General features: G+C 44.2%; 1 protein-coding gene across 1 annotated transcript; it reads left to right on the top strand.

Moving 5' to 3' along the window:
* Positions 1-15,033: 15,033 nt before the first annotated feature.
* On the top strand, positions 15,034-51,840 carry LOC118941532 (deleted in malignant brain tumors 1 protein-like). The gene is made up of 5 exons (XM_036955458.1): positions 15,034-15,049; positions 15,105-15,226; positions 16,365-16,668; positions 16,794-17,072; positions 51,507-51,840. The coding sequence occupies exons 1-5, from the start codon at positions 15,034-15,036 to the stop codon at positions 51,833-51,835; spliced, it is 1,050 nt and encodes a 349-aa protein (XP_036811353.1). The 3' UTR covers positions 51,836-51,840.
* Positions 51,841-72,089: the final 20,249 nt, after the last annotated feature.

Below are 72,089 nucleotides of genomic sequence, written 5' to 3'. Positions count from 1 at the left end.
TGCTGCTATAACAGCGTCCACTCTTCTGGGAAGGCTTTCCACTAGATTGTGGAACATTGCTGCTATAACAGCCTTGAGTCTTCTGGGAAGGTTTTCCACTAGATGTTGGAACATTGCTGCTATAACAGCCTCCACTCTTCTGGGAAGGCTTTCCACTAGATTGTGGAACATTGCTGCTATAACAGCCTCCAGTCTTCTGGGAAGGCTTTCCACCAGATGATGGAACATTGCTGCTATAACAGCCTCCACTCTTCTGGGAAGGCTTTCCACCAGATGATGGAACATTGCTGCAGGGACTTGCTTCCATTCAGCCTCAACAGCATTAGTAAGGTTGGGCGATTAGGCCTGGCTCAGTCGACATTTCAATTCATCCCTAAAGGTATTCAATGGGGTTTAGGTCAGGGCTCTGTGAAGGCCAGTAAAGTTCTTCCACATCGATCTCAACAAACTATTTCTGTATGGACCTCGCTTTGTGTACAGGGGCATTGTCATGCTGAAACAGGAAAGGGCTTTCCCCAAACTGTTGCCACAAAGTTGGAAACACAGAATTGTCTAGAATGTCATTGTATGCTGTAGCGATTAGATTTCCCTTCATTGAAACTAAGGGGCCTAACACGATCCATTAAAAACAACCCCAGACCATTATTTCTCCTCCGCCAAACTTTACAGTTGCCACTATGCTTTGGGGTAGGTAGCGTTCTCCTGGCATCTGCCAAACCCAGGTTTGTGGTATGGACTGCCAGATGGGGAAACGTGGGGGGGGGGGGGGGTCTTTAATCAACCACAAGGCTGGGAGAGAGAGATAGTTCTTACTCACTGACAGACTGAGGAGGAGACAGGGGAGGAGGGAGAGAGAGAAATAGAAAAGAGAGATAGTTCTTACTCACTGACAGACTGAGGAGGAGACAGGGGAGGAGGGAGAGAGAGATAGGAAATTAAGGAAAGCTTTGACTATGTACAGACTCAGTGAACATAGCCTTGCAATTGAGAAAGGCCGCCGTAGGCAGACATGGCTCTCAAGAGAAGACAGGCTATGTGCTCACTGCCCACAAAATGAGGTGGAAACTGAGCTGCACTTCCTAACCTCCTGCCCAATGTATGACCATATTAGAGAGACATATTTCCCCCAGATTACACAGATCCACAAAGAATTCGAAAACAAATCCAATTTTGAAAAACTCCCATATCTACTTGGTGAAATTCCACAGTGTGCCATCACAGCAGCAAGATTTGTGACCTGTTGCCACGAGAAAAGGGCAACCAGTGAAGAACAAACACCATTGTAAATACAACCCATATTTATGCTTATTTATTTTATCTTGTGTCCTTTAACCATTTGTACATTGCTAAAACACTGTATTTATATATAATATGACATTTGTAATGTCTTTATTGTTTTGAAACTTCTGTATGTGTAATGTTTACTGTTCATTTTGGTTGTTTTTCACTTTATATATTCACTTTGTATGTTGTCTACCTCACTTGCTTTGGCAATGTTAACACATGTTTCCCATGCCAATAAAGCCCTTGAATTGAATTGAATTTAATTGAATTGATAGGAGAGATAGATAGTTCTTACTCACTGACAGACTGAGGAGGAGACAGGGGAGGAGGGAGAGAGAGAGAGATAGGAGAGAGAGATAGTTCTTACTCACTGACAGACTGAGGAGGAGACAGGGGAGGAGGGAGAGAGAGAGAGATAGGAGAGAGAGATAGTTCTTACTCAATGACAGACTGAGGAGGAGACAGGGGAGGAGGGAGAGAGAGAAAGATAGGAGAGAGATAGTTCTTACTCAATGGCAGCCTGAGGAGGAGACAGGGGAGGAGGGAGAGAGAGAGAGATAGGAGAGAGAGATAGTTCTTACTCACTGACAGACTGAGGAGGAGACAGGGGACGAGGGAGAGAGAGAGAGATAGGAGAGAGAGATCTTACTCACTGACAGCCTGAGGCAGAGACAGGGGAGGAGGGAGAGAGAGAGAGATAGGAGAGAGAGATAGTTCTTACTCAATGACAGACTGAGGAGGAGACAGGGGGGAGGGAGAGGGAGAGAGAGAGAGAGATAGAAGAGAGAGATAGTTCTTACTCACTGACAGACTGAGGAGGAGAGGGGAGGAGGGAGGGAGAGAGAGAGAGATAGGAGAGAGAGATAGTTCTTACTAACAGACTGGGTTGGTAGAAGGAGACAGGGGAGGAGAGAGAGAGACTCACATTTAAATCAACTGAATATATTTGTATCACTGACTTCTCACCAGTGATGTCATCATAACCAGTAACATGTTCCTCTCTTGGCCCAGCCCAGCCTGACCCTGACATATATCATCAGGCCTGTTGAGTTGACTTGGGTAACAGACCTCTAGCTTCTACACCACATCCCCCCTTCTCCTGCTCTAACATGAGACCTCATCAGTACTCATTTTGGGTGCTGGTACTGTTTCAATTTAGGTGCTAGAACATTAAGCCAATATTCTATAAGAGGTGAACTCAAGCAGTAGAAAGTTAGAGGTGATATTATAGGACACACTATGTGAAACGTTGCTGCTCTGTCAGCAGTTTCCTGTGGAGTTTTTTTAACATATCAGTTTGCTGTAGTGTGTTCAACCACTGATCCAAGATAAGTTGCTAAGAAGTTAATCTCACATCATTGACGTTAGGACGTAATGAGAGAGAAGTCATATAGCCTAGCAGTATTTTCCACTCTTCAGTCCACTCTTTATGACAGCAGACTGTGGAGCCCCAGTTAGAGGCAGACATGATACCTGCAGTGATACTAATGACCCTGTTGTGGAGCACAGGTAGGATTTTGTTACACTGATATACACTTGTGACAGTTACTGAGATATGATTTGATATTGTAAGATATATTATAATTTGCAGGGTTAGTAAAATAACATACAACTGGAAGCAGACAGTAAAAATGTGTCTCAAAGCAGGACAATGATGTGATCACCTGTAAATGTACTTTACTGTAGTCTAACTGTCCATCTGGGGACAGGCACTAATGTCAGTTAAGTTGTGATGGTGTCATGCATCTGACTGTTGTATATTCAGTGATTGTATCTGTCTCTATGTAAATGAATGAGAGTATATATTATGTATTATATATTATATTGGTGTTATGTTAGAGTAGGAGAAGGGAGGGGTGTAGATGATAGAGGTCTATGAGCTGAGTCAAGATCAACAGGTTCAACACTATATGTCAAGAAAAGAGAGAGAACGAGAGAATGAGAGGGAGAGAGAGAATTGTGGAGGAGAGAGAAAAAGAGAGAAGGGGAGGGGAGAGGGAGAGAGAATTGTTGACGAGAGAGAGAATGGGAGGGAAGAGAGAAGGGAGGGAAGAGAGGGGGGGGGATTTGTAGAGAAGAGAGAAAGAGTTAGGGAAGGGCTCCACTAGGGCCCTCTCAGCCTGCCTGCTCCCCTAGGGCCCTCTCAGCCAGCCTGCTCCACCAGGACCCTCTCAGCCAGCCTGCTCCACTAGGGCCCTCTCAGCCAGCCTGCTCCACTAGGGCCCTCTCAGCCAGCCTGTTCCACTAGGGCCCTCTAAGCCAGCCTGTTCCACTAGGGCCATCTCAGCCAGCCTGTTCCACTAGGGCCCTCTCAGCCAGCCTGCTCCAATAGGGCCCTCTCAGCCAGCCTGCTCCACTAGGGCCATCTCAGCCAGCCGGCTCCACTAGGGCACTCTCAGCCAGCCTGTTCCACTAGGGCCCTCTCAGCCAGCCTGTTCCACTAGGTCCATCTCAGCACAGCCGGCTCCACTAGGGCCATCTCAGCCAGCCTGTTCCACTAGGGCCCTCTCAGCCAGCCTGCTCCACTAGGGCCCTCTCAGCCAGCCTGCTCCATTAGGGCCCTCTCAGCCAGCCTGCTCCACTAGGGCCCTCTCAGCCAGCTTGTTCCACTAGGGCCATCTCAACCAGCCGGCTCCACTAGGGCACTCTCAGCCAGCCTGTTCCACTAGGGCCCTCTCAGCCATCCTGCTCCACTAGGGCCCTCTCAGCCAGCCTGCTCCATTAGGGCCCTCTCAGCCAGCCGGCTCCACTAGGGCCCTCTCAGCCAGCCTGTTCCACTAGGGCCATCTCAGCCAGCCGGCTCCACTAGGGCCCTCTCAGCCAGCCTGCTCCACTAGGGCCCTCTCAGCCAGCCTGCTCCATTAGGGCTCTCTCAGCCAGCCGGCTCCACTAGGGCCCTCTCAGCCAGCCTGTTCCACTAGGGCCATCTCAGCCAGCCGGATCCACTAGGGCCATCTCAGCCAGCCGGCTCCACTAGGGCACTCTCAGCCAGCCTGTTCCACTAGGGCCCTCTCAGCCATCCTGTTCCACTAGGGCCCTCTCAGCCAGCCGGCTCCACTAGGGCCCTCTCAGCCAGCCTGTTCCACTAGGGCCCTCTCAGCCAGCCGGCTCCACTAGGGCCATCTCAGCCAGCAGGCTCCACTAGGGCCATCTCAGCCAGCCGGCTCCACTAGGGCCCTCTCAGCCAGCCGGCTCCACTAGGGCCCTCTCAGCCAGCAGGCTCCAGTAGGGCCCTCTCAGCCAGCCTGCTCCATTAGGGCCCTCTCAGCCAGCCTGCTCCACTAGGGCCCTCTCAGCCAGCCTGCTCCACTAGGGCCCTCTTAGCCAGCATGCTCCATTAGGGCCCTCTCCGTCAGCCGGCTCCACTAGGGCCCTCTCAGCCAGCCTGTTCCACTAGGGCCATCTTAGCCAGCCGGCTCCACTAGGGCACTCTCAGCCAGCCTGTTCCACTAGGGCACTCTCAGCCATCCTGTTCCACTAGGGCCCTCTCTGCCAGCCTGTTCCACTAGGGCCCTCTCAGCCATCCTGTTCCACTAGGGCCCTCTCAGCCAGCCGACTCCACTAGGGCCCTCTCAGCCAGCAGGCTCCACTAGGGCCCTCTCAGCCAGCCGGCTCCACTAGGGCCCTCTCAGCCAGCCTGCTCCATTAGGGCCCTCTCAGCCAGCCTGCTCCACTAGGGCCCTCTCAGCCAGCCTGTTCCACTAGGGCCCTCTGAGCCAGCCTGTTCTACTAGGGCCATCTCAGCCAGCCTGTTCCACTAGGGCCCTCTCAGCCAGCCTGCTCCACTAGGGCCCTCTCAGCCAGCCTGCTCCATTAGGGCCCTCTCAGCCAGCCTGCTCCACTAGGGCCCTCTCAGCCAGCCTGTTCCACTAGGGCCCTCTCAGCCATCCTGTTCCACTAGGGCCCTCTCAGCCAGCCTGCTCCATTAGGGCCCTCTCAGCCAGCCGGCTCCACTAGGGCCCTCTCAGCCAGCCTGTTCCACTAGGGCCATCTCAGCCAGCCGGATCCACTAGGGCCATCTCAGCCAGCCGGCTCCACTAGGGCACTCTCAGCCAGCCTGTTCCACTAGGGCCCTCTCAGCCATCCTGTTCCACTAGGGCCCTCTCAGCCAGCCGGCTCCACTAGGGCCCTCTCAGCCAGCCTGTTCCACTAGGGCCCTCTCAGCCAGCCGGCTCCACTAGGGCCATCTCAGCCAGCAGGCTCCACTAGGGCCATCTCAGCCAGCCGGCTCCACTAGGGCCCTCTCAGCCAGCCGGCTCCACTAGGGCCCTCTCAGCCAGCAGGCTCCAGTAGGGCCCTCTCAGCCAGCCTGCTCCATTAGGGCCCTCTCAGCCAGCCTGCTCCACTAGGGCCCTCTCAGCCAGCCTGCTCCACTAGGGCCCTCTTAGCCAGCATGCTCCATTAGGGCCCTCTCCGTCAGCCGGCTCCACTAGGGCCCTCTCAGCCAGCCTGTTCCACTAGGGCCATCTTAGCCAGCCGGCTCCACTAGGGCACTCTCAGCCAGCCTGTTCCACTAGGGCACTCTCAGCCATCCTGTTCCACTAGGGCCCTCTCTGCCAGCCTGTTCCACTAGGGCCCTCTCAGCCATCCTGTTCCACTAGGGCCCTCTCAGCCAGCCGACTCCACTAGGGCCCTCTCAGCCAGCAGGCTCCACTAGGGCCCTCTCAGCCAGCCGGCTCCACTAGGGCCCTCTCAGCCAGCCTGCTCCATTAGGGCCCTCTCAGCCAGCCTGCTCCACTAGGGCCCTCTCAGCCAGCCTGTTCCACTAGGGCCCTCTCAGCCAGCAGGCTCCACTAGGTCCCTCTCAGCCAGCCGGCTCCACTAGGGCCCTCTCAGCCAGCCTGCTCCACTAGGGCCCTCTCAGCCAGCCTGCTCCATTAGGGCCCTCTTAGCCAGCATGCTCCATTAGGGCCCTCTCAGCCAGCCTGTTCCACTAGGGCCCTCTCATCCAGCCTGCTCCACTAGGGCCCTCTTAGCCAGAATGCTCCATTAGGGCCCTCTCAGCCAGCCTGTTCCACCAGGGCCCTCTCAGCCAGCCTGTTCCACTAGTAAATATTGAATAATTGTGTAGTTCTGGATACTGTGTGGGTTATTATATTTCTAGTCAGTAAATATTTAATAATTGTGTAGTTCTAGATACTGTGTGGGTTTATTATATTTCTAGTCAGTAAATATTTAATAATTGTGTAGTTCTAGATACTGTGTAGGTTTATTATATTTCTCGTCAGTAAATATATAATAATTGTGTAGTTCTAGATACTGTGTGGGTTTATTATATTTCTCGTCAGTAAGTATGTAATAATTGTGTAGTTCTAGATACTGTGTGGGTTTATTATATTGTCACCCATAGCATTGTGTCCTGTATGACAGAGTCATAGACATGTAAGATGCATGAAAGAGGAGGATGGCTTTGATGTTTCTGTGTTTGGCGTTGATGTTTCTCTAGTACCCCCACCTGTCTAGTACAGAACTCTCTACCTGACCCCATCAGTCTAGTACATAACTAAACTCTCTCCCTGACCTGAACAAGTATTTCTACACACCCCATTTAGCCATACCCTAGGTTTATCTGTATTTCTACACATCCCATTTAGCCATACCCTAGGTTTATCTGTATTTCTACACATCCCATTTAGCCATACCCTAGGTTTATCTGTATTTCTAAACATCCCATTTAGCCATACCCTAGGTTTATCTGTATTTATACACATCCCATTTAGCCATACCCTAGGTTTATCTGTATTTATACACACCCCATTTAGCCATACCCTAGGTTTATCTGTATTTCTAAAGCCCCAAACTACTTCCTAACACTTCTATACTGATGCAGATACCTTTTACACAGGTAGGCAACTATACTGATGCAGGTCCCTTTTACACAGCTAGGCAACTATACTGATGCAGGTACCTTTTACACAGCTAGGCAACTATACTGATGTAGGTACCTTTTACACAGCTAGACAACTATACTGATGCAGGTACCTTTTACACAGCTAGGCAACTATACTGATGCAGGTACCTTTTACACAGCTAGGCAACTATACTGATGCAGGTACCTTTTACACAGCTAGACAACTATACTGATGCAGGTACCTTTTACACAGCTAGACAACTATACTGATGCAGGTACCTTTTACACAGCTAGGCAACTATACTGATGCAGGTACCTTTTACACAGCTAGGCAACTATACTGATGCAGGTCCCTTTTACACAGCTAGGCAACTATACTGATGCAGGTACCTTTTACACAGCTATACAACTATACTGATGCAGGTACCTTTTGCAGGTGGTCGTATGCGGTTGGACACATGGAGGAGAGAATAATTTTCTGTTTCCTCAAAACCGTGTCTTTTTGAAACAACTGCTGACAGCTACAGGGACATAAACACAAACAATGCTGCCTGGAGACAAGTGTCCATGATAGTAGGATCGCCAGGTCAGTTTAGTCGTTAGCTTGTGCTAAATGTGGCTAGTTAGCTAGCTTGCTAACCTAGCCAATGAGGTGTGTATGAAAGAAATAGTCAAATAAGTTATGCTAGCAAGTAGCAAGTTATGCTAGTTACTACCCCTGATAACTTTCCCAAATAATAATGCTAAATAGCAGATGGGCGGCAGGGTAGCCTAGTGGTTAGAGCGTTGGACTAGTAACTGAAAGGTTGCAAGTTCAAATCCCTAAGCTGACAAGGTACAAATCTGTCGTTCTGCCCCTGAACAGGCACTGTTCCTAGGCCGTCATTGAAAATAAGAATTTGTTCTTAACTGACTTGCCTAGTTATGGAAATGGTAGATACTACGTTATACATTTTTCACTGAGACATCATGGAGTGTCCATCAATTTAAATCCCAACTTGTAACTAAAGTATAAATAAAGTATAAATAATAAACAATGTATTGGACAGAACTATGAGGTCTAAAGGTCTGACATTCTGTTCATCTGCAAGCAGACCTGATGATTGTAGATGGAGGGAGAACCTGTTATTTACAATGGAAGAATATAACTTCCTGTAGCCTATATAATGTAACAATGACAATAATCCCATCATATATACTGTAGTTGAAGGTTATTTTAGTGTCATAAAAAGTGTTCATTAAAACAAATCAGGATGTTTGGTGGATGTATTCAGTGTAGGTGTTCTGCTGTGTATCGAGGTGTTTATATGAAAGTGGTAGATTTGTAATTCTTTACCAGAGAAAGTTCTGGATTACTTTTCTTTGGGTGACCTCAGTCTTAGACAATTCAGCTACTTTGTTCACAGTCCTACTGTAATGGTCTGGGTAGCTGGTGCAGAGGAGTCAGGACAGTAGAGATGAGTAACACATGTAACTTTACTCAAATATTCCAATAACGTGTCGTAAATACCGAGCCCACAGTAACAGACCAAACATACATAAAACAATCCCGCACAAAAACCATGGGGAAAACAGAGGGTTCAATAATGAACATGTCATTTGGAATTGGAACCAGGCGTGTAAAACAAAGACAAAACAAATGGAAAATGAAAAGTGGATCGGCGATGGCTAGAAGGCCGGTGGCGATGGCTAGAAGGCCGGTGACGTCGACCGCCGAACAAGGAGCGGGACCGACTTCTGCGGAAGTTGTAACAGTACCCCCCCTTGACGCGCAGGGCGATCCGGATGGAGACGGTGGAACTCCCGCAGCAACGAAGGGTCCAAAACGTCCTCCACCTACACCCAGCATCTCTCCTCCCACTCCACGAGGTACTGAAGGCCTTTCGCCCGATGCCTCGAGTCCATTATGGCTCAAACAGCATACGCCGGGCCCCCCTTGATGTAAAGAGGGGGCGGAGGAACCACCTGCACCTCAGACTCCTGGAGTGGACCAGCCACCACCGGCCTGAGGAGAGACACATGGAACGAGGGGTTAATACGGTAATCGGGGTGAGATGTAACCTGTAGCAAACCTCGTTCAGTCTCCTCAGGACTTTGAATGGCCCCACAATCCGCGGGCCCAGCTTCCGGCAGGGCAGGCGGAGGGGCAGGTTTTGGGTTGAGAGCCAGACCGGTGAAAACCCGATGGCGAAGGTGAAAACCAGAGGTATGGCTGACTGAGGCCCCAGAGATTCCATGAACGCCCTCCAGACCCTTGACGTGAACTGGGGACCTCGATCAGACACTATATCCTCTGGCACCCCAAAGTGCCTATAAGACATGTGTAAACAGGGCCTCCTCAGTCTGTAGGGTCGTAGGGAGACCGGGCAAAGGAAGGAGACTGCAGGACATAGAGAACCGATCCACAACGACCAGGATCGTGAGGGAGGAAGATCCTTGAGGAAGTCCACAGAAAGGTGCGACCACGGTCGTTGTGGAACGGCTAAGGGCTGTAACGTCCCTCTGGACAGGTGGAGGGGAGTGTGATCTATGGACTGCTCCTCTGTGTCATACATCCGAGACAGTGCGTCTGCCTTACTGTTCTGGGAACCTGGTCTGTAGAACAGTGCGTCTGCCTTAGTGTTCTGGGAACATGGTCTGCAGGACAGTGCGTCTGCCTTAGTGTTCTGGGAACCTGGTCTGTAGGACAGTGCGTCTGCCTTAGCCTTCTGGGAACCTGGTCTGTAGGACAGTGCGTCTGCCTTAGCAATCTGGGAACCTGGTCTGTAGGACAGTGCGTCTGCCTTAGCGTTCTGGGAACCTGGTCTGTAGGACAGTGCGTCTGCCTTAGCGTTCTGGGAACCTGGTCTGTAGGACAGTGTGTCTGCCTTAGTGTTCTGGGAACCTGGTCTGTAGGACAGTGCGTCTGCCTTAGCGTTCTGGGAACCTGGTCTGTAGGACAGTGCGTCTGCCTTAGCGTTCTGGGAACCTGGTCTGTAGGACAGTGCGTCTGCCTTAGCGTTCTGGGAACCTGGTCTGTAGGACAGTGTGTCTGCCTTAGTGTTCTGGGAACCTGGTCTGTAGGACAGTGCGTCTGCCTTAGCGTTCTGGGAACCTGGTCTGTAGGACAGTGCGTCTGCCTTAGCATTCTGGGAAACTGGTCTGTAGGACAGTGCGTCCTCCTTAGCGTTCTGGGAACCTGGTCTGTAGGACAGTGTGTCACTGACAGTTGCCTGGCGAGGGTTCAGTCTCCACCTTGCCTGGTGAGGGTTCAGTCTCCACCTTGCCTGGCGAGGGTTCAGTCTCCACCTTGCCTGGCGAGGGTTCAGTCTCCTCGCTGCCTGGATGTACTCCAGATTGCGGTGGTCATTCCAGATGAGAAAAGGGTGTTTAGCCCTCTCAAGCCAATGTCTCCACGCCTTCAGAGCCTTGACAACAGCCAACAGCTCCCGGTCCCCCACGTCATAGTTTCGAGCTTTAGTGGCGTACCCGAGCGCTGAGGGAGCACGGCTCCTATCCCAGATCCGGATGAGCCAGCAGGGGAGCCGAGGTAAACAGAGCCCTCAGGTGACCAAAAGCCCTGTCCGCCTCAGCCGTCCACTGTAGTCGCACCGGTCCCCCCTTCAGCAGTGAGGTAATGGGAGTCGCTACCTGACCAAAGCCCTGGATAAACCTCCGGTAGTAGTTGGCTACCTGACCAAAGCCCCGGATAAACCTCCGGTAGTAGTTGGTTACCTGACCAAAGCCCTGGATAAACCTCCGGTAGTAGTTGGCTACCTGACCAAAGCCCTGGATAAACCTCCAGTTGGAAAACCATAGAAACCACTGCACTTCCTTTACCGTGGTGGGAGTCGGCCAATTACACACAGCTGAAATGCAGTCACTCTCCATCTCCACCCCTGTAGTGGAAATGCAGTCACTCTCCATCTCCACCCCTGAAGTGGAAATGCAGTCACTCTCCATCTCCACCCCTGAAGTGGAAATGCGGTCACTCTCCATCTCCACCCCTGAAGTGGAAATGTGGTCACTCTCCATCTCCACCCCTGAAGTGGAAATGCAGTCACTCTCCATCTCCACCCCTGAAGTGGAAATGCGGTCACTCTCCATCTCCACCCCTGAAGTGGAAATGCAGTCACTCTCCATCTCCACCCCTGGAGTGGAAATGCGGTCACTCTCCATCTCCACCCCTGAAGTGGAAATGCAGTCACTCTCCATCTCCACCCCTGAAGAGGAAATGCAGTCCCTCTCCATCTCCACCCCTGAAGTGGAAATGCAGATACTCTCCATCTCCACCCCTGAAGTGGGAATGCAGTCACTCTCCATCTCCACCCCTGAAGTGGAAATGCAGTCACTCTCCATCTCCACCCCTGGAGTGGAAATGCGGTCACTCTCCATCTCCACCCCTGTAGTGGAAATGCAGTCACTCTCCATCTCCACCCCTGAAGTGGAAATGCAGTCACTCTCCATCTCCACCCCTGAAGTGGAAATGCGGTCACTCTCCATCTCCACCCCTGAAGTGGAAATGCGGTCACTCTCTATCTCCACCCCTGAAGTGGAAATGCAGTCACTCTCCATCTCCACCCCTGAAGTGGAAATGCAGATGCTCTCCATCTCCACCCCTGAAGTGGGAATGCAGTCACTCTCCATCTCCACCCCTGAAGTGGAAATGCAGTCACTCTCCATCTCCTCCCCTGGAGTGGAAATGCGGTCACTCTCCATCTCCACCCCTGAAGTGGAAATGCAGTCACTCTCCATCTCCACCCCTGAAGAGGAAATGCAGTCACTCTCCATCTCCACCCCTGAAGTGGAAAAGCAGTCACTCTCCATCTCCACCCCTGAAGAGGAAATGCAGTCACTCTTCATCTCCACCCCTGAAGTGGAAATGCAGTCACTCTCCATCTCCACCCCTGAAGAGGAAATGCAGTCACTCTCCATCTCCACCCCTGAAGTGGAAATGCGGTCACTCTCCATCTCCACCCCTGAAGTGGAAATGCAGTCACTCTCCATCTCCACCCCTGAAGTGGAAATGCAGTCACTCTCCATCTCCCACCCCTGAAGTGGAAATGCAGTCACTCTCCATCTCCACCCCTGAAGTGGAAATGCGGTCACTCTCCATCTCCACCCCTGAAGTGGAAATGCGGTACCCTAAGAAGGAGACGGACTGTTGGAAGAACAGACATTTCTCAGCCTTGACGTACAGGTCAGGCTCCAACAGTCGACCAAGTACCTTGCGCACCAGGGACACACACTTGGCGCGTTTAGCAGAGTATATCAGAATGTGGTCAATATATACACCACTACACCCTGCCCGTGCAGGTCCCGGAAAGGCCTGGAAGACATCAACCTGTACGGCATGACAAGGTACTCATAGTGCCCTGAGGTGGTACTAAATGACGTCTTCCACTCGTGCCCCTCCCGGATACGCACCAGGTTGTAAGCGCTCCTGAGATCCAATTTTGTGAAGAAGCCCTGTGCATTGACTCTATCGCACTGGATATGAGATGCAGGAGGTAGCTGTACCTCACAGTGATTTGGTTGATACCTTGATAGTCAATGCACGGGCGCAGACCGCCATCCTTCTTCACCGCCAGAACAAGGACAGGGACCGACTTCTTCACCGCCAGAACAAGGACAGGGACCGACTTCGGCGGAAGTCGTGACACCTACAACTGTCACCTTATGTAACAACTGATTTACTTAACAAAAGGCACATCTCAATATGTGATCCAGGTGTCTTAGTGTTCCTATAGAAACCTGTGTCCAAACTAAGCATTAAATAGCATCTAATCAGAATAGTGTACAGAGAGATAAGTTATTACAGCTATTTAAATGTAATGCGTTTTTTAGTGTTTATTCTGTGTCATTAATAAAATCACTGTTAGATCAATATCAGTGTGAACACATCTGATTGGACTAGATCCATGTTGAGGTGAGACACGTCTGATTGGACTAGATCCATGTTGAGGTGAGACACGTCTGATTGGATTAGATCCATGTTGAGGTGAGACACGTCTGATTGGACTAGATCCATGTTGAGGTGAGACACGTCTGATTGGACTAGATCCATGTTGATGTGAGACATGTCTGATTGGACTAGATCCATGTTGAGGTGGAGAGGAGAGGAGAGGAGAAGAGAGGGGGAGAAGAGAGGGGGAGAAGGGGGGAGAAGAGGAGAAGAGAGGGGTTGAAGAGGAGGAGAGAGGGGGTGAAGAAGAGAGGAGAGGTGGAGAAGAGTAGAGGTGGGAGGAGAGGGGAGGAGAGGGGGAGTTCATTAACTCAATTCTACTGACAATGTTTGTCTATGGAGATTGCATGGCTGAGTGCTTGATTTTATACATCTGTCAGGAAGGGGTGTGGCTGAAATAGAATCCACTAATTTGAAGGGGTGTCCACATACTTTTGTATATATAGTGTATGTACACATGGGTGTTGTTTCACCATACCAACGATAAGCCTGTCTTCCACATCACATCATGAAAGGTCATGTTGATGTTCATTTAACCTCTGTCTCTCTCTTCCTCTGACTCCTCTCTTTCTCTTCTGTCTCTCTCTTTCTCCTCAGATCTCCAGGTTCAAAGCGTCAGTCCACCAGGTAGGTAGAGTATAAATCTACAGTGATTATAGCAGTTCAATATTAGTCAACTTTATTATACCACATGAAGAAAGTCATGTGTCCATACAAACCATTCTAAAACCCAATAACAAGTAGTGTTTCATGGAACTACTAATACTTGTCAACCACAAAGCATTACTGCTGTTAGAATAACAGAATCACTGTCATCATCTGTCCTCACCACTGTGTTTTCCTCTCTGCTGTTTACAGCTGAACAATCAGTCAGACTGGTGAATGGGACCACTTCCTGTTCAGGGACAGTGGAAGTCTTCTATGAAGGACAGTGGTTGAGTCTATGTACTAGTGGGTGGTGGAGCTTAATGAGAGAGGTTAAGATTTTGTGTAGAGAGCTGGATTGTGGGAATCCTGTAGCTGAATCTAGAGGACCTCTGTTTGAAGATGGAAGAAGAGGAGTCAAACTATTGAGATGTAGTGGAGATGAGTCTTCTATTAGACAGTGTGGCAGAGGAGGACGTGGTGTCTGTGATGGTAAATATTATCATCATGTGATCTGTTCAGGTAAGAGACTGGTCATATTGAGAGATTTATTTATACATTATACAATATAACCATTTATCATGTTTTATGTGTTTTTATTTCATTTAAATAGAGGGAGAGATGTCAGATGTATTTAAACATTATATTTGTGTTTGTCATATTGGTTTATGGGAGATGTTCATGGGCAGATCATTGTAGTTCAGATGGTACTGAAGTGAAGCTGCCTGATGGATGTCCAGCTGTTTATTTTCTATAAAGTGAAGTGAACTTATTCCTGTCTCCTGCCTGCATTATTCCCAACCCGATCCTGAGTGACTAAGAACCCATTTCTACCTCTTACAGTATCAAACATAGCAAACTACAATCTTTTATCCAACATATTTGTGTTTAGTCCTTGACAGTGTCATCAACAAACTGATTGAATGTTCAACCAACTCTTTTTCTCCAGAGTCTGTGCGGCTTGTGGGTGAAGCTGGTTTCTGCTCTGGGAGAGTGGAGGTGAAGTCCAATCAGTCCTGGGCCTCAGTGTGTGAAGCTGACTTTGACCGGCAGGATGCAGAGGTTGTCTGTGGGGAGCTTAGCTGTGGGGCTCCTGCAGCTCTACAGGGGGGGCTCTATGGAGAAGGTGAGGGTCAGACCTGGGATAAAGAGTTCCAGTGTAAAGGCAAAGAGTCCCTTCTCCTGGACTGTGACACCTCAGACAGAGAGAACAACACCTGCCTACCTGGTAATGCTGTTGGACTCACCTGCTCAGGTAAGAAACAGTTTGTCACTCAATCAACATTGTTTCTCATCTGGAGTGAAGAATATGAGAGACAATATAGGTGTTTTTTAGTGAAAAAATAGTAAGATTACTGTCTCTCTCTTTTATTTTCTCAGAGCATGACGATGTGAGGCTGGTGGGAGGAGGCAGTCGCTGTGCTGGTGGAGTGGAGCGGTACGACCAGGGAGAGTGGAGGATTGTGGGAGCTGGAGTGTGGAACCAGAGGGATGTAGCTGCAGTAGTGTGTAGACAGATGGGTTGTGGCTCCACTGTTTCAGCACTACCTGGAAACACCACTAGAGTGTTTAGAGTTTCCTGTTCTGGGTCTGAGTCTTCACTGAGGGAGTGTGAGAGAAGTTATGATCTCCATCCTGGACTCACAGTGATCTGCTCAGGTAATAACAAGATACACTATATGGCCAAAAGTATGTGGACATTAGTGGATTCGGCTATTTCAGCCACACCTGTTCCTGACAGGTGTATCAAATTGAGCACACAGCCATGCAATCTCCATAGACAAACATCAGCAGTAAAATGTCCTTACAGAAGATGTCAGTGAATTTCAACGTGGAACATCTCGGAGCAACAACGGCTCAGCAGTGAAGTGGTAGACAACACAAGCTCACAGAACGGACCGCCGAGTGTTGAACCACGTAGAGCCTAAAAATAATCCTCTGTTGTAAAACTCACTGCTGAGTTCCACATACTTTTGTCCATGTATTATATCTCCTTCCTGGACTCACAGTGATCTGCTCAGGAAATATCAACATATTATCATTATATTCAACTGATTTCCTTCATTCATACAACTTCCTCTGCACCTCTCATGATGACTGTTTAGATTGTCAGGCTGCTTTACTAAATAGATCACTCAGTCAAGCAGGAATCAAATACAACTTAAATATCCCAGAATGCTTTGTATTTGAGTGTTACCTCAGTGAACGTCTCTACTCACAACGACTGTAACAAAGAGAGGAGGAGGAAGGAGGAGAGGAAGAGGGAGATATGGGAGAGATCAAATATATTTTTATCACTGAGTTCTCACCAGTGATGTCATCATAACCAGTAACCTTTTCTACTCTTGGCCAATCCTGACCCTGACATACAGCATCAGACCTTGTAGATCAGATGGTACTGAAGTGAAGCTGCCTGATGGATGTCCAGCTGTTTATTTTCTATAAAGTGAAGTGAACTTATTCCTGTCTCCTGCCTGCATTATTCCCAACCCGATCCTGAGTGACTAGGAACCCATTTCTATCTCTAACAGTATCAAACATAGCAAACTACAATCTTTTATCCAACATATTTGTGTTTAGTCCTTGACAGTGTCATCAACAAAACTGATTGAATGTTCAACCAACTCTTTTTCTCCAGAGTCTGTGCGGCTTGTGGATGGAGCTGGTCTCTGCTCTGGGAGAGTGGAGGTGAAGTCCAATCAGTCCTGGGCCTCAGTGTGTGAAGCTGACTTTGACCGGCAGGATGCAGAGGTAGTCTGTAGGGATGTTGGCTGTGGGGCTCCTGCAGCTCTACAGGGGGGGCTCTATGGAGAAGGTGAGGGTCAGACCTGGGATAAAGAGTTCCAGTGTAAAGGCAAAGAGTCCCTTCTCCTGGACTGTGACACCTCAGACAGAAAACACAACACCTGCCTACCTGGTAATGCTGTTGGACTCACCTGCTCAGGTAAGAAACAGTTTGTCACTCAATCAACATTGTTTGTCATCTGGAGTGAAGAATATGAGAGACAATGTAGGTGTGTTTTAGTGAGAAAATAGTAAGATTACTGTCTCTCTCTTTTCTTTTCTCAGAGCCTGATGATGTGAGGCTGGTGGGAGGAGACAGTCGCTGTGCTGGTGGAGTGGAGTGGTACGACCAGGGAGAGTGGAGGACTGTGGGAGCTGAGGACTGGGAGCAGGAGGATGTAGCTGCAGTAGTGTGTAGACAGATGGGTTGTGGCTCCACTGTTTCAGTACTACCTGGAAACACCACTAGAGGGTTTGGAGTTGACTGTGATGGGGATGAATCTGCACTGAGGGAGTGTAGAAGAACATATGATCTCCTTCCTGGACTCACAGTGATCTGCTCAGGTAATAACAAGATACACTACACTACCAAAAGTAAGTTATAAAACTCACTGCTGAGTTCCACATACTTTTGTCCATGTATTATATCTCCTTCCTGGACTCACAGTGATCTGCTCAGGAAATATCAACATATTATAATTATATTCAACTGATTTCCTTCATTCATACAACTTCCTCTGCACCTCTCATGATGACTGTTTAACTTGTCAGTCTGCTTTACTAAATAGATCACTCAGTCAAGTAGGAATCAAATACAACTTAAATATCCCAGAATGCTTTTGTATTTGAGTGTTATCTCAGTGAACGTCTCTACTCACTACCACTGTCACACGTCATGTTATTGTCACATCTAAATGAGGAAAGTAGTTGAGGAGCTACGTTTTCTTTTTCTCTCCTCTTGTTCCAGATGTCCTGCTTAAGCCTGATATCAACATATGTTGTCTCAGTGACTGTAGGCCCACTACTCATGTTGCCCTGTGAGGGAGGGTGGCTGGCACTGTTACATACTGATGTTATTGTCATATCTATAGGAAACTAGTTGAAGAGGTTTTTCTTGTTCTCTTTTATTGTTACAGATCTCCTGGTCCAGCCTGATATCTTCCTGACTGACCCAATGGGAGGGGTCTCCAGGGGCCACCAGGGGCCTGAGATGTTCAGGGGCTACAACTTCACCATCACCTGCTCCACTCAGCCACAGTACCCAGGAGGCTCCTACCTCCTCACGTTCACCGGCTCCAACAGAACCCAGACCCAGCCAGCTGTCAATCACTCTGCTGCCTTCCTCTTCCCTGCTGCAGATGACTCCCACCAAGGGAACTACAGCTGTGTTTATGACAATTATGTTTTCTCTCATAACTTCTCCTCTGAGAGTGAGCTCCTCTCCCTCACCATCACAGGTAACTGAACATGAACCAGACTTATAACTTTGTCATTGACAGATTTTCCACAGATCTATGTGATGATGATCAGTCCCCTCATCAAAGGTGTTTCTGTTTGCAGCCTCTCCTCTGCCAGCCTTCATCATCAGACACGTTGTAGTGCTGCTGATCCTACTGACAGCCATCACCACCTCCTACCTGTACTACAAGGTAAAGACATTTACTCAGACGTTACAAGTCATTTAAACTAGAGGGGGAGGGTGAGAGGGAGAGGGTGAGGGGGAGAGAGAGAATGGAGATACCAGAGAGTAAATGTCTGACTGTTGGTGCTGTGTCTCCCTAGCCCACCAGGAGGCAGAAGAGAGTGAACAGGGTGAGCAGCATGGATCTTGATGTCAATGCCATGGAGATGGTCTCTCTGAGCTCCAGAGCTGAAGCTGGACCGGGAGAGGAGAGAGCAGCCCAGGGGACGGAGTAGGAGTAGAATGAATCTGACCCTACATGCTGATCTTAGGACAGTTTTGTGTTTTAAATCGATGGTCAGCAGTGGACTGGTGTTTAAAATGTGGTGACAAACCTGAAGTGATTCTAATTTTAATAACAAGTTCAGAATTTGTTTATCTTTCTAGAACCTTGGAAGAAATCTAAAAGGAGTGACTGCAACCACCATTATTCATTTAGTTTGGTTTTTACCACCAGAGAAACATGGGGTTTTGGGTAACATGGGGTTTGGGTAACATGGGGTTTTGGATAACATGGGTTTTGGGTAACATGGGGTTTTGGGTAACATGGGGTTTTGGTTAACATGGGGTTTTGGATAACATGGGTTTTGGGTAACATGGGGTTTTGGGTAACATGGGGTTTGGGTAACATGGGGTTTTGGATAACATGGGTTTTGGGTAACATGGGGTTTTGGGTAACATGGGGTTCTGGGTAACATGGGGTTCTGGGTAACATGGGGTTTTGGGTAACATGGGGTTTTGGATAACATGGGGTTCTGGGTAACATGGGGTTTGGGTAACATGGGGTTTGAGTAACATGGGGTTTTGGGTAACATGGTGTTTTGGGTAACATGGGGTTTTGGGTAACATTGGGTTTTGGGTAACATGGGGTAACATGGGGTTTTGGGTAACATGGTGTTTTGGGTAACATGGGGTAACATGGGGTAACGTGGGGGTCATGGGGTTTAGGGTAACATGGGGTTTTGGGTAACATGGTGTTTTGGGTAACATGGGTTTTGGGTAACATGGGGTTTTGGGTAACATGGGGTAACATGGGGTTTTGGGTAACATGGGGTTTTGGTAACATGGGGTAACATGGGGTTTTGGGTAACATGGGGTTTTTTGGTAACATGGGGTTTTGGGTAACATGGGGTAACATGGGGTTTTGGGTAACATGGGGTTTTGGGTAACATGGGGTAACATGGGGTTTTGGGTAACATGGGGTTTTGGGTAACATGGGGTTTTGGGTAACATGGGGTAACATGGGGTTTTGGGTAACATGGGATTTGGGGTAACATGGGGTTTTGGGTAACATGGGGTTTTGGGTAACTTGGGGTTTTGGTAACATGGGGTTTTGGGTAACATGGGTTTTGGTAACATGGGGTTTTGGTAACATGGGGTTTTGGTAACATGGGGTTTTGGGTAACATGGGTTTTGGTAACATGGGTTTTGATAACATGGGGTTTTGGGTAACATGGGGTTTTGGGTAACATGGGTTTTGGTAACATGGGTTTTGATAACATGGGTTTTGATAACATGGGGTTTTGGGTAACATGGTGGTTTTGGTAACATGGTGGTTTTATTATTGATAGATAGTAGCTACATTTCGACTGTTTGTGTCCAGAATGTGTTGCTTTTTGCTTTTGTCTTTATGTCTTTATCGTGGTTTGTTGTTATGATGTTGTTTACTTCATGATGTTATTGATTATAAACGTTATGATATTGATTATGATGTAGATTAGTGTTATGTTGTTAGTAGTATAGAGATAATGATGCTATTGATTATAAATGTTATGATATTGATTATGATGTAGATTAGTGTTATGTTGTTAGTAGTATATAGATAATGATGTTATTGATTATAAATGTTATGATATTGATTATGATATTGATTATGATGTATATCTAGTAGGCTTAAATTGAAAATGTGTCAAATAGGAGTGGCAATATTGTCTGCTTTTATCCTAAGTAATTTAAATTGTTACAATATAACATATGTTGGTCAAGTATAGTATAGTAATTTGAGTTGGGGATGTGTGTTGTATAGTATAGTAATCTGAGTTGGGGATGTGTGTTGTATAGTATAGTAATCTGAGTTGGGGATGTGTGTTGTATAGTATAGTAATCTGAGTTGGGGATGTGTGTTGTATAGTATAGTAATCTGAGTTGGGGATGTGTGTTGTATAGTAATCTGAGTTGGGGATGTGTGTTGTATAGTATAGTAATCTGAGTTGGGGATGTGTGTTGTATAGTATAGTAATCTGAGTTGGGGATGTGTGTTGTATAGTATAGTAATCTGAGTTGGGGATGTGTGTTGTATAGTAATCTGAGTTGGGGATGTGTGTTGTATAGTATAGTAATCTGAGTTGGGGATGTGTGTTGTATAGTAATCTGAGTTGGGGATGTGTGTTGTAGAGTAATCTGAGTTGGGGATGTGTGTTGTATAGTACAGTAATCTGAGTTGGGGATGTGTGTTGTAGAGTAATCTGAGTTGGGGATGTGTGTTGTATAGTATAGTAATCTGAGTTGGGGATGTGTGTTGTATAGTATAGTAATCTGAGTTGGGGACCTGTGTTGTATAGTATAGTAATCTGAGTTGGGGATGTGTGTTGTAGAGTAATCTGAGTTGGGGATGTGTGTTGTATAGTACAGTAATCTGAGTTGGGGATGTGTGTTGTAGAGTAATCTGAGTTGGGGATGTGTGTTGTATAGTATAGTAATCTGAGTTGGGGATGTGTGTTGTATAGTAATCTGAGTTGGGGATGTGTGTTGTATAGTATAGTAATCTGAGTTGGGGATGTGTGTTGTATAGTATAGTAATCTGAGTTGGGGATGTGTGTTGTATAGTATAGTAATCTGAGTTGGGGATGTGTGTTGTATAGTATAGTAATCTGAGTTGGGGATGTGTGTTTTATAGTATAGTAATCTGAGTTGAGGATGTGTGTTGTATAGTATAGTAATCTGAGTTGGGGATGTGTGTTGTATAGTATAGTAATCTGAGTTGGGGATGTGTGTTTTATAGTATAGTAATCTGAGTTGAGGATGTGTGTTGTATAGTAATCTGAGTTGGGGATGTGTGTTGTATAGTATAGTAATCTGAGTTGGGGATGTGTGTTGTATAGTATAGTAATCTGAGTTGGGGATGTGTGTTGTATAGTATAGTAATCTGAGTTGGGGATGTGTGTTGTATAGTGTACTAATCTGAGTTGGGGATGTGTGTTGTAGAGTAATCTGAGTTGGGGATGTGTGTTGTATAGTATAGTAATCTGAGTTGGGGATGTGTGTTGTATAGTAATCTGAGTTGGGGATGTGTGTTGTATAGTAATCTGAGTTGGGGATGTGTGTTGTAGAGTAATCTGAGTTGGGGATGTGTGTTGTATAGTATAGTAATCTGAGTTGGGGATGTGTGTTGTATAGTAATCTGAGTTGGGGATGTGTGTTGTATAGTATAGTAACCTGAGTTGGGGATGTGTGTTGTATAGTAATCTGAGTTGGGGATGTGTGTTGTATTGTAATCTGAGTTGGGGATGTGTGTTGTATAGTATAGTAATCTGAGTTGGGGATGTGTGTTGTATAGTATAGTAATCTGAGTTGGGGATGTGTGTTGTATTGTAATCTGAGTTGGGGATGTGTGTTGTATAGTATAGTAATCTGAGTTGGGGATGTGTGTTGTATAGTATAGTAATCTGAGTTGGGGATGTGTGTTGTATAGTAATCTGAGTTGGGGATGTGTGTTTTATAGTAATCTGAGTTGGGGGTGTGTGTTGTATAGTAATCTGAGTTGGGGATGTGTGTTGTATAGTATAGTAATCTGAGTTGGGGATGTGTGTTGTATAGTAATCTGAGTTGGGGATGTGTGTTGTATAGTATAGTAATCTGAGTTGGGGATGTGTGTTGTATAGTAATCTGAGTTGGGGATGTGTGTTGTATAGTGTACTAATCTGAGTTGGGGATGTGTGTTGTATAGTAATCTGAGTTGGGGATGTGTGTTGTATAGTATAGTAATCTGAGTTGGGGATGTGTGTTGTATAGTAATCTGAGTTGGGGATGTGTGTTGTATAGTAATCTGAGTTGGGGATGTGTGTTGTACAGTAATCTGAGTTGGGGATGTGTGTTGTATAGTATAGTAATCTGAGTTGGGGATGTGTGTTGTATAGTAATCTGAGTTGGGGATGTGTGTTTTATAGTATAGTAATCTGAGTTGGGGATGTGTGTTGTATAGTATAGTAATCTGAGTTGAGGATGTGTGTTGTATAGTAATCTGAGTTGGGGATGTGTGTTGTATAGTATAGTAATCTGAGTTGGGGATGTGTGTTGTATAGTATAGTAATCTGAGTTGGGGATGTGTGTTGTATAGTATAGTAATCTGAGTTGGGGATGTGTGTTGTATAGTAATCTGAGTTGGGGATGTGTGTTTTATAGTATAGTAATCTGAGTTGGGGATGTGTGTCCACTCCAGTACATGTGTAGTGTAGGATGTGTGTCCACTCCAGTACATGTGTAGTGTAGGATGTGTGTCCACTCCAGTACATATGTAGTGTAGGATGTGTGTCTGTGTACTCCAGTACATGTGTAGTGTAGGATGTGTGTCCACTCCAGTACATGTGTAGTGTAGGATGTGTGTCTGTGTACTCCAGTACATGTGTAGTGTAGGATGTGTGTCCACTCCAGTACATGTGTAGTGTAGGATGTGTGTCCACTCCAGTACATGTGTAGTGTAGGATGTGTGTCTGTGTACTCCAGTACATGTGTAGTGTAGGATGTGTGTCCACTCCAGTACATGTGTAGTGTAGGATGTGTGTCCACTCCAGTACATGTGTAGTGTAGGATGTGTGTCCACTCCAGTACATGTGTAGTGTAGGATGTGTGTCCACTCCAGTACATGTGTAGTGTAGGATGTGTGTTGATGCCTAAAGTGACTCTGTGTTTAACACACTTCAACCAGACGACTGTAGAAGCTTCTGTTTAATTGAAGAACAACCGTTGTCTCTATTGAACACAACGTTGTGGTCAAGGTAGTTGTTTTGTGATTGACTGAAAGAAGGGGATCTTTCAGAGTGAGACTGATGTCTGTTGGTTGGATAGCAGGTAGTTGTTGTGATTGACTGAAAGAAGGGGATCTTTCAGAGTGAGACTGATGTCTGTTGGTTGGATAGTAGGTAGTTGTTTTATGACTGACTGTAGTGGCTTCCTTTCCTCTTGACCATAGCCACGGCCCGAGCCTGAAGCCGGGGTTGTTTCAGACGCATACAGTCCACATTCAAGGTTTCCAAACGGCCAAAACATTCAATGAGATCCAGGGATCCTGGTGCAACAAAAAGGTTTATTCTTCTGATATCTGACAAAAAATATATATTCTCCGATCAACGTAAAACAGAGATTACCTGACATGGAAAATACATGATATGACCTGTATGTCTGTCTGGTCAAAAGATTAGCCAGGACTCCTCCCCTGAAGGCCCAACTTCCTGCCTTCATCCTAACACACTCACCACAGTACAATGAATGGGCAAGAGGAGGGGCCAAAAACTACGAGACACTAAGAACAAATGAAAACATCTCAATCAGGTAAATATAAATCAATAAAAGGTACCTAATCTTTCATCATATACCTTCATATTTAATACATTTACACAAACGTACATGGAGTTCTGTATGTTCTGTCTTTATACTAATATGTCCAATCAGCTCTAACTGTTTGTCTCCCATCGTTCCACTCAGAGGACTAGACCTTCTGGTATCAAATGGGAGTTTCCACCATATTTAGTAAACCAGTCATTTCAGTGAAGGGAAGTGAACAAGTGCACACTTCAGGAGAAAAGAGATAAAATTGGGACAATGATTCTTTCTAGTCTACAGTCCTGCGTCTGTGACACCAGATTACCACCTAGTGGCCGTAAAAGGAACTGTCCTGTCAGTGTGTTTTTACTGCTGGCTCAAAACAACACATGACCTGCAAACAGGATATGATTCATGTGTGAGTACTAAAAGCATATGAATATAGTATATTATAGTATATTTATTATATATGTGGGTCTGATAAGTAAACACTCTTAATGTGTTATCATTGTTTGCAGTAGCATTAACAACCATGAAAAACAGCACCAAACCATTATTCCTCCTCCACCAAACTTTACAGTTGGCACTATGCATTGGGGCAGGTAGAGTTCTCCTGGCACCCGCCAAATCCAGATTTATCCGTCAGACTGCCAGATGGTGAAGCTTGATTCATCACTCCAGAGTAGGTGTTTCCACTGCTCCAGAGTCCAATGTCGGAGATCTTTACACCACACCAGCCGAACCTTGGCATTTCCCATGGTGATCTTAGGCTTGTGTGTGGCTGCTCGCCATGGAAACCCATTTCATGAAGCTCCCGACGAACAGTTCTTGTGCTGACGTTGGAATAGTTTGGAACTCGTTAATACCTATGTAAGAACACTGTTCATTGATTACAGCTCAGCATTTAACACCATAGTACCCTCCAAACTCGTCATTCAGCTCGAGACCCTGGGTCTCGACCCCGCCCTGTGCAACTGGGTCCTGGACTTTCTGACAGGCCGTCCCCAGGTGGTGAGGGTAGGAAACAACATCTCCACCCCGCTGATCCTCAACACTGGGGCCCCACAAGGGTGCGATCTCAGCCCTCTCCTGTACTCCCTGTTCACCCATGACTGCGTGGCCATGCACACCTCCAAATCCGTCATCAAGTTTGTATATATAGTGTGTATATAGTGTGAATATATAGTATTGTATATATAGTGTGTATATAGTGTGAATATATAGTATTGTATATATAGTGTGTATATAGTGTGAATATATAGTATTGTATATAGTGTGTATATAGTGTGAATATATAGTATTGTACATATATTGTATGTATATATAGTGTTAACATATAGTGTTGTGTATATAGTGTGAATATATAGTATTGTATATATATTGTGTATATTGTGTGTATATATAGTGTGAATATATAGTGTTGTGTATATAGTGTGTATATATAGTATTGTATATATAGTGTGTATTGATAGTATTGTATATATAGTGTGTTTATAGTGTGAATATATAGTATTGTATATATAGTGTGTATATATAGTATTGTATATATAGTGTGTATTGATAGTATTGTATATATAGTGTGTATATAGTGTGAATATATAGTGTTGTGTATATAGTGTGTATATAGTGTGAATATATAGTATTGTATATATAGTGTGTATATAGTATTGTATATATAGTGTGAATATATAGTGTTGTATATATAGTGTGTATATAGTGTGAATATATAGTGTTGTGTATATAGTGTGTATATATAGTATTGTATATATAGTGTGTATTGATAGTATTGTATATATAGTGTGTATATAGTGTGAATATATAGTATTGTATATATAGTGTGTATATAGTGTGAATATATAGTATTGTATATATAGTGTGTATATAGTGTGAATATATAGTATTGTATATATAGTGTGTATATAGTGTGAATATATAGTATTGTATATATAGTGTGTATATAGTGTGAATATATAGTATTGTATATATAGTGTGTATATAGTGTGAATATATAGTATTGTATAAATAGTGTGTATATAGTGTGTATTGGTAGTATTGTATATATAGTGTGTATATAGTGTGAATATATAGTGTTGTGTATATAGTGTGAATATATAGTATTGTATATATAGTGTGTATATAATGTGTATTGATAGTATTGTATATATAGTGTGTATATAGTGTGAATATATAGTGTTGTGTATATAGTGTGTATATAGTGTGTATTGATAGTATTGTATATATAGTGTGTATATAGTGTGAATATATAGTGTTGTGTATATAGTGTGTATATAGTATTGTGAGTGTATGTAGGGTCAGTGCAGATAGTATTGTATATATAGTGTGTATATAGTGTGAATATATAGTGTTGTGTATATAGTGTGTATATAGTGTGTATTGATAGTATTGTATATATAGTGTGTATATAGTGTGAATATATAGTGTTGTGTATATAGTGTGTATATATAGTATTGTATATATAGTGTGTATTGATAGTATTGTATATATAGTGTGTTTATACTGTGAATATATAGTATTGTATATATAGTGTGTATATATAGTATTGTATATATAGTGTGTATTGATAGTATTGTATATATAGTGTGTATATAGTGTGAATATATAGTGTTGTGTATATAGTGTGTATATAGTGTGAATATATAGTATTGTATATATAGTGTGTATATAGTATTGTATATATAGTGTGAATATATAGTGTTGTATATATAGTGTGTATATAGTGTGAATATATAGTATTGTATATATATTGTGTATATTGTGTGTATATATAGTGTGAATATATAGTGTTGTGTATATAGTGTGTATATATAGTATTGTATATATAGTGTGTATTGATAGTATTGTAAATATAGTGTGTTTATAGTGTGAATATATAGTATTGTATATATAGTGTGTATATATAGTATTGTATATATAGTGTGTATTGATAGTATTGTATATATAGTGTGTATATAGTGTGAATATGTAGTGTTGTGTATATAGTGTGTATATAGTGTGAATATATAGTATTGTATATATATTGTGTATATTGTATATATAGTGTGAATATATAGTGTTGTATATATAGTGTGTATATAGTGTGAATATATAGTGTTGTGTATATAGTGTGTATATATAGTATTGTATATATAGTGTGTATTGATAGTATTGTATATATAGTGTGTATATAGTGTGTATTGATAGAATTGTATATATAGTGTGTATATAGTGTGAATATATAGTGTTGTGTATATAGTGTGTATATAGTGTGTATTGATAGTATTGTATATATAGTGTGTATATAGTATTGTATATATAGTGTGAATATATAGTGTTGTATATATAGTGTGTATATAGTGTGAATATATAGTGTTGTGTATATAGTGTGTATATATAGTATTGTATATATAGTGTGAATATATAGTATTGTATATATAGTGTGTATATAGTGTGTATTGATAGTATTGTATATATAGTGTGTATATAGTGTGAATATATAGTGTTGTGTATATAGTGTGTATATAGTGTGTATTGATAGTATTGTATATATAGTGTGTATATTGTGTGAATATATAGTGTTGTGTATATAGTGTGTATATAGTATTGTGAGTGTATGTAGGGTCAGTGCAGATAGTATTGTATATATAGTGTGTATATAGTATTGTGAGTGTATGTAGGGTCAGTGCAGATAGTATTGTGTATATAGTGTGTATATAGTGTGAATATATAGTGTTGTGTATATAGTGTGTATATAGTATTGTGAGTGTATGTAGGGTCAGTGCAGGTAGTATTTTATATATAGTGTGTATATAGTATTGTGAGTGTATGTAGGGTCAGTGCAGATAGTATTGTATATATAGTGTGTATATAGTGTGAATATATAGTGTTGTGTATATAGTGTGTATATAGTGTGAATATATAGTGTGTATTGATAGTATTGTATATATAGTGTGTTTATAGTGTGAATATATAGTATTGTATATATAGTGTGAATATATAGTGTTGTATATATAGTGTGTATATAGTATTGTATATATAGTGTGAATATATAGTGTTGTATATATAGTGTGTATATAGTGTGAATATATAGTGTTGTGTATATAGTGTGTATATATAGTATTGTATATATAGTGTGAATATATAGTATTGTATATATAGTGTGTATATAGTGTGTATTGATAGTATTGTATATATAGTGTGTATATAGTGTGAATATATAGTGTGTATATAGTGTGTATTGATAGTATTGTATATATAGTGTGTATATAGTGTGAATATATAGTGTTGTGTATATAGTGTGTATATAGTATTGTGAGTGTATGTAGGGTCAGTGCAGATAGTATTGTATATATAGTGTGTATATAGTGTGAATATATAGTGTTGTGTATATAGTGTGTATATAGTATTGTATATATAGTGTGTATTGATAGTATTGTATATATAGTGTGTTTATAGTGTGAATATATAGTATTGTATATATAGTGTGAATATATAGTGTTGTATATATAGTGTGTATATAGTGTGAATATATAGTGTTGTGTATATAGTGTGTATATAGTATTGTATATATAGTGTGTATTGATAGTATTGTATATATAGTGTGTTTATAGTGTGAATATATAGTATTGTATATATATTGTGTATATATAGTATTGTATATATAGTGTGTATTGATAGTATTGTATATATAGTGTGTGTATAGTGTGAATATATAGTGTTGTGTATATAGTGTGTATATAGTGTGAATATATAGTATTGTATATATAGTGTGTATATAGTATTGTATATATAGTGTGAATATATAGTGTTGTATATATAGTGTGTATATAGTGTGAATATATAGTATTGTATATATATTGTGTATATTGTGTGTATATATAGTGTGAATATATAGTGTTGTGTATATAGTGTGTATATATAGTATTGTATATATAGTGTGTATTGATAGTATTGTAAATATAGTGTGTTTATAGTGTGAATATATAGTATTGTATATATAGTGTGTATATATAGTATTGTATATATAGTGTGTATATAGTGTGAATATATAGTGTTGTGTATATAGTGTGTATATAGTGTGAATATATAGTATTGTATATATATTGTGTATATTGTATTGTATATATAGTGTGAATATATAGTGTTGTATATATAGTGTGTATATAGTGTGAATATATAGTGTTGTGTATATAGTGTGTATATATAGTATTGTATATATAGTGTGTATTGATAGTATTGTATATATAGTGTGTATATAGTGTGTATTGATAGAATTGTATATATAGTGTGTATATAGTGTGAATATATAGTGTTGTGTATATAGTGTGTATATAGTGTGTATTGATAGTATTGTATATATAGTGTGTATATAGTATTGTATATATAGTGTGAATATATAGTGTTGTATATATAGTGTGTATATAGTGTGAATATATAGTGTTGTGTATATAGTGTGTATATATAGTATTGTATATATAGTGTGTATTGATAGTATTGTATATATAGTGTGTATATAGTGTGTATTGATAGAATTGTATATATAGTGTGTATATAGTGTGAATATATAGTGTTGTGTATATAGTGTGTATATAGTGTGAATATATAGTGTGTATTGATAGTATTGTATATATAGTGTGTTTATAGTGTGAATATATAGTATTGTATATATAGTGTGAATATATAGTGTTGTATATATAGTGTGTATATAGTATTGTATATAGTGTGAATATATAGTGTTGTATATATAGTGTGTATATAGTGTGAATATATAGTGGTGTGTATATAGTGTGTATATATAGTATTGTATATATAGTGTGAATATATAGTATTGTATATATAGTGTGTATATAGTGTGTATTGATAGTATTGTATATATAGTGTGTATATAGTGTGAATATATAGTGTTGTGTATATAGTGTGTATATAGTGTGTATTGATAGTATTGTATATATAGTGTGTATATAGTGGGAATATATAGTGTTGTGTATATAGTGTGAATATATAGTATTGTATATATAGTGTGTATATAGTATTGTATATATAGTGTGTATTGATAGTATTGTATATATAGTGTGTATATAGTGTGAATATATAGTGTTGTGTATATAGTGTGTATATAGTGTGTATTGATAGTATTGTATATATAGTGTGTATATAGTGTGAATATATAGTGTTGTGTATATAGTGTGTATATAGTATTGTGAGTGTATGTAGGGTCAGTGCAGATAGTATTGTATATATAGTGTGTATATAGTATTGTATATATAGTGTGTATTGATAGTATTGTATATATAGTGTGTATATAGTGTGAATATATAGTGTTGTGTATATAGTGTGTATATAGTGTGTATTGATAGTATTGTATATATAGTGTGTATATAGTGTGAATATATAGTGTTGTGTATATAGTGTGTATATAGTATTGTGAGTGTATGTAGGGTCAGTGCAGATAGTATTGTATATATAGTGTGTATATAGTGTGAATATAGAGTGTTGTGTATATAGTGTGTATATAGTATTGTATATATAGTGTGTATTGATAGTATTGTATATATAGTGTGTTTATAGTGTGAATATATAGTATTGTATATATAGTGTGAATATATAGTGTTGTATATATAGTGTGTATATAGTGTGAATATATAGTATTGTATATATATTGTGTATATTGTGTGTATATATAGTGTGAATATATAGTGATGTGTATATAGTGTGTATATAGTGTGAATATATAGTATTGTATATATATTGTGTATATTGTGTGTATATATAGTGTGAATATATAGTGTGTATTGATAGTATTGTATATATAGTGTGTTTATAGTGTGAATATATAGTATTGTATATATAGTGTGTATATATAGTATTGTATATATAGTGTGTATTGATAGTATTGTATATATAGTGTGAATATGTAGTGTTGTATATATAGTGTGTATATAGTGTGAATATATAGTATTGTATATATATTGTGTATATTGTGTGTATATATAGTGTGAATATATAGTGTTGTGTATATAGTGTGTATATATAGTATTGTATATATAGTGTGTATTGATAGTATTGTATATATAGTGTGTTTATAGTGTGAATATATAGTATTGTATATATAGTGTGTATATATAGTATTGTATATATAGTGTGTATTGATAGTATTGTATATATAGTGTGTATATAGTGTGAATATATAGTGTTGTGTATATAGTGTGTATATAGTGTGTATTGATAGTATTGTATATATAGTGTGTATATAGTGTGAATATATAGTGTTGTGTATATAGTGTGTATATAGTGTGTATTGATAGTATTGTATATATAGTGTGTATATAGTGTGAATATATAGTGTTGTGTATATAGTGTGTATATAGTATTGTGAGTGTACGTAGGGTCAGTGCAGATAGTGTTGTGTATATAGTGTGTATATAGTGTGAATATATAGTATTGTATATATAGTGTGTATATAGTATTGTGAGTGTATGTAGGGTCAGTGCAGATAGTACAGGTAAACATTAATTAACTATTTATCAGTCTTATGACTATTTAGCAGGGTTAGAGTTAGGGTTACCAGAGTTCATAGGGGAAACATCACCATGTTAACAACTATTAACCATGCTGATACTCCAGGCACTGCCCCCTAGGGGTGGGATGTGGGTACTGGAAATGGACTGTTTTACTGTGGTCGAAGCTCCAGGGTTTTCCCTAGGTACAGATCAGGATCAGCTTCCTCCCAAGGTCATGGCAAGAAGGGATCCAGCCTTTGTCAAATTAACATCAAAAGGTGATATTTTTTAACATTTGAGCTAATCCTAACCCTTTTCCTAACCTTAACCTAATTCTCCTAACCTGCTATGAAAAGTCAAAAAGGACGTTTATCTGAGAAAAGATGGCTCCCTTTTAGCCATGACCCAACCCCAATCCTGTCCTCAACCACTTGTTGAGAAAAAGCAAAACTGACCCAAGATCAGCATCTAGGTGCAACTTCCCCCACATACCTACCTCTATTCTGTACCTAACAACATAGTATATTATTATAGACAGACAGACAGACAGACAGACAGACAGACAGACAGACAGACGCACAAACATTAAGAGTGTTTACTTATCAGACCCACATATATATCAAATATACTATAATATACTATATTCATATGCTTTTAGTACTCACACATGAATCATATCCTGTTTGCAGGTCATGTGTTGTTTTGAGCCAGCAGTAAAAACACACTGACAGGACAGTTCCTCTTATGGCCACTAGGTGGTAATCTGGTGTCACAGACGCAGGACTGTAGACTAGAAAGAATCATTGTCCCAATTTTATCTCTTTTCTCCTGAAGTGTGCACTTGTTCACTTCCCTTCACTGAAATGACTGGTTTACTAAATATAGTGGAAAACCCCACTTGATAACAAAAGGTGTCCTCTGAGTGGAACGGTGTGACAAACAGTACCTCCTCTCCTCTCCTCTCCTCTTCTCCCCCCTCTCCTCTCCTCTCCTCTCCTCTCCTCTCCTCTCCTCTCCTCTCCTCTTCTCCCCTCTCCTCTCCTCTCCTCTCCTCTTCTCCCCCTCTCCTCTTCTCTCGTCTCCTCTTTATCTTTTTTGTCACTGACTTCTCACCAGTGATGTCTTCATGACCAGTAACCTGTTCCTCTCTTGGCCCAGTTCAGCCTGACCCTGACATACAGCATCAGGCCTGTTGAGTTGACTTGGGTAAAAGACCTCTAGCTTCTACACCACATCCCCCCTTCTCCTGCTCTAACATGAGACCTCATCAGTACTCATTTTGGGTGCTGGTACTGTTTATATTTAGGTGCTGGAACATTAAGCCAATATTCTATAAGAGGTGAACTCAAGCAGTAGAAAGTTAGAGGTGATATTATAGGACACACTATGTGAAACGTTGCTGCTCTGTCAGCAGTTTCCTGTGGAGTTTTTTTTTACATATCAGTTTGCTGTAGTGTGTTCAACCACTGATCCAAGATAAGTTGCTAAGAAGTTAATCTCACATCATTGAAGTTAGGACATAATGAGAGAGAAGTCATATAGCCCAGCAGTATTTTCCACTCTTCAGTCCACTCTTTATGACAGCAGACTGTGGAACCCCAGTTAGAGACAGATATGATACCTGCACTGATACTGATGACCCTGTTGTGGAGCAGAGGTAGGATGCTGTTATAATGATATACATTTGTGACAGTTACTGAGATATGATTTGATATTGTAAGATATATTATAATTTGCAGGGTTAGTAAAATAACATACAACTGGAAGCAGACAGTAAAAATGTGTCTCAAAGCAGGACAATGATGTGATCACCTGTAAATGTACTTTACTGTAGTCTAACTGTCCATCTGGGGACAGGCACTAATGTCAGTTAAGTTGTGATGGTGTCATGCATCTGACTGTTGTATATTCAGTGTGTCAATGATTGATTGTATCTGTCTCTATGTAAATGAGAGAATATATTATATATTATATTGGTGTTATGTTAGAGTAGGAGAAGGGAGGGGTGTAGATGATAGATTAGCTAAGTCAAGACCAACAGGTCCAACACTATACATCACGAAGAGAGAGAATGAGAGAGAGAGAGAGAGAGAGATGAGAAGAGAGGAGGGGTGGGGAGAGAGGAGGATTGGGGAGAGAGGAGGGTAGGGGATAGAGGGTAGGGTAGAGAGAAGGGGAGGGGAGAAAGCAGGGAAGGGTAGAGTGGAGGATAGGAGAGAGAAGGGTAGAGTATAGATGATGGGAGGGAGGGGATAGAGAGATTTGCGGAGGAGAGAAGAGGTTAGTGGAGAGAGGAGGGTGGAGGAGAGATGGGGAATGTGTTTACACATGGGTGTTGTTGCACCATACCACTGTCATCCCCATCATATCATCAAAGGTCATGTCATGTTGATTTAACCTCTGTCTCTCTCTTCCTCTGACTCCACCCTCTCTCTCTTTCTCCTCTGTCTCTCTCTTTCTCCTCAGATCTACAGGCTCTAAGCGTCAGTCCACCAGGTAGGTAGAGTATACATCTACAGTGATTATAGCAGTTCCATATTAGTAAACTTTATTATACCACATGAAGAAAGTCATGTGTCCATACAAACCATTCTAAAACCCAATAACAAGTAGTGTTTTATGGAACTACTAATACTTTACATATTATATATTATATTGGTCTGATGTTAGAGTAGGAGAAGGGGGGTGTAGATGATAGAGGTCTGTTACCAAGGCAACAGGTCTGATGCTATCTGTCAGGAAGAGAGAGAGAGGAACAGAGAGAGAGAGAGAAGGCGTGGATAGAAAGTGAGATGTCAACAGAGATAGGGCTGACAGACTAACATGCAGCCAACTGAATATCTTGTCTTTACTGACTTCTCACCAGTGATGTCATCATAACCAGCAACCTTTTCCACTCTTGGTCCGGCTCATCTTGACCCCTGACCTCTGAAATTAATGATTTAAAAAATGATTTAAAAATAAATAAATTAGATTTAATCTCACCTGCAAAGAGAGTTACACATTTGCATGGAAGGGGAATGTACAATACATTACCAAAAGTATGGGGACACCTGCTAATATAACATCTCATTCCAAAATCATGGGCATTAATATGGAGTTGGTCCCCCCCTTTGCTGCTATAACAGCCTCCACTGTTCTGGGAAGGCTTTCCACTAGAAGATGGAACATTGCTGCGAGGACTTGCTTCCATTCTGCCACAACAGCATTAGTGAGGTTGGGCGATTAGGCCTGGCTCAGTCGACGTTTCAATTCATCCCTAAAGATATTCAATGGGGTTTAGGTCAGGGCTCTGTGAAGGCCAGAAAAGTTCTTCCACATCGATCTCAACAAACTATTTCTGTATGGACCTCGCTTTGTGCACAGGGGCATTGTCATGCTGAAACAGGAAAGGGCCTTCCCCAAACTGTTGCCACAAAGTTGGAAACACAGAATAGTCTAGAATGTCATTGTATGCTGTAGCGATTAGATTTCCCTTCAATGAAACTAAGGGGCCTAACCCGGTCCATTAAAAACAACCCAGACCATTATTCCTCCTCCACCAAACTTTACAGTTGGCACTATGCTTTGGGGTAGGTAGCGTTCTCCTGGCATCTGCCAAACCCAGGTTTGTGGTACGGACTGCCAGATGGTGAAACGTGAGGGGGGGGGGGGGGGGGTCTTTAATCAACCACAAGGCTGGGAGAGAGAGATAGTTCTTACTCACTGACAGACTGAGGAGGAGGAGGGAGAGAGAGAGAGATAGGAGAGAGATAGTTCTTACTCACTGACAGACTGAGGAGGAGACAGGGGAGGAGGGAAAGAGAGAGATAGGAGAGAGATAGTTCTTACTCACTGACAGACTGAGGAGGAGACAGGGGAGGAGGGAAAGAGAGAGATAGGAGAGAGAGATAGTTCTTACTCACTGACAGACTGAGGAGGAGACAGGGGAGGAGGGAGAGAGAGAGAGATAGGAGAGAGATAGTTCTTACTCACTGACAGACTGATGAGGAGACAGGGGAGGAGGGAGAGAGAGAGAGAGAGATAGGAGAGAGATAGTTCTTACTCACTGACAGACTGAGGAGGAGACAGGGGAGGAGGGAGAGAGAGAGATAGGAGAGAGATAGTTCTTACTCACTGACAGACTGAGGAGGAGACAGGGGAGAAGGGAGAGAGAGAGAGATAGGAGAGAGAGATAGTTCCTACTCACTGACAGACTGAGGAGGAGACAGGGGAGGAGGGAGAGAGAGAGAGATAGTTCTTACTCACTGACAGACTGAGGAGGAGACAGGGGAGGAGGGAGAGAGAGAGATAGGAGAGAGATAGTTCTTACTCACTGACAGACTTAGGAGGAGACAGGGGAGGAGGGAGAGAGAGAGAGATAGGAGAGAGAGATAGTTCTTACTCACTGACAGACTGAGGAGGAGACAGGGGAGAAGGGAGAGAGAGATAATTCTTACTAACAGACTGGGTTGGTAAAAGGAGACAGGGGAGGAGGGAGAGAGACAAACATTTAAATCAAATGAATATATTTTCATTAGTGACTTCTCACCAGTGATGTCATCATAACCAGTAACCTGTTCCTCTCTTGGCCCAGCCTGAACCTGACATATAGCATCATGCCTGTTGAGTTGACTTGGGTAACAGACCTCTAGCAGACCTCTACACCACATCCCCCCTTCTCCTGCTCTGACATGAGACCTCATCAGTACTCATTTTGGGTGCTGGTACTGTTTATATTTAGGTGCTGGAACATTAAGCCAATATTCTATAAGAGGTGAACTCAAGCAGTAGAAAGTTAGAGGTGATATTATAGGACACTATGTGAAATGTTGCTGCTCTGTCAGCAGTTTCCTGTGGAGTTTTTTTAACATATCAGTTTGCTGTAGTGTGTTCAACCACTGATCCAAGATAAGTTGCTAAGAAGTTAATCTCACATCATTGAAGTTAGGACGTAATGAGAGAGAAGTCATATAGCCTAGCAGTATTTTCCACTCTTCAGTCCACTCTTTCTGACAGCAGACTGTGGAGCCCCAGTTAGAGACAGATATGATACCTGCAGTGGCACTGATGACCCTGTTGTGGAGCAGAGGTAGGATTTTGTTATACTGATATACACTTGTGACAGTTACTGAGATATGATTTGATATTATAAGATATATTATAATTTGCAGGGTTAGTAAAATAACATACAACTGGAAGCAGACAGTAAAAATGTGTCTCAAAGCAGGACAATGATGTGATCACCTGTAAATGTACTTTACTGTAGTCTAACTGTCCATCTGGGGACAGGCACTAATGTCAGTTAAGTTGTGATGGTGTCATGCATCTGACTGTTGTATATTCAGTGATTGTATCTGTCTCTATGTAAATGAATGAGAGTATATATTATGTATTATATATTATATTGGTGTTATGTTAGAGTAGGAGAAGGGAGGGGTGTAGATGATAGAGGTCTATGAGCTGAGTCAAGATCAACAGGTTCAACACTATACGTCACAAAGAGAGAGAGAATGAGAGAGAGAGAGATGAGAAGAGAGGAGGGGTGGGGAGAGAGATTTGAGGAGCAGGAGAGAGAGAGGGTAGGGAGAGAGGAGGGTTGGGGAGAGAGAAAGGGAGGGGAGAGAGAGAGAGGGTAGGGAGAGAGAACGGGAGGGGAGAGAGAAAGGGAGGGGCGATGGGAAAGGAGAGCATAGAGCAAGATAGGTGAGAGAAGAGGGTAGGGAAGAGAGAGTAGGGTAGAGTAGAGAGGAGGGTAGGGGGAAGAGGGTAGGGGAGAGAGAATGGGAGGGGAGAGAGGAGGGTAGGGGATAGAGGGTAGGGTAGAGAGAAGGGGAGGGGAGAACAGAGGGAAGGGGAGAGTGGAGGGTAGGAGAGAGAAGGGTAGAGTAGAGACGATGGGAGGGGAGGGGATAGAGAGATTTGCGGAGGAGAGAAGAGGGTAGGGGAGAGAGGAGGGTAGGGGAGAGAGGAGGGTGGAGGAGAGATGGGGAATGTGTTTACACATGGGTGTTGTTGCACCATACCACTGTCATCCCCATCATATCATGAAAGGTCATGTTATGTTGATTTAACCTCTGCCTCTCTCTTCCTCTGACTCCTCCCTTTCTCCTCTGTCTCTCTCTTTCTCCTCAGACCTCCAGGCTCAAAGCGTCAGTCCACCAGGTAGGTAGAGTATAAATCTACAGTGATTATAGCAGTTCAATATTAGTCAACTTTATTATCCCACATGGAGAAAGTCATGTCATGTACAAACCATTCTAAACCCCAATAACAAGTAGTGTTTTATGGAACTACTTATACTTGACACATTATATATTATATTGGTCTGATGTTAGAGTAGGAGAAGGGGGGTGTAGATGATAGAGGTCTGTTACCAAGGCAACAGGTCTGATGCTATCTGTCAGGAAGAGAGAGAGAGGAACAGAGAGAGAGAGAGAAGGCGTGGAGAGAAAGTGAGATGTCAACAGAGATTTGGCTGACAGACTAACATGCAGCCAACTGAATATCTTGTCTTTACTGACTTCTCACCAGTGATGTCATCATAACCAGTAACTTGACCCCTGACCTCTGATATTAATGATTTAAAAAATGATTTAAAAAAAATGTAATTAGATTTAATCTCACCTGCAAAGAGAGTTACACATTTGCATGGAAGGGGAATGTACACTACATGACCAAAAGTATGTGGACACCTGCTAATCTAACATCTCATTCCAAAATCATGGGCATTAATATGGAGTTGGTCCCCCCCTTTGGTGCTATAACAGCCTCCCCTGTTCTGGGAAGGCTTTCCACTAGATGATGGAACATTGCTGCTATAACAGCCTCCACTCTTCTGGGAAGGTTTTCCACTAGATGATGGAACATTGCTGCTATAACAGCCTCCACTCTTCTGGGAAGGTTTTCCACTAGATGTTGGAACATTGCTGCTATAACAGCCTCCACTGTTCTGGGAAGGCTTTCCACTAGAAGATGGAACATTGCTGCGGGGACTTGCTTCCATTCTGCCACAACAGCATTAGTGAGGTTGGGCGATTAGGCCTGGCTCGCAGTCAGCGTTTCAATTCATCCCTAAAGGTATTCAATGGGGTTTAGGTCAGGGCTCTGTGAAGGCCAGTAAAGTTCTTCCACATCGATCTCAACAAACTATTTCTGTATGGACCTCGCTTTGTGTACAGGGGCATTGTCATGCTGAAACAGGAAAGGGCTTTCCCCAAACTGTTGCCACAAAGTTGGAAGCACAGAATAGTCTAGAATGTAATTGTATGCTGTAGCGATTCGATTTCCCTTCAATGAAACTAAGGGGCCTAACACGATCCATTAAAAACAACCCCAGACCATTATTCCTCCTCCACCAAACTTTACAGTTGGCACTATGCTTTAGGGCAGGTAGCGTTCTCCTGGCATCTGCCAAACCCAGGTTTGTGGTACGGACTGCCAGATGGTGAAACGTGATTCAACACTCCAGAGCAAGTGTTTCCACTCCAGCAGACGCTTGGCATTGCACATGGTGATCTTAGGCTTGTGTGCTGCTGCTCTGCTGTAGAAACCCATTTCATGAAGCTCCAGACGAACAGTTCTTGTGCTGAAGTTTCTTCCAGAGGAAGTTTGGAATTCGGAAGTGAGTGTTGCAACCGAGGACAGATGATTTTTACACGCGACGAACTTCAGCACTCGCGGTCCCGTTCTGTGAGCTTGTGTGAGCTACCACTTCGAGGCTAAGCCACTGCTGCTCCTAGACGTTTCCACGTCACAATAACAGCACTTACAGTTGACCGGGGCAGCTAAAGCAGGGTGGAAATTAGACCAACAGACTTGTTGGAAAGGTAGCTTACTATGATGATGACACGTTGAAAGTCACTGAGTTCTTCAGTAAGGCCATTCTACTGTCAATGTTTGTCTATGGAGATTGCATGGCTGTGTGCTCGATTTTATTCACAGGTCAGGAACGGGTGTGCCTGAAATAGCCAAATCCACTAATTTGAAGGGGTGTCCACATACTTTTGTACATAATGTAAGGTGTATCTGGGTCGGCCCGTCCTCCACCACCCCAACCCAACACATCCCACTCAGCTTTAGGATCTTAGTGAAACATTCATTATTGGTTTCAGGTGTATTAGGTCAAGGCCAGAGTGACAACACACAGGACAGCAGACCACCAGGACTGAGCAACCCAGCAGCTATTGAAAACAGGAAGTGGACATCTTTTCAATTGACTCCTTTTGTTGTAGTGTTTTCAATATAAGACATCCAGACCTTATTCAAGTTGTTCAGTAAACCCTTATAAGAGATGAACTCAGGCAGTAGAAAGTTAGTGGTGATATTATAGCAGACACTATGAAACATTGCTGCCCTGTGAGCAGTTTCCTGTGGGGGTTTTCAGAACAGATGAGGTTGCTGTTGGTTGCTTGGTTCAACCACTGATCAAAGATAAGTTGCTGAGAAGTTTATCTCACATCATTGAAGTAAAGAACTAATGAGATTATAGTCATGTATCCTAGAAGTATATTCCACTCTTCAGTCCTCTCTCCCCGACCCCCACCAGTCTAGTACATAACTCAACTCTCTCCCTGACCCCCACCAGTCTAGTACATAACTCAACTCTCTCCCTGACCCCCACCAGTCTAGTACATAACTCAACTCTCTCCCTGACCCCCACCAGTCTAGTACATAACTCAACTCTCTCCCTGACCCCCACCAGTCTAGTACATAACTCAACTCTCTCCCTGACCCCCACCAGTCTAGTACATGACTCTACTCTCTCCAGTCCCCACCAGTCTAGTACATAACTCAGCTCTCTCCCTGACCTTCATCAGTCTAGTACATAACTCAACTCTCCCTGACCCTCATCAGTCTCGTACATAACTAAACTCTCTCCCCAACCCCCACCTGTCTAGTACATAACTCAACTCTCTCCCCAACCCCCACCAGTCTAGTATATAACTCAACTCTCTCCCTGACCCCCACCAGTCTAGCATATAACTCATCTCTTTCCCTGACCCCCACCAGTCTAGTACATAACTCATCTCTCTCCCTGACCCCTACCAGTCTAGTACATAACTCAACTTTCTCCCCGACACCCACCAGTCTAGTACATAACTACTTTTGTTCCCACCCTTGGGACTCTGATTCTCTATTGGTTACCAACACATCTGGATAGGAGCGGTGAACCCACACTTTCAATTGATCCATTTTAGGTAATAAGCTTCTATTGTTAACGTGAAGAAAACCCAGGCTTTTACGAGAGCAGAAATCAGTGAAGCAGATATAAGAGCACAAGTCAGAATTGGGGCTAGCAACTTGTTACGGTGCGTGAATGAGGACCCAAAAGCGAATTAACTTAAACAGAGCTTCTTTAATTACCAAACATAGGTAGGCTCAGACGGACCGGCAGATTCCGACAGGACAAGACAAGGTTACAGCAAACATGACGACAGTCTGGTTCAGGCATGAAACACAACAAACAAGAATCCGACAAGGACAGGAACAAAAACAGAGAGAGATATAGGGGACTAATCAGAGGGAAAAAGGGAACAGGTGGGAAAAGGGGTGACGAGGTGGTTAGGAGGAGACAAGGCACAGCTGGGGGAAAGAGGGGGAGAAAAGGTAACCTAACAACGACCAGCAGAGGGAGACAGGGTGAAGGGAAAGGACAGAGACAAGACACAACATGACAGTACATGACAGTACCCCCCCACTCACCGAGCGCCTCCTGGCGCACTCGAGGAGGAAACCTGGCGGCAACGGAGGAAATCCTCGATCAGCGCACGGTCCAGCACGTCCCGAGAGGGAACCCAACTCCTCTCCTCAGGACCGTACCCCTCCCAATCTACGAGGTACTGGTGACCACGGCCCCGAGGACGCATGTCCAAAATTCTACGGACCCTGTAGATGGGTGCGCCCTCGACAAGGATGGCGGGGGGGGGGGGAAGACGAGCGGGGGCGCGAAGGACGGGCTTGATGCAGGAGACATGGAAGACCGGGTGGACGCGACGAAGGTATCGCGGAAGAAGAAGTCGAACTGCGACAGGATTAATGACCCGAGAAATACGGAACGGACCAATGAACCGCGGGGTCAACTTGCGAGAAGCCGTCTTAAGGGGAAGGTTCTGAGTGGAGAGCCAAACTCTCTGACCGCGACAATATCTAGGACTCTTAGTTCTACGCTTATTAGCAGCCCTCACAGTCTGCGTCCTATAACGGCAAAGTGCAGACCTGACCCTCTTCCAGGTGCGCTCGCAACGTTGGACAAAAGCCTGAGCGGAGGGGACGCTGGACTCGGCGAACTGAGATGAGAACAGCGGAGGCTGGTACCCGAGGCTACTCTGAAAAGGAGATAGCCCGGTCGCAGACGAAGGAAGCGAGTTGTGGGCGTATTCTGCCCAGGGGAGCTGTTCTGACCAAGACGCAGGGTTACGAAAAGAAAGACTGCGTAAGATGCGACCAATAGTCTGATTGGCCCGTTCTGCTTGACCGTTAGACTGGGGGTGAAAGCCGGAAGAGAGACTGACGGAAGCCCCAATCAAACGGCAAAACTCCCTCCAAAATTGAGACGTGAATTGCGGACCTCTGTCCGAAACGACGTCTGACGGAAGGCCATGAATTCTGAAAACATTCTCGATGATGATTTGTGCCGTCTCTTTAGCAGAAGGAAGCTTAGCAAGGGGAATGAAATGAGCCGCCTTAGAGAACCTATCGACAACCGTAAGAATAACAGTCTTCCCCGCTGACGAAGGCAGTCCGGTGACAAAATCTAAGGCGATGTGAGACCACGGTCGAGAGGGAATAGGAAGCGGCCTGAGACGGCCGGCAGGAGGAGAGTTACCGGACTTAGTCTGCGCGCAGACCGAACAAGCAGCCACGAAACGACGCGTGTCATGCTCCCGGGTGGGCCACCAAAAACGCTGGCGAATGGAAGCAAGCGTACCCCGAACGCCAGGGTGGCCGGCTAACTTGGCAGAGTGAGCCCACTGAAGAACGGCCAGACGAGTAGGAACGGGAACGAAAAGAAGGTTCCTAGGACAAGCGCGCGGCGACGGAGTGTGAGTGAGCGCTTGTTTTACCTGCCTCTCAATTCCCCAGACAGTCAACCCGACAACACGCCCCTCAGGGAGAATCCCCTCGGGGTCAGTGGAGGCTACTGAAGAACTGAAGAGACGAGACAAAGCATCAGGCTTGGTGTTCTTAGAGCCCGGACGATAAGAAATCACGAACTCGAAACGAGCGAAAAACAGCGCCCAACGCGCCTGACGCGCATTAAGTCGTTTGGCAGAACGGATGTACTCAAGGTTCCTATGGTCAGTCCAAACGACAAAAGGAACGGTCGCCCCCTCCAACCACTGTCGCCATTCGCCTAGGGCTAACCGGATGGCGAGCAGTTCGCGGTTACCCACATCATAGTTACGTTCCGACGGCGACAGGCGATGAGAAAAATACGCGCATGGGTGGACCTTGTCGTCAGAGAGGGAGCGCTGAGAAAGAATGGCTCCCACGCCCACCTCTGACGCGTCAACCTCGACAACGAACTGTCTAGAGACGTCAGGTGTAACAAGGATAGGAGCGGATGTAAAACGATTCTTGAGGAGATCAAAAGCTCCCTGGGCGGAAACGGACCACTTAAAGCACGTCTTGACAGAAGTAAGGGCTGTGAGAGGAGCTGCCACCTGACCGAAATTACGGATGAAACGACGATAGAAGTTCGCGAAGCCGAGAAAGCGCTGCAGCTCGACGCGTGACTTAGGGACGGGCCAATCAATGACAGCTTGGACCTTAGCGGGATCCATCTTAATGCCTTCAGCGGAAATAACAGAACCGAGAAATGTGACGGAGGAGGCATGAAAAGTGCACTTCTCAGCCTTCACAAAAAGACAATTCTCTAAAAGGCGCTGGAGGACACGTCGAACGTGCTGAACATGAATCTGGAGTGACGGTGAAAAAATCAGGATATCGTCAAGGTAAACGAAAACAAAGATGTTCAGCATGTCTCTCAGGACATCATTGACTAATGCCTGAAAGACAGCTGGAGCGTTAGCGAGGCCGAAAGGAAGAACCCGGTATTCAAAGTGCCCTAACGGAGTGTTAAACGCCGTCTTCCACTCGTCCCCCTCCCTGATGCGCACGAGATGGTAAGCGTTACGAAGGTCCAACTTAGTAAAAAACCTGGCTCCCTGCAGGATCTCGAAGGCTGAAGACATAAGAGGAAGCGGATAACGATTCTTCACTGTTATGTCATTCAGCCCTCGATAATCTATGCAGGGGCGCAGAGACCCGTCCCTCTTCTTGACAAAAAAAACCCCCGCTCCGGCGGGAGAGGAGGAGGGGACTATGGTACCGGCGTCAAGAGCTACAGACAAATAATCTTCGAGAGCCTTACGTTCGGGAGCCGACAGAGAGTATAGTCTACCCCGGGTGTGGAGGAAGAGAGGTGGCCCTGGACCGACTGAACACCGTGCGCAGATCGTGATATTCCTCCGGCACCCCTGTCAAATCACCAGGCTCCTCCTGTGAAGAAGAGACAGAGGAAACAGGAGGGATAGCAGACATTAAACATTTCACATGACAAGAGACGTTCCAGGAGAGGATAGAATTACTAGACCAATTAATGGAAGGATTATGACAAACTAGCCAGGGATGGCCCAAAACAACAGGTGTAAAAGGTGAACGAAAAATTAAAAAAGAAATGGTTTCACTATGATTACCAGAAACAGTGAGGGTTAAAGGTAGCGTCTCACGCTGAATCCTGGGGAGAGGACTACCATCCAGGGCGAACAAGGCCGTGGGCTCCTTTAACTGTCTGAGAGGAATGTCATGTTCCCGAGCCCAGGTCTCGTCCATAAAACAGCCCTCCGCCCCAGAGTCTATTAAGGCACTGCAGGAAGCTGACGAACCGGTCCAGCGTAGATGGACCGACAAGGTAGTGCAGGATCTTGAAGGAGAGACAGGAGTAGTAGCGCTCACCAGTAGCCCTCCGCTTACTGACGAGCTCTGGCCTTTTACTGGACATGAAGTGACAAAATGACCAGCGGAACTGCAATAGAGACAGAGGCGGTTGGTGATTCTCCGTTCCCTCTCCTTAGTCGAGATGCGGATACCTCCCAGCTGCATGGGCTCAGCACCCGAGCCGGCAGAGGAAGATGGTAGTGATGCGGAGAGGGGGGCGACGGAGAGCGCAAGCTCCTTTCCACGAGCTCGGTGACGAAGATCAACCCGTCGCTCAATGCGAATAGCGAGTTCAATCAAGGAATCCACGCTGGAAGGAACCTCCCGGGAGAGAATCTCATCCTTTACCTCTGCGCGGAGACCCTCCAGAAGACGAGCGAGCAAGGCCGGCTCGTTCCAGCCACTGGAGACAGCAAGAGTGCGAAACTCAATAGAGTAGTCTGTTATGGATCGATTGCCTTGACATAGGGAAGACAGGGCCCTGGAAGCCTCCTCCCCAAAAACAGATCGATCAAAAACCCGTATCATCTCCTCCTTAAAGTCCTGATACTGGTTAGTACACTCAGCCCTTGCCTCCCAGATTGCCGTGCCCCACTCACGAGCCCGTCCAATAAGGAGAGATATGACGTAGGCGACACGAGCAGTGCTCCTGGAGTAAGTGTTGGGCTGGAGAGAAAACACAATATCACACTGGGTGAGGAACGAGCGGCATTCAGTGGGCTCCCCAGAGTAACACGGCGGGTTATTGATTCTGGGCTCCGGAGATTCGAAAGCCCTGGAAGTGGCCGGTGGATCGAGGCGGAGATGGTGAACCTGTTCTGTGAGGTTGGAGACTTGGGTGGCCAGGGTCTCAACGGCATGTCGAGCAGCAGACACTTCCTGCTCGTGTCTGCCTAGCATCGCTCCCTGGATCCCGACGGCTGAGTGGAGAGGATCCGAAGTCGCTGGGTCCATTCTTGGTCGGATTCTTCTGTTACGGTGCGTGAATGAGGACCCAAAAGCGAATTAACTTAAACAGAGCTTCTTTAATTACCAAACATAGGTAGGCTCAGACGGACCGGCAGATTCCGACAGGACAAGACAAGGTTACAGCAAACATGACGACAGTCTGGTTCAGGCATGAAACACAACAAACAAGAATCCGACAAGGACAGGAACAAAAACAGAGAGAGATATAGGGGACTAATCAGAGGGAAAAAGGGAACAGGTGGGAAAAGGGGTGACGAGGTGGTTAGGAGGAGACAAGGCACAGCTGGGGGAAAGAGGGGGAGAAAAGGTAACCTAACAACGACCAGCAGAGGGAGACAGGGTGAAGGGAAAGGACAGAGACAAGACACAACATGACAGTACATGACACAACTGTAGATGGGCCAGGGTGTACATGCAGATTTCCAGATATCATCAACAGTAATACAATCAGGGCACGGCAGAGGACAGGGAGAGCTCTGCAGTGCTGATTTATGACATCTGAATGTGCATCAGATGGCAACAAGATCCTATTGTACAGCGATTTCCTCAGGTAACATGAATACAAAGCCAGCGGGAGGTGGTTGGAAAAGGATGGGAGGCCAAAAGTCCATGTAACCAATTGAGAGTCAGAGTCACAAGTGTGGGAACAAACATAGTTTGTAAAGAAAGTTTGTAGTCAACAAAGACTGCAGGAGTCATGAGGCAAATAGCAAAATAGCAAAATGAGCAATAAAAAAATGCAGTCTATAACGATCAAGTTCAGAGTCAAATCAAATCAAATGTTAATGGTCACATGCGCCGAATACAACAGTTTCCTTACAGTGAAATGTTTACTTACGAGCCCCTAACCGAGAGGGCAGTTAAACAAATACAGAGAAGAATAAGAGATAAAAGTAACAAGTAATTAAAGAGCAGCAGTGAAAAATAACAGTATTTACAGGGGTGTCGGTACAGAGTCAGTGTGAGGGGGTGTCGGTACAGAGTCAGTGTGAGGGGGCACCGGTTAGAGTCAGTGTGTGGGGGCACCGGTTAGTTGAGGTAGTATGAACATTGAGGTAAAGTTAAGTGACTATCTAGAAGAAAAAGAACGCACACCTATTTAGGCGAGGTGCTGGCTAGAGGTGCTGGCTAGAGGTGCTGGCTAGAGGTGCTGGCTAGAGGTGCTGGCTAGAGGTGCTGGCTAGAGGTGCTGGCTAGAGGTGCTGGCTAGAGTTGCTGGCTAGAGGTGCTGGCTAGAGGTGCTGGCTAGAGGTGCTGGCTAGAGGTGCTGGCTAGAGGTGCTGGCTAGCGGAGTAGAAAACCCTGATGAAGACAGCTTGGCTGTTGGTAATTAAATATTTGCATCTGAGCTCCTAGAGTGTGCAGCTCTCTTTTATTTTCAAGTTAAGTGACTATGCATAGATGACAAAAGAGAGTGTCAGTGGTGTGGAGAGGGGAGGGGGGCAATGTGAATAGTCTGGGTAACCATTTGACTAGATGTTCAGGAGTCTTATGGCTTGGGGATAGAAGCTGTTTAGAAGCCTCTTGGACCTAGACTTGGCGCTCTGGTACCGCTTGCCGTGCGGTAGAAGAGAGAACACTATGACTAGGGTGACTGGTGTCTTTCACAATTTTCAGGGCCTTGCTCTGACACCGCCTGTTATAGAGGTCCTGGATGGCAGCAGGCTTGACCTCAGTGATGTACTGGGCCATTCACAGTACCCTCTGTAGTGCCTTGCGGTCGGAGGCTGAGCAGTTGCCGTACCAGGCAGTGATGCTCTCAATGGTGCAGCTGTAGAACCTTTTGAGGATCTGAGGACCCATGCCAAATCTTTTCAGTCTCCTGAGGGGGAATAGGTTATGTCGTGCCCTCTTCACGACTGACATGGTGTGCTTGGAGCTCGTTGTCGGTGATCAGGCCTACCACTGTTTTGTCATCAAATTTAACCATCCTATGTAAGAGACGGGCTAAGATCCCGTTAACGGGATCGATTTGACAACAGTCAAACAACAGAAATATCATAATTAAAATTCCTCAAACATACATAAACTTGTTGTTAATCCCGCCACATTGTCCGATTTCAAAAAGATTTTACGACGAAAGCAGATTATGTCAGGTCAGCACCTCGTCACAGAAAAACAGCCATTTTTCCAGCCAAAGAGGAGTCACAAAAAAGCAAAAATACAGATTAAATGTATCACTAACCTTTGATGATCTTCATCAGATGACACTCATAGGACATCATGTTACACAATACATGTATGTTTTGTTTGAGGAAGTTCATATTTATATCCAAAAATCACGTTATGTTCAGTAATGTTTTGCTTCCAAAACATCTGGTGATTTTGCAGAGATCCACATCAATTTACAGAAATACTCACAATAAACATTCATAAAATATACAAATGTTATGCGTGGAATTATAGATCCACTTCTCCTTAATGCAACCGCTGTGTCAGATTTCAAAAACACTTTACGGAAAAGCACACCATGCAATAATCTGAGTACGGCGCACAGACACAAAAACAAGCCATACAGACACCCGCCATGTTGTGGAGTCAACAGAAGTCAGAAACAGCATTATAAATATTCACTTACCTTTGATGATCTTCATCAGAATGCAATGTTTTTAACATAAATCTTCAATAATGTTCCAACCGGAGAATTCCTTTGTCTTAAGAATTGCAATGGAACGCAGGTCGCTATCACGTGAGCGAGTGTGATCAGCTCATGCCACTCTGGCAGAGCCCTTACTCAAACAGCTCTCATCCCCCCTCCTTCACAGTAGAAGCCTCAAACAAGGTTCTAAAGACTGTTGGCATCTAGTGGAAGCCTTAGGAAGTGCAATTTGACCCCATAGACACTGTATATTTGATAGGCAATGATGTTGGAACATTGCTGCATGGACTTGCTTCCATTCAGCCACAAGAGCATTAATGAGCTCAGGTACAGATGTTGGGCGATTTGGCCTGGATTGCAGTCTGCATTTCAAATCACCACGAAGGTATTCGATGGGGTTTAGGTTAGCCTCTGTGCAGGCCAGTCAAGTTCCTCCACACCGATCTCGACAAGCCATTTCTGTATGGACCTTGCTTTTTGCACAGGGGAATTGTCATGCTGAAACAGGAAAGGGCCTTCCCCAAAATGTTGCCACAAAGTTGGAAGCTCAGAATCATCTAGAATGCGATTAGATTTCCCTTCACTGGAACTAAGGGGCCTAACCCGAACAATGAAAACATCCCCAGACCATTATTCCTCCTCCACCAAACTTTACAGTTGGCACTACGCATTAGGACAGGTAGTGTTCTCATGTTATCTGAGTTTTACACCACTCCAGCCAACGCACGGCATTGACCATGGTGATCTTAGGCTTGTGTGTGACTGCTCCGTCATGGAAAATTCATCCTGAAGCTCCCAACGAACAGTTATTCTGCTGACGTTGCTTCTAGAGGTAGTTTGGAACTCTGCAGTTAGTGTTGCAACCGAGGACAGACGATTTGTACGCTCTACCAATTCACAGTTGAGCAGCTGTTGCTCCTAGAAGTTTCCACTTCACAATAACAGCACTTACAGTTGACCGGGGCCAAACTAACTTGTAGGAAAGGTGGCATCCTATGATGGTGCCATGTTGAACGTCACTGAGCTTTTCAGTAAGGCCATTCTACAGCCAATGTTTGTCTATTGAGATTGTATTACTGTGTGGAAGGGGTGGGTAAGGGGTGTGGCTGAAATATAATCCACTAATTTGAAGGGGTGTCCACATACTTTTGTATAGTGTATGTACACATGGGTGTTGTTGCACCATGAAAGGTCATGTTGATGTTAATTTAACCTCTGCCTCTCTCTTCCTCTGTCTCTCTCTTTCTCCTCTGTCTCTCTCTTTCTCCTCAGATCTCCAGGCTCAAAGCGTCAGTCCACCAGGTAGGTAGAGTATAAATCTACAGTGATTATAGCAGTTCAATATTAGTCAACTTTATTATCCCACATGGAGAAATTCATGTGTCCATACAAACCATTCTAAACCCCAATAACAAGTAGTGTTTTATGGAACTACTAATACTTGTCAACCAAAAAGCATCACTGCTGTTAGAATAACAGAATCACTGTCATCATCTGTCCTCACCACTGTGTTTTCCTCTCTGCTGTTTACAGCTGAATACTCAGTCAGACTGGTGAATGGAACCACTTCCTGTTCTGGGACAGTGGAAGTCTTCAATGAAGGAGAGTGGTTGGGTCTTTGTACTAGTTGGTGGAGCATGATGATAGAGGTCAGGTTTGTGTGTAGAGAGCTGGACTGTGGGAATCCTGTAGCTGAATCTGGAATACCTCTGCTTGAAGATGGAAGACGAAGAGTTATACTAGGTGGTTGCTATGGAAATGAGTCTTCTGTTAGACAGTGTGACATTGTAAGAGGAGGACCTGGTGGCTGTAATGGTAGAACTTATCATCATGTGACCTGTTCAGGTAAGAGACTGGTCATACTGAGAGATTAATTTTGTACATTATACAATATTACCATGTATCATCTTTATGTGTTTTTATTTCATTTAAATAGAGGGAGAGATGTCAGATGTATTTAAACATTATATTTGTGTTTGTCATATTGGTTTATGGGAGATGTTCATGGGCAGATCATTGTAGTTCAGATAGTACTGAAGTGAAGCTGCCTGATGGATGTCCAGCTGTTTATTTTCTATAAAGTGAAGTGAACTTATTCCTGTCTCCTGCCTGCATTATTCCCAACCCGATCCTGAGTGACTAAGAACCCATTTCTACCTCTTACAGTATCAAACATAGCAAACTACAATCTTTTATCCAACATATTTGTGTTTAGTCCTTGACAGTGTCATCAACAAAACTGATTGAATGTTCAACCAACTCTTTTTCTCCAGAGTCTGTGCGGCTTGTGGACGGAGCTAGTCTCTGCTCTGGGAGAGTGGAGGTGAAGTCCAATCAGTCCTGGGCCTCAGTGTGTGAAGCTGACTTTGACCGGCAGGATGCAGAGGTAGTCTGTGGGGAGCTTGGCTGTGGGGCTCCTGCAGCTCTACAGGGGGGGCTCTATGGAGAAGGTGAGGGTCAGACCTGGGATAAAGAGTTCCAGTGTAAAGGTAATGAGTCCCTTCTCCTGGACTGTGACACCTCAGACAGAAAAAACAACACCTGCCTACCTGGTAATGCTGTTGGACTCACCTGCTCAGGTAAGAAACAGTTTGTCACTCAATCAACATTGTTTCTCACCTGGATTGAAGAAATGAGCGACAATATAGGTGTGTTTTAGTGAGAAAATAGTAAGATTACTGTCTCTCTCTGTTCTTTTCTCAGAGCCTGATGATGTGAGGCTGGTGGGAGGAGGCAGTCGCTGTGCTGGTGGAGTGGAGTGGTACGACCAGGGAGAGTGGAGGACTGTGGGAGCTGAAGACTGGGATGTAGCTGCAGTTGTGTGTAGACAGCTGGGCTGTGGGTCCACTGTTTCAGTACTACTTGGAGACACACCTAGAGCGTTTAGACTTTCCTGTTATGGGTCTGAGTCTTCACTGAGGGAGTGTTCCAGAAGTTATGATCTCTCTCCTGGACTCACAGTGATCTGCTCAGGTAAAAACAAGATACACTATATGGCCAGAAGTATGTGGACATTAGTGGATTCGGCTATTTCAGCCACACCTGTTCCTGACAGGTGTATAAAATTGACCACCTTGCCACGCAATTTCCATAGACAAACATTGGCAGTAAAATGTCCTTTCTGAAGGTCTCTGTGAATTTCAACGTGGCACATCTAGGAGCAACAACGGCTCAGCCGTGAAGTGGTAGACAACACAAGCTCACAGAACAGACAGTCGAGGGCTGAACCACGTAGAGCGTAAAAATAATCCTCTGTTGTAAAACTCACTGCTGAGTTCCACATACTTTTGTCCATGTATTATATCTCCTTCCTGGACTCACAGTGATCTGCTCAGGAAATATATCAACATATTATAATTATATTCAACTGATTTCCTTCATTCATACAACTTCCTCTGCACCTCTCATGATGACTGTTTAGCTTGTCAGTCTGCTTTACTAAATAGATCCCTCAGTCAAGTAGGAATCAAATACAACTTAAATATCCCAGAATGCTTTTGTATTTGAGTGTTATCTCAGTGAACGTCTCTACTCACTACCACTGTCACATGTCATATTATTGTCACATCTAAATGAGGAAAGTAGTTGAGGAGCTACGTTTTCTTTTTCTCTCCTCTTGTTCCAGATGTCCTGCTTAAGCCTGATATCAACATATGTTGTCTCAGTGACTGTAGGCCCACTACTCATGTTGCCCTGAGAGGGAGGGTGGCTGGCACTGTTACATGCTGATGTTATTGTCATATCTATAGGAAACTAGTTGAAGAGGTTTTTCTTGTTCTCTTTTATTGTTACAGATCTCCTGGTCCAGCCTGATATCTTCCTGACTGACTCAATGGGAGGGGTCTCCAGGGGCCACCAGGGGCCTGAGATGTTATGGGGCCACAGCTTCACCATCACCTGCTCCACTCAGCCACAGTACCCAGGAGGCTCCTTCCTCCTCACGTTCACCGGCTCCAAAAGAACCCAGACCCAGCCAGCTGTCAATCACTCTGCTGCCTTCCTCTTCCCTGCTGCAGATGACTCCCACCAAGGGAACTACAGCTGTGTTTATGACTATTATGTTTTCTCTCATAACTTCTCCTCTGAGAGTGAGCTCCTCTCCCTCACCATCACAGGTAACTGAACATGAACCAGACGTATAACTTTGTCATTGACAGATTTTCCACAGATCTATGTGAGGATGATCAGTCCCCTCATCAAATATGTTTCTGTTTGCAGCCTCTCCTCTACCAGCCTCTCACGATGACTGTTTAGCTTGTCAGTCTGCTTTACTAAATAGATCACTCAGTCAAGTAGGAATCAAATACACCTTAAATATCCCAGAATGCTTTTGTATGTGAGTGTTATCTCAGTGAACGTCTCTACTCACTACCACTGTCACATGTCATGTTATTGTCATATCTATAGGAAACTAGTTGAAGAGGTTTTTCTTGTTCTCTTTTATTGTCATACAATATAATGGCGCTTGAAGAAATGGCAGCAGTTTTACTAGACTAACCAGTTGTGCTATTATGTGTTTTTTTTGTGTTATTTGTAACTTATTTTGTACATAATGTTTCTGCCACCGTATTTTACGGCAAAAAAGATCTTCTGGATATCAGGACAGCGATCACTCACCTCGGATTAGACAAAGAGCTTCTGGATATCAGGACAGCGATCACTCACCTCGGATTAGACAAAGATCTTCTGGATATCAGGACAGCGATCACTCACCTCGGATTAGACAAAGAGCTTCTGGATATCAGGACAGCGATCACTCACCTCGGATTAGACAAAGATCTTCTGGATATCAGGACAGCGATCACTCACCTCGGATTAGACAAAGAGCTTCTGGATATCAGGACAGCGATCACTCACCTCGGATTAGACAAAGAGTTTCTGGATATCAGGACAGCGATCACTCACCTCGGATTAGACAAAGATCTTCTGGATATCAGGACAGAGATCACTCACCTCTGATTAGACAAAGAGCTTCTGGATATCAGGACAGAGATCACTCACCTCGGATTAGACAAAGATCTTCTGGATATCAGGACAGAGATCACTCACCTCGGATTAGACAAAGAGCTTCTGGATATCAGGACAGCGAACACTCACCTCGGATTAGACAAAGAGCTTCTGGACATCAGGACAGAGATCACTCACCTCGGATTAGACAAAGATCTTCTGGACATCAGGACAGAGATCACTCACCTCGGATTAGACAAAGATCTTCTGGATATCAGGACAGTGATCACTCACCTCGGATTAGACAAAGATCTTCTGTATTTCAGGACAGCGATCACTCACCTCGGGTTAGACAAAGAGCTTCTGGATATCAGGACAGCGATCACTCACCTCGGATTAGACAAAGAGCTTCTGGATATCAGGACAGCGATCACTCACCTCGGATTAGACAAAGAGCTTCTGGATTTCAGGACAGCGATCACTCACCTCGGATTAGACAAAGGGGGGCGGTCTGTTCATATTTGTGAACAACAGCTGGGGCACGAAATCTAAGGAAGTCTCTAGATTTTGCTCGCCTGAAGTAGAGTATTTTATGATTAACTGTAGACCACATTATTTGCCAAGAGAGTTTTCATCTATACTGTCCGTGACTGTTTATTTACCACCACAGACGAATGCTGGCACTAAGACAGCACTCAGTCAGCTGTATAAGGAAATAAGCAAACAGGAAACCGCTCACCCATAGGCGGCGCTCCTAGTGGCCGGAGACTTCCGGTGGCCGGAGACTCTCCCTCGCCCTCCATTTGGTAAATCTGACCACAATGCTATCCTCCTGATTCCTGCTTACAAGCTCAAATTAAAGCAGGAAGCACCAGTGACTCAGGTTTTTTTAAAAGTGGTCAGATGAAGCAGATGCTAAACTACAGGACTGTTTTGCTTTCACAGACTGGAACATGTTCCGGGATTCTTCCGATGGCATTGAGGTGTACATCACATCAGTCACTGGTTTTATCAATATGTTCATCAGGGACATCATCCCCACAGTAGCTGTACGTACATACCCCAACCAGAAGCCATGAATTACAGGCAACATTCGCACTTAGCTAAAGGGTAGAGCTGCCGCTGTCAAGGTGCTGGACTCTAACCCGGAAGCTTATAAGAAATCCTGCTATGCCTCCGACGAACCATCAAACAGGCAAAACGCCAATACAGGGCTAAGACTGAATCATACTACACCAGCTCCAACGCAGGGCTTGTGGCAGGGCTTGCAAACTATTACAGACTATAAAGGAAGCACAGCCGCGAGCTTCCCAGTGAGACAAGCCTAGCAGACAAGCTAAATCACTTCTGTGCTCGCTTCGAGGCAAGCAACACTGAGGCATGCATGAGAGCACCAGCTGTTCTGGATGACTGTGTGATCACGCTCTCAGTAGTCGATGTGAGTGAGACATTTAAACAGGTCAACATTCACAAGGCCGCAGAGCCAGACAGATTACCAGGACGTGTGCTCCATGCTTGTGCTGATCAACTGGCAGGTGTCTTCACTTACATTTTCAACATGTCCCTGATTGAGTCTGTAATACCAACATGATTCAAGCTGACCACCATAGTCCCTGTGCCCAAGAAGACAAAGGAAACCTGCCTAAATGACTACAGACCCGTAGCACTCACGTCCGTAGCCATGAAGTGCTTTGAAAGGCTGGTAATGGCTCACATCAAAACCATTATCCCAGAAACCCAAGACCCACTCCAATTTGCATACCGCCCAAACAGATCCACAGATGATGCAATCTCTATTGAACTCCACACTGCCCTTTCCCACCTGGACAAAAGGAACACCTACGTGAGAATGCTATTCATTGACTACTGCTCAGCGTTCAACACCATAGTACCCTCAAAGCTCATCACTAAGCTGCTCAGTCCCCTCCTGTACTCCCTGTTCACCCACGACTGTGTGGCCAGGCACGACTCCAACACCATCATTAAGTTTGCAGACGACAGAACAGTGGTATGCCTGATCACCGACAACGACAAGCCTATGGGGAGGACGTCAGAGACCTGGCCGGGTGGTGTCAGAATAACAACCTGTCCCTCAACGTATAGCCTCTCTACTGTATATAGCCTCTCTACTGTATATAGCCTCCCTACTGTACATAGCCTTGCAACTGTATATAGCCTCCCTACTGTATATAACCTCACTACTGTATATAGACTCTCAACTGTATATAGTCTCCCTACTGTATATAGCCTCCCTACTGTATATAGCCTCCCTACTGTATATAGACTCTCAACTGTATATAGTCTCCCTACTGTATAGAGCCTCACTACTGTATATAGTCTCTCTACTGTATAGAGCCTCACTACTGTATATAGCCTCTCTACTGTATATAACCTCTCTACTGTATATCGCCTCACTACTGTACCTAGCCTAACCAACTGTATATAGCCTCCCTACTGTATGAAGCCTCCCTCCTGTATAAAGCCTCTCTACTGTATATTGGCTCACTAGTCTATATAGCCTCTCTACTGTACATAGCTTCTCTACTGTATATAGCCTCTCTACTGTATATAACCTCTCTACTGTATATAGCCTCACTACTGTATATAGCCTCACTACTGTATATAACCTCTCAACTGTATATAGCCTCACTACTGTATATAGCCTCTACTGTATATAGCCTCTCCACTGTATGTAGTGAGGTAAAATACAGTAGAGAGGTTATATACAGTAGAGAGGTTATATACAGTAGAGAGGCAAAATACAGTAGAGTGGCTATATACAGTAGTGGGGCTATATATAGTAGAGAGGTTATATACAGTAGAGAGGCTATATACAGTAGAGAGGCTATATACAGTAGAGAGGTTATATATATAGTAGAGAGGTTATATACAGTAGAGAGGCTATATACAGTAGAGAGGTTATATACAGTAGAGAGGCAAAATACAGTAGAGTGGCTATATACAGTAGTGGGGCTATATATAGTAGAGAGGTTATATACAGTAGAGAGGCTATATACAGTAGAGAGGCTATATACAGTAGAGAGGTTATATATATAGTAGAGAGGTTATATACAGTAGAGAGGCTATATACAGTAGAGAGGTTATATATAGTAGAGAGGTTATATACAGTAGAGAGGCTATATACAGTAGAGAGGTTATATACAGTAGATAGGTTATATATATTAGAGAGGTTATATACAGTAGAGAGGTTATACACAGGTTATATTCACTGTCTTTTTACTGTTGTTTTTACTAATCTATTGCTCACATGATATATATTTTTTACTTAAAAATTGCACTGTTGGTTAGGGCCTGTAGGTAAGCATTTCACTGTCAGGTCTACAGCTGCTGTATTCAGCATTTCACTGTCAGGTCTATAGCTGCTGTATTCAGCATTTCACGGTGCACGTGACAAATAAACTCTGATTTGATTTGTTACAGATCACCTGCTCCAGCCTGATATCTTCCTGACTGACCCAATGGGAGGGGTCTCCAGGAGCCACCAGGGGCCCGAGATGTTCAGGGGCTACAACTTCACCATCACCTGCTCCACTCAGCCACAGTACCCAGGAGGCTCCTTCCTCCTCACGTTCACCGGCTCCAACAGAACCCAGACCCAGCCAGCTGTCAATCACTCTGCTGCCTTCCTCTTCCCTGCTGCAGATGACTCCCACCAAGGGAACTACAGCTGTGTTTATGACAATTATGTTTTCTCTCATAACTTCTCCTCTGAGAGTGAGCTCCTCTCCCTCACCATCACAGGTAACTGAACACGAACCAGACTTATAACTTTGTCATTGACAGATTTCCCACAGATCTATGTGATGATGATCAGTCCCCTCATCAAAGGTGTTTCTGTTTGCAGCCTCTCCTCTGCCAGCCTTCATCATCAGACACGTTGTAGTGCTGCTGATCCTACTGACAGCCATCACCACCTCCTACCTGTACTACAAGGTAAAGACCTTTACTCAGATGTTACAAGTCATTTAAACTAGAGGGTGAGGGGGTGGGGAGAGAGAGAATGGAGATACTAGAGAGTAAATGTCTGACTGTTGGTGCTGTGTCTCCCTAGCCCACCGGGAGGCAGAAGAGAGTGAACAGGGTGAGCAGCATGGATCTTTACGTCAATGCCATGGAGATGGTCTCTGTGAGCTCCAGAGCTGAAGCTGGACCGGGAGAGGAGAGAGCAGCCCAGGGGACGGAGTAGGAGTAGAATGAAGCTGACCCTACATGCTGATCTTAGGTCAGTTTTGTGTTTTAAATCGATGGTCAACAGTGGACTGATGTTTAAAATGTGGTGACAAACCTGAAGTGGTTCTAATTTTAATAACAAGTTCAGAATTAGTTTCTCTTTCTAGAACCTTGGAAGACATCTAAAAGGAGTGCCTGCAACCACCATTATTCATTTAGTTTGGTTTTTACCACCTGAGAAACATGGGGTTCTGGGTAACATGGGGTTTGGGGTAACATGGGGTTTGGGTAACATGGGGTTTTGATAACATGGGGTTTTGGGTAACATGGGGTTTGGGGTAACATGGGGTTTTGGGTAACATGGGGTTTGAGGTAACATGGGGTTTTGGGTAACATGGGGTTTGGGGTAACATGGGGTTTTGGGTAACATGGGGTTTTGGTAACATGGGTTTTGGGTAACATGGGGTTTTGGGTAACATGGGTTTTGGTAACATGGGGTTTTGGTAACATGGGGTTTGGGGTAACATGGGGTTTTGGGTAACATGGGGTTCTGGGTAACATGGGGTTCTGGGTAACATGGGGTTCTGGGTAACATGGGGTTTTGGTAACATGGGGTTCTGGGTAACATGGGGTTTTGGGTAACATGGGTTTTTGGTAACATGGGGTTCTGGGTAACATGGGGTTTTGGGTAACATGGGTTTTGGGTAACAAGGGGTTTTGGGAACATGGGGTTTGGGTAACATGGGGTTTTGGTAACATGGGGTTTGGGGTAACATGGGGTTTTGGGTAACATGGGGTTTTGGGTAACATGGTGTTTTGGGTAACATGGGGTTTGGGTAACATGGGGTTTTGGTAACATGGGGTTCTGGGTAACATGGGATTTGGTAACATGGGGTTTGGGTAACATGGGGTTTTGGGTAACATGGGGTTACGGGTAACATGGGGTTTTGGGTAACATGGGGTTTTTGGTAACATGGGGTTTTTGGGTAACATGGGATTTTGGTAACATGGGGTTCTGGGTAACATGGGATTTGGTAACATGGGGTTTGGGTAACATGGGGTTTTGGGTAACATGGGGTTTTGGTAACATGGGGTTTTGGGTAACATGGGTTTTGGGTAACATGGGGTTTTGGGTAACATGGGGTTTTGGGTAACATGGGGTTTTGGTAACATGGGGTTTTGGGTAACATGGGTTTTGGGTAACATGGGGTTTTGGGTAACATGGGGTTTTGGGTAACATGGGGTTTTGGGTAACATGGGAATTCGGTAACATGTGATTTTGGTAACAATCGGTTTTTAATTATTTTAAGAGAGTAGCTCAGTTACGTCTGTTTCATGTTCCAGTATTGCTTCTTATCTTCATTTATTTGTCTTATTTAGTGTCTCTTAGATTCGTTATCTTATTTAGTGTCTCTTAGATTCTTTATCTTATTTAGTGTCTCTTAGATTCTTTGTCTTATTTAGTGTCTCTTAGATTCTTTATCTTATTTAGTGTCTCTTAGATTCTTTATCTTATTTAGTGTCTCTTAGATTCTTTATCTTATTTAGTGTCTCTTAGATTCTTTGTCTTATTTAGTGTCTCTTAGATTCTTCATCTTATTTAGTGTCTCTTAGATTCTTTATCTTGAAGTGTTTCCATTATTAGTCCAGGTATTATTATAATCATCTGTTCATTCTTTGTATTTTGATTTTTTTTTTAATAAAGTGGTTTGTTGTTGTTTACCTTATCATGATGTTATTGATTATAAATGTTATGATATTGATTATGATGTAGATTAGTGTTATGATGTTGCTCTCTAAACTGCCATGTAATCAACTGAATGCTTTTAATAAAATTACAGGCTGTCAGTCTTGTGTGATTTAATTATTAGACAGACTACAACATACAGTATGAATTAACTGAGATCAGTCTGTGTGATTCCCCTCTTGGACAGACTACAACATACAGTATGAATTAACTGAGATCAGTCTGTGTGATTCCCCTCTTGGACAACTACCTCTGGTACCAAACATCTACATGTATCAGTTAGTGTAGTAGGGTTTCTCACAGTATCTACCTCTGGTACCAAACATCTACATGTATCAGTTAGTGTAGTAGGGTTTCTCACAGTATCTACCTCTGGTACCAAACATCTACATGTATCAGTTAGTGTAGTAGGGTTTCTCACAGTATCTACCTCTGGTACCAAACATCTACATGTATCAGTTAGTGTAGTAGGGTTTCTCACAGTATCTACCTCTGGTACCAAACATCTACATGTATCAGTTAGTGTAGTAGGGTTTCTCACAGTATCTACCTCTGGTACCAAACATCTACATGTATCAGTTAGTGTAGTAGGGTTTCTCACAGTATCTACCTCTGGTACCAAACGTCTACATGTATCAGTTGGTGCAGTAGGGTTTCTCATCATGCTGAAACACAAAGCACAAAAAACATCTTAGTTCATGAGATACATACTGTAGGTACATGTTGACTGAAAGAAAGAAAGATGTCTCAGTGTCTGCTGACACTACCTCCCTCCATCTGTTGTCCTGGGGTCGTCTCTGACACTACCTCCCTCCCTGTGTTGTCCTGGGGTCGTCTCTGACACTACCTCCCTCCCTGTGTTGTCCTGGGGTCGTCTCTGACACTACCTCCCTCCCTGTGTTGTCCTGGGGTCGTCTCTGACACTACCTACCTCCATCTGTTGTCCTGGGGTCGTCTCTGACACTACCTCCCTCCCTGTGTTGTCCTGGGGTCGTCTCTGACACTACCTCCCTCCCTGTGTTGTCCTGGGGTCGTCTCTGACACTACCATATGGTGTTGGGGGGGGGGGTACTGAGTCAGAGACATATGGTGTTGGGGGTGTTTCTGAGTCAGGTGTCCACTATAGAGACATATGGTGTTGGGGGGGGGGGGGGGGGGGGGGGGGGTACTGAGTCAGGTGTCCACTGTAGAGACATATGGTGGAGGGGGGGGTTCTGAGGGGGAACCTTCAAGTTGTATAGGGTAGGCTAGTGTAACAGTATAGCTTGTCATTTTAATCCATAGAGACGTGAAGGAGAAGCTCGTCGGATGTTGATCTCTTCTTGCCTCGACCCTACCTGGGCTTGAACCCATGAAGCATCCTTACCCATCACTCCACAAAAACCATATCCCTTGCAGAGCAAAAAGAACAACTACTTCAAGGTCTCAGAGCAAGTGATGTCACCAATTGAACCGCAATTAGCGCGAACCGTGCTCACAAGCTCGCCATTTCCCATTGGTTACACTAGTAGCCTACTAAATATCTTAGTTGCATCGCTGTTTAACAATGGGCAACAACAGCGTTGCCCCAGCGATCCCCCATGTTGTCTGTATGGCGCATGTAACATCTAGTCCTTCATTAGAATCCTAACACATTGTCTCTACTATGTCAACATCTAGTCCTTCATTAGAATCCTAACACATTGTCTCTACTATGTCAACATCTAGTCCTTCATTAGAATCCTAACACATTGTTACACTACTATGTCAACATCTAGTCCTTCATTAGAATCCTAACACATTGTTACACTACTATGTCAACATCTAGTCCTTCATTAGAATCCTAACACATTGTCTCTACTATGTCAACATCTAGTCCTTCATTAGAATCCTAACACATTGTTACACTACTATGTCAACATCTAGTCCTTCATTAAAATCCTAACACATTGTTACACTACTATGTCAACATCTAGTCCTTCATTAGAATCCTAACACATTGTCTCTACTATGTCAACATCTAGTCCTTCATTAGAATCCTAACACATTGTTACATTGTCTCTACTATGTCAACATCTAGTCCTTCATTAGAATCCTAACACATTGTTACATTGTCTCTACTATGTCAACATCTAGTCCTTCATTAGAATCCTAACACATTGTTACATTGTCTCTACTATGTCAACATCTAGTCCTTCATTAGAATCCTAACACATTGTTACATTGTCTCTACTATGTCAACATCTAGTCCTTCATTAGAATCCTAACACATTGTTACATTGTCTCTACTATGTCAACATCTAGTCCTTCATTAGAATCATAACACATTGTTACATTGTCTCTACTATGTCAACATCTAGTCCTTCATTAGAATCCTAACACATTGTTACATTGTCTCTACTATGTCAACATCTAGTCCTTCATTAGAATCATAACACATTGTCTCTACTATGTCAACATCGAGTCCTTCATTAGAATCCTAACACATTGTTACATTGTCTCTACTATGTCAACATCTAGTCCTTCATTAGAATCCTAACACATTGTCTCTACTATGTCAACATCTAGTCCTTCATTAGAATCCTAACACATTGTTACACTACTATGTCAACATCTAGTCCTTCATTAGAATCCTAACACATTGTTACATTGTCTGTACTATGTCAACATCTAGTCCTTCATTAGAATCCTAACACATTGTCTCTACTCTGTCAACATCTAGTCCTTCATTAGAATCCTAACACATTGTCTCTACTATGTCAACATCTAGTCCTTCATTAGAATCCTAACACATTGTTACATTGTCTCTACTATGTCAACATCTAGTCCTTCATTAGAATCCTAACACATTGTCTCTACTATGTCAACATCTAGTCCTTCATTAGAATCCTAACACATTGTTACACTACTATGTCAACATCTAGTCCTTCATTAGAATCCTAACACATTGTTACATTGTCTCTACTATGTCAACATCTAGTCCTTCATTAGAATCCTAACACATTGTTACATTGTCTCTACTATGTCAACATCTAGTCCTTCATTAGAATCCTAACACATTGTCTCTACTATGTCAACATCTAGTCCTTCATTAGAATCCTAACACATTGTTACATTGTCTCTACTATGTCAACATCTAGTCCTTCATTAGAATCCTAACACATTGTCTCTACTATGTCAACATCTAGTCCTTCATTAGAATCCTAACACATTGTTACACTACTATGTCAACATCTAGTCCTTCATTAGAATCCTAACACATTGTTACATTGTCTCTACTATGTCAACATCTAGTCCTTCATTAGAATCCTAACACATTGTCTCTACTCTGTCAACATCTAGTCCTTCATTAGAATCCTAACACATTGTCTCTACTATGTCAACATCTAGTCCTTCATTAGAATCCTAACCATTGTTACATTGTCTCTACTATGTCAATATCTAGTCCTTCATTAGAATCCTAACACATTGTTACATTGTCTCTACTATGTCAACATCTAGTCCTTCATTAGAATCCTAACACATTGTTACATTGTCTCTACTATGTCAACATCTAGTCCTTCATTAGAATCCTAACACATTGTTACATTGTCTCTACTATGTCAACATCTAGTCCTTCATTAGAATCCTAACACATTGTTACATTGTCTCTACTATGTCAACATCTAGTCCTTCATTAGAATCCTAACACATTGTTACATTGTCTCTACTATGTCAACATCTAGTCCTTCATTAGAATCATAACACATTGTTACATTGTCTCTACTATGTCAACATCTAGTCCTTCATTAGAATCCTAACACATTGTTACATTGTCTCTACTATGTCAACATCTAGTCCTTCATTAGAATCATAACACATTGTCTCTACTATGTCAACATCGAGTCCTTCATTAGAATCCTAACACATTGTTACATTGTCTCTACTATGTCAACATCTAGTCCTTCATTAGAATCCTAACACATTGTCTCTACTATGTCAACATCTAGTCCTTCATTAGAATCCTAACACATTGTTACACTACTATGTCAACATCTAGTCCTTCATTAGAATCCTAACACATTGTTACATTGTCTCTACTATGTCAACATCTAGTCCTTCATTAGAATCCTAACACATTGTCTCTACTCTGTCAACATCTAGTCCTTCATTAGAATCCTAACACATTGTCTCTACTATGTCAACATCTAGTCCTTCATTAGAATCCTAACACATTATTACATTGTCTCTACTATGTCAACATCTAGTCCTTCATTAGAATCCTAACACATTGTCTCTACTATGTCAACATCTAGTCCTTCATTAGAATCCTAACACATTGTTACACTACTATGTCAACATCTAGTCCTTCATTAGAATCCTAACACATTGTTACATTGTCTCTACTATGTCAACATCTAGTCCTTCATTAGAATCCTAACACATTGTTACATTGTCTCTACTATGTCAACATCTAGTCCTTCATTAGAATCCTAACACATTGTCTCTACTATGTCAACATCTAGTCCTTCATTAGAATCCTAACACATTGTTACATTGTCTCTACTATGTCAACATCTAGTCCTTCATTAGAATCCTAACACATTGTCTCTACTATGTCAACATCTAGTCCTTCATTAGAATCCTAACACATTGTTACACTACTATGTCAACATCTAGTCCTTCATTAGAATCCTAACACATTGTTACATTGTCTCTACTATGTCAACATCTAGTCCTTCATTAGAATCCTAACACATTGTCTCTACTCTGTCAACATCTAGTCCTTCATTAGAATCCTAACACATTGTCTCTACTATGTCAACATCTAGTCCTTCATTAGAATCCTAACACATTGTTACATTGTCTCTACTATGTCAACATCTAGTCCCTCATTAGAATCCTAACACATTGTTACATTGTCTCTACTATGTCAACATCTAGTCCTTCATTAGAATCCTAACACATTGTCTCTACTATGTCAACATCTAGTCCTTCATTAGAATCCTAACACATTGTTACACTACTATGTCAACATCTAGTCCTTCATTAGAATCCTAACACATTGTCTCTACTATGTCAACATCTAGTCCTTCATTAGAATCCTAACACATTGTTACACTACTATGTCAACATCTAGTCCCTCATTAGAATCCTAACACATTGTCTCTACTATGTCAACATCTAGTCCTTCATTAGAATCCTAACACATTGTTACACTACTATGTCAACATCTAGTCCTTCATTAGAATCCTAACACATTGTTACATTGTCTCTACTATGTCAACATCTAGTCCCTCATTAGAATCCTAACACATTGTTACATTGTCTCTACTATGTCAACATCTAGTCCTTCATTAGAATCCTAACACATTGTTACATTGTCTCTACTATGTCAACATCTAGTCCTTCATTAGAATCCTAACACATTGTTACATTGTCTCTACTATGTCAACATCTAGTCCTTCATTAGAATCCTAACACATTGTTACATTGTTTCTACCATGTCAAAGATTTTAGTATTCCTCCAACATTTGGTCTCTGAGGTCAGACCACAGAACACCGGTTTCCCTCTAAGGCGTCAGTCCCCTCCCCACGGGGCCATATCACTCAGGCAGGCTAGCTACCCCATTCCCTACCAATAGGACAGACAATAATAAGCTGTTAACAGTCTCCCTCTTTTACAAAGCAAACGCACGCTGACTGCCCAGGATCGATATTGTACACATGCAGCGTTCGTCAAAGAGTTGACAGTTGGTTGATGCCTGTCATCAAAAAATCACTCATCTTCTTGTTTGACCTCCAAAAGCCCTGTTGTCTTTCAATTTAGAGCTTTTAATGTTGTGCTTTTCTGATATCTCTTTCTCCTCCGATTCCATATCTTTAACACAATGATGTGTTGCTTGGATTCTGCTATAAAACAATGCTTGGACTGACAGGATTGTTTTCACCAAAGAGATCCTGTTACATGCTAGCTACTTCCTGATTCTATGATTGTAGCCCTCTGTGACATCAGAAATGGCTCTTAGTAGCTACTGCAGATAAAATGTCCTATCAACTCAGTTTAGGGCTGGGCGATGTCATTTTCACATTCAACTGGACAGACACAATGAACATGCTACAACAGGCCCACTGTAGCCACTATATTTTAACCATCACTAGTTTTAGTCTTTTTAAATTCCACTGCTCCCGCTCCCCCTCTCTGGCGCTCTGTGGCACCAGGCTGCCCTTCATTACGCACACCTGTCACCATCATTACGCGCGGCTGCACCACTAATCCTAGGAGGACAGGAAGTACCAGGGGTAACAACAACCTGCACCACTAATCCTAGCAGGACAGGAAGTACCAGGGGTAACAACAACCTGCACCACTAATCCTAGGAGGACAGGAAGTACCAGTGGTAACAACAACTAAGTATCTTGGTTTTCATCTAGACTCTAACCTCAGTGGTGACACACATGTGGAGCAGTCAGTGAGGAAGGCCTCAAAACGCTGGCACTTTTGGCGCCCCCTACAGGGGCTTGGTCGGTTGGTCAGTGTGTTGGTCGGTTGGTCAGTGTGTTGGTCGGTTGGTCAGTGTGTTGGTCGGTTGGTCAGTGTGTTGGTCGGTTGGTCGGTTGGTCAGTGTGTTGGTCGGTTGGTCGGTTGGTCGGTTGGTCAGTGTGTTGGTCGGTTGGTCAGTTGGTCAGTGTGTTGGTCGGTTGGTCGGTTGGTCAGTGTGTTGGTTGGTTGGTCAGTGTGTTGGTCGGTGGGTCAGTGTGTTGGTCAGTGTGTTGGTCGGTTGGTCAGTGTGTTGGTCGGTTGGTCAGTGTGTTAATCGGTTAGTCAGTGTGTTGGTCGGTTGGTCAGTGTGTTGGTCAGTGTGTTGGTCAGTGTGGGCAGTGTGTTGGTCGGTTGGTCAGTATGTTGGTCGGTTGGTCAGTGTGTTGGTCGGTTGGTCAGTGTGTTGGTCGGTTGGTCAGTGTGTTGGTCGGTTAGTCAGTGTGTTAATCGGTTGGTCAGTGTGTTGGTCGGTTGGTCAGTGTGTTGGTCAGTGTGTTGGTCAGTGTGGTCAGTGTGTTGGTCGGTTGGTCAGTATGTTGGTCGGTTGGTCAGTGTGTTGGTCGGTTGGTCAGTGTGTTGGTCGGTTGGTCAGTGTGTTGGTCGGTTAGTCAGTGTGTTGGTCGGTTGGTCAGTGTGTTGGTCGGTTGGTCAGTGTGTTGGTCGGTTAGTCAGTGTGTTAATCGGTTGGTCAGTGTGTTGGTCGGTTGGTCAGTGTGTTGGTCAGTGTGTTGGTCAGTGTGGTCAGTGTGTTGGTCGGTTGGTCAGTATGTTGGTCGGTTGGTCAGTGTGTTGGTCGGTTGGTCAGTGTGTTGGTCAGTGTGTTGGTCGGTTGGTCAGTGTGTTGGTCGGTTAGTCAGTGTGTTAATCGGTTGGTCAGTGTGTTGGTCAGTTGGTCAGTGTGTTGGTCGGTTGGTCATTGTGTTGGTCAGTGTGTTGGTCGGTTGGTCAGTGTGTTGGTCGGTTGGTCGGTTGGTCGGTTGGTCAGTGTGTTCGTCAGTTGGTCAGTGTGTTGGTCGGTTGGTCGGTTGGTCAGTGTGTTGGTCGGTTGGTCAGTGTGTTGGTCGGTTGGTCGGTTGGTCAGTGTGTTGGTCGGTTGGTCAGTGTGTTGGTCGGTTGGTCGGTTGGTTAGTGTGTTGGTCGGTTGGTCAGTGTGTTGGTCGGTTGGTCAGTATGTTGGTCGGTTGGTCAGTGTGTTGGTCGGTTGGTCAGTGTGTTGGTCAGTGTGTTGGTCGGTTGGTCAGTGTGTTGGTCGGTTAGTCAGTGTGTTGGTCGGTTGGTCAGTGTGTTGGTCGGTTGGTCAGTGTGTTGGTCGGTTAGTCAGTGTGTTAATCGGTTGGTCAGTGTGTTGGTCGGTTGGTCAGTGTGTTGGTCAGTGTGTTGGTCAGTGTGGTCAGTGTGTTGGTCGGTTGGTCAGTATGTTGGTCGGTTGGTCAGTGTGTTGGTCGGTTGGTCAGTGTGTTGGTCAGTGTGTTGGTCGGTTGGTCAGTGTGTTGGTCGGTTAGTCAGTGTGTTAATCGGTTGGTCAGTGTGTTGGTCAGTTGGTCAGTGTGTTGGTCGGTTGGTCATTGTGTTGGTCAGTGTGTTGGTCGGTTGGTCAGTGTGTTGGTCGGTTGGTCGGTTGGTCGGTTGGTCAGTGTGTTCGTCAGTTGGTCAGTGTGTTGGTCGGTTGGTCGGTTGGTCAGTGTGTTGGTCGGTTGGTCAGTGTGTTGGTCGGTTGGTCGGTTGGTCAGTGTGTTGGTCGGTTGGTCAGTGTGTTGGTCGGTTGGTCGGTTGGTTAGTGTGTTGGTCGGTTGGTCAGTGTGTTGGTCGGTTGGTCATTGTGTTGGTCAGTGTGTTAGTCGGTTGGTCGGTTGGTCAGTGTGTTGGTCGGTTGGTCATTGTGTTGGTCAGTGTGTTGGTCGGTTGGTCAGTGTGTTGGTCGGTTAGTGCCGTCAGTTGATCGGTTGGTTAGTGCGGTCAGTTGGTCAGTTGGTCGGTTGGTCAGTTGGTCGGTTGGTCAGTTGGTCGGTTGGTCAGTTGGTCAGTTGGTCGGTTGGTCAGTTGGTCAGTGTGGTCAGTGTGGTAGGTTGGTCGGTTGGTCAGTTGGTCGGTTGGTCAGTTGGTCGGTTGGTCAGTGTGGTCGGTTGGTCAGTGTGGTCGGTTGGTAGGTTGGTCAGTTGGTCAGTGTGATTGGTTGATCGGTTGGTCGGTTGGTCAGTGTGATTGGTTGGTTGGTTGGTCGGTTGGTCAGTGTGATTGGTTGGTCAGTGTGGTCAGCGTGGTCGGTTGGTCGGTTGGTCAGTGTGGTCAGTTGGTCGGTTGGTCAGTGTGATCGGTTGGTCGGTTGGTCAGTCTGATTGGTTGGTCAGTGTGGTCAGCGTGGTCGGTGTGGTCGGTTGGTCAGCTGGTAGGTTGGCATTATTTCTGACCACCATTTCTCTGGAGAGCCTTACACTCTGCCATCTAATCCTGTTTATAATTTAACTATCCTGGTCTCCACTCAGTAACTGTTATCTACCCCTTCTGTGTCAATTCTATCTTCTCTCCTCCTGCTACTCCCAAACCATCAAGGTCTCAGCAGTGGGGGGAGGGACTTCTCCATCTGCCCTTCCTTCTATCTTCTCTCCTCCTGCCACTCCCAAACCATCAAGGTCTCAGCAGTGGGGGGAGGGGCTTCTCTGTCTGCCCTTCTATCTTCTCTCCTCCTGCTACTCCCAAACCATCAAGGTCTCAGCAGTGGGGGGAGGGGCTTCTCTGTCTGCCCTGTATATCGGTTGGTCGGTTGGTCAGTCTGATTGGTTGGTCAGTGTGGTCAGCGTGGTCGGTGTGGTCGGTTGGTCAGCTGGTAGGTTGGCATTATTTCTGACCACCATTTCTCTGGAGAGCCTTACACTCTGCCATCTAATCCTGTTTATAATTTAACTATCCTGGTCTCCACTCAGTAACTGTTATCTACCCCTTCTGTGTCAATTCTATCTTCTCTCTTCCTGCTACTCCCAAACCATCAAAGTCTCAGCAGTGGGGGGAGGGACTTCTCCATCTGCCCTTCCTTCTATCTTCTCTCCTCCTGCTACTCCCAAACCATCAAGGTCTCAGCAGTGGGGGGAGGGGCTTCTCTGTCTGCCCTTCTATCTTCTCTCCTCCTGCTACTCCCAAACCATCAAGGTCTCAGCAGTGGGGGGAGGGGCTTCTCTGTCTGCCCTTCCTTCAATCTTCTCTCCTCCTGCTACTCCCAAACCATCAAGGTCTCAGCAGTGGGGGGAGGGGCTTCTCTGTCTGCCCTTCTATCTTCTCTCCTCCTGCTACTCCCAAACCATCAAGGTCTCAGCAGTGGGGGGAGGGACTCCTCCGTCTGCCCTTCCTTCTATCTTCTCTCCTCCTGCTACTCCCAAACCATCAAGGTCTCAGCAGTGGGGGGAGGGGTTTCTCAGTCTGCCCTTCCTCCTATCTGTCTGTCGCTCTTTCTCATAACAGTCAGTATCATATATGGTTCTGTTTCCAAATATTGACTAATTGTCTCACCGTCTCACCGTCTACACTCATGGATTTTTAGAAAACTCTAACATTATTACACAGTTGATTACTCTCTCTCTCTCTTGTTGTCTCTGCCACTCTCTTTCTCTCCCGATCCTTGCCCCGTCCTTCCCCTTATATCTGCAGCTTCGGCAGCTGTGTCCCACTCCGTCACAATGTTTACAGGGAGCCCTACACTCCCGGGTGAAATGTCCTGTCTTATCGCAGAGAGAGACAGAGACAGAGAGAGACAGAGAGAGACAGAGAGTGAGAGAGGTCAATGAACAGTCTGTTAGAACCATTAGAGATGGAACCTGATCTGAGGATAGCCTCTAACTGGGACACAGTTTCCTCTAGAGTCTTCCCTGGTCAGGTCACATAGTTGTTATCGTGCTCACAGTAGCAGGAAGTGAAAATAAACAACCCTAACCTATTTAACCTTTAGTTAACCAGGAAGACCCATTGAGGTCGAAAGACATGTTGGCAAAAAGAGCTCTCGGCCAAAAAGGGCAGCTTTAACTAGGGCACATATTTGGTTTCACATGATGTTATGGTGATCACACTTACAGGAAGTGAAAATATACATGCCCCGCCCACAGAAACCTGCCCGCTATCCACCCACTGCTGTTTGGCAGACACAGGCTGACATTAGCCACAGTTGGACAAGAAGAGGCAAACCAGACAGACGATAGCTATGTTGCGCACAGTCTATTTTCGTAAACAAGAATAATTAATAGTCTTGTCAACAAATGAGAACAGATCTCTGCTGGTTCCCCCTTTCATCCAAAACAATAACAACCACAGGAGTCAAATAAATAAATAGCTCTCTCTCTCTCTCTCTCTCTCTCTCTCTCTCTCTCTCTCTCTCTCTCTCTCTCTCTCTCTCTCTCTCTCTCTCTCTCTCTCTCTCTCTCTCTCTCTCTCTCTCTCTCTCAACAAGTATAAGTATACACAGAGTTAATTGACTCTGACACTTGTGTTCGTTGCATGTGAACGTTGTGTGTGTGTGTGTGTGTGTTTGATATCCATATCGCATTCAAGTTAAGGCACTCATTCTGAAGCGTTAATGTAAGGGTTAAGTTTTGGGACAGGTTTAAAAAAATATATATAAGACTGAGTGTCCACCAATGGGATTTAACAGGCCACCTTCTGATTCAGAGTCATGGGATTTAACATCCTACCTTCTGATTCAGAGTCATGGGATTTAACAGGCCACCTTCTGATTCAGAGTCATGGGATTTAACATCCTACCTTCTGATTCAGAGTCATGAGATTACATCCATCTACCTTCCCGGTCCTCAATGCCCAGGCAAAACCCAATACTACTTGATGGCCTCCAACTGCTCTTAAATTCTAGTAAAACCAAATGCATGATTTTTAACCGTTCGCTGCCTTCACCCGCACGCCCAACTAGCATCACTACTCTGGACGGTTCTGACTTAGAATATGTGAACAACTACAAATACCTAGGTGTCTGGTTAGACTGTAAACTCTCCTTCGAGACTCATATCAAACATCTCCAATCCAAAATTAAATCTAGAATCTTTCTATTTCGCAACAAAGCTTCCTTCACTCACACCGCCAAACTTACCCTAGTAAAACTGACTATCCTACCGATCCTCGACTTCGGCGATGTCATTTACAAAATAGCCTCCAACACCCTACTCAATAAATTGGATGTAGTCTATCACAGTGCCATCCGTTTTGTTACCAAAGCTCCTTATACCACCCACCACTGCGACCTGTATGCTCTAGTCGGCTGGCCCTCGCTACATATTCGTCGCCAGATCCACTTGGCCCCAGGTCATCTACAAGTCCATGCTAGGTAAAGCTCCGCCTTATCTCAGTTCACTGGTCACGATGGCAACACCCACCTGTAGCACACGTTCCAGCAGGTATATCTCACTGATCATCCCCAAAGCCAACACCTCATTTGGCCGCCTTTCCTTCCAGTTCTCTGCTGCCAGTGACTGGAAAGAATTGCAAAAATCGCTGAAGCTGGAACTTACATTTCCCTCACTTTAAACATCAGCTATCTGAGCAGCTAAACGATTGCTGCAGCTGTACATAGTCCATCTGTAAATAGCCCACCCAATCTACCTACCTCATCCCCATATTGTTTTTATCTACTTCTTTGCTCTTTTGCACACCAGTATCTCTACTTACACACCATCATCTGCTCATCTATCACTCCAGTGTTAATCTGCTAAATTGTAATTATTCACTCCTATGGCCTATTTATTGCCTTACCTCCTCACGCCATTTGCACACGATGTACATAGACTTTTTCTATTGTGTTATTGACTGTACGTTTGTTTACTCCATGTGTAACTCTGTGTTGTTGTTTGTGTCACACTGCTTTGCTTTATCTGGGCCAGGTCGCAGTTGTAAATGAGAACTTGTTCTCCCCTAGCTTACCTGGTTAAATAAAGGTGAAATAAAAATTAATTAAAAGTACTCACTGTTGCCCCTAGTGGCCAGTTTAAAGCATTTCCCCCCACGTCCTCAAGACATGGATAAAGGCAAGCTGATGCTAGATCAGTTGTCAAGTTATTTTCTAATGGTTAAGGTTAGGATTGGTGATTGTGACAATTGGATCCTGGATAAGTTGTTAAGTTAGTTTCTATTGGTTAAGTTTAGGGAGATCCTGAAACTGAGCCTAGACCTGTGGTTATAAAGGAAATGTCCACCGTAATCAGGCCCCAGAATACAGCCATCTTTCTCACCAGCCCTGTCACATGAGATGTGTTAGCTGGTAGGCAATGAGTAGGTAGGACGTTTTATGTTATTTTTACAGGTAAACAGAGACAGACACAGACACAGACACACAGACACACAGAGAGACAGACAGAGAGCACATGTTTTTCTGACTTGCATTAAACGCTGGAAGGAGCAGTGAGAGAGGGAGGGAGGGAGGGAGGAGCAGTGAGAGAAGGGTGGAGGGAGGGAGGAGCAGTGAGAGAGGGAGGGAGGAGCAGTGTGAGAGGGAGGGAGGGAGGAGCAGTGAGAGAGGGAGGGAGGGAGGGAGGAGCAGTGAGAGAGGGAGGGAGGGAGGGAGGAGCAGTGAGAGAGGGAGGGAGGGAGGAGCAGTGAGAGAGGGGTGGAGGGAGGGAGGAGCAGTGAGAGAGGGAGGGAGGAGCAGTGTGAGAGGGAGGGAGGGAGGAGCAGTGAGAGAGGGAGGGAGGAGCAGTGTGAGAGGGAGGGAGGGAGGAGCAGTGAGAGAGGGAGGGAGGAGCAGTGAGAGAGGGGTGGAGGGAGGGAGGAGCAGTGAGAGAGGGGTGGAGGGAGGGAGGAGCAGTGAGAGAGGGAGGGAGGAGCAGTGTGAGAGGGAGGGAGGGAGGAGCAGTGAGAGAGGGAGGGAGGAGCAGTGTGAGAGGGAGGGAGGGAGGAGCAGTGAGGGAGGGAGGGAGGAGCAGTGAGAGAGGGAGGGAGGGAGGAGCAGTGAGAGAGGGGTGGAGGGAGGGAGGAGCAGTGAGAGAGGGAGGGAGGGAGGAGCAG

This window comes from Oncorhynchus mykiss, chromosome 19 (genome assembly GCF_013265735.2).
Source record: "Oncorhynchus mykiss isolate Arlee chromosome 19, USDA_OmykA_1.1, whole genome shotgun sequence".
Lineage (NCBI taxonomy): Eukaryota > Metazoa > Chordata > Actinopteri > Salmoniformes > Salmonidae > Oncorhynchus > Oncorhynchus mykiss.
This window is presented reverse-complemented; position numbering and strand designations above follow the sequence as displayed.

Bases quoted from the DNA above. Each gene is read 5' to 3' on its own strand.
- LOC118941532 (XM_036955458.1), top strand. The intron at 16,669-16,793 runs GTAAGAAACAGT...TTCTTTTCTCAG, and splicing joins TGTTGGACTCACCTGCTCAG to AGCCTGATGATGTGAGGCTG. The intron at 17,073-51,506 runs GTAATAACAAGA...TTATTGTTACAG, and splicing joins ACTCACAGTGATCTGCTCAG to ATCTCCTGGTCCAGCCTGAT.